This window comes from Canis aureus, chromosome 6, assembly GCF_053574225.1.
Source record: "Canis aureus isolate CA01 chromosome 6, VMU_Caureus_v.1.0, whole genome shotgun sequence".
NCBI lineage: Eukaryota > Metazoa > Chordata > Mammalia > Carnivora > Canidae > Canis > Canis aureus.
The window spans coordinates 40386616-40447316 of record NC_135616.1 but is presented as its reverse complement, the minus strand read 5'-3'; the positions used below and the strand labels follow the sequence as shown (position 1 = coordinate 40447316).

The 60701-nt window shown below is 44.7% G+C and overlaps 1 protein-coding gene and 1 long non-coding RNA gene across 4 annotated transcripts; one reads left to right on the top strand and one right to left on the bottom strand.

Annotated features, from left to right (window-relative positions):
• Window positions 1-14487: 14487 nt before the first annotated feature.
• Window positions 14488-47953, top strand: FCRL5 (Fc receptor like 5). Of its 3 annotated transcripts, XM_077901221.1 has the most exons (15): window positions 14488-14640; window positions 24434-24454; window positions 25654-25908; window positions 27813-28064; window positions 28343-28630; window positions 30136-30411; window positions 35471-35749; window positions 37583-37861; window positions 39045-39323; window positions 42148-42426; window positions 42847-42963; window positions 43556-43580; window positions 44540-44622; window positions 44828-44896; window positions 46750-47953. In XM_077901221.1, the coding sequence occupies exons 1-15, from the start codon at window positions 14610-14612 to the stop codon at window positions 46944-46946; spliced, it is 2730 nt and encodes a 909-aa protein (XP_077757347.1). In that variant the 5' UTR covers window positions 14488-14609; the 3' UTR covers window positions 46947-47953. The 3 variants fall into 3 exon arrangements, 2 of the variants coding, with proteins under 2 accessions (XP_077757347.1, XP_077757348.1); XR_013381640.1 differs by lacking the exon at window positions 46750-47953 and having other exon boundaries at window positions 43221-43580; window positions 44828-44868; XM_077901222.1 differs by lacking the exon at window positions 24434-24454.
• On the bottom strand, window positions 25264-38781 carry LOC144315908 (uncharacterized). Its single transcript, XR_013381644.1, has 2 exons — window positions 38670-38781; window positions 25264-25747 (listed from the first exon to the last, which is right to left on the bottom strand). It is a non-coding gene; the product is annotated as an uncharacterized LOC144315908 (long non-coding RNA).
• Window positions 47954-60701: the final 12748 nt, after the last annotated feature.

Sequence of the window (60701 nt, the reverse complement as noted above, 5' to 3'; positions counted from 1 at the left end):
TAGAGACAATACCTTCTGTCTTTTTGCTCATATCCCAAGCACCTACAACTGACCTGGCACATAGTAGGTGCTTAATAAATACTTTTAGTGAGTTGATTATCTATTTCATTGGAGAAAATCCTGCCCTCCCTGTGATCGAAGAGATCCATGTAAACAATCTACTACCACGTAGCAACCTGGCCCCAAAGGGTCTCCAGCTCTATCACAAGCTGAGGTTTGACCCCTGTGTCTGCCAGTGGCTAGACTGGCCCTGGAGAGCAGGTGTTGATATAACTGAGCCCGAATGTAACCTCTGCATCCCGCATCAATGCCACTTTATACATGCACCCCTTGAGTAAGCACAGGGCTCAGGTTAGAAAAGGTGGACTGAAACTCACCTATGGCAGGTTATCAAGTCACCCAGTTTAGAGACCCTTGTCTGTGCAAGGCCTGGGGAACACTTGCACTGGGCACAAATGGTGTCTCTGGACCCGTTCCCACAAGTTGTACAGCCTGCCTGTACAATTTGTCCCTAATCATCCAGTTTTGTTCTTTCCAAATGTCTGACCACATGGCCCCAGCTCATGGGTTAGGGCAGGCCTGGGCTCTGGAAAACTCCTCTGGCAGGCGAGTGGGCTGATGGATGTGCCACCACCTGCTCTACTGTCGGCAGGGCTCTTTTTCACACTCCTTCGGGGACTCCGCAAAGTGGGGCTGCAGTAGCCCCCTCAGCCGATGCTGGTGTATTTAAACCATGATAGACTTTTTTCTCCCTTGTTGACTAGTCACAGGGAACTCCAGCCAGCCACAGTTGCTGGCTGAGGGCTGGGCGGGACAGCAGCAGAATGGAAGCTGGTCCCCCTTCCAGTGTCTTCAGGTGCCAGACCTCCTGTAAACCCCTTTTACCTGGTCCTGGAATCGTCCTGGATGTAGGAGCTCTTGGTTAGTGGATCAGACTACCTCCAGCTCAGGTTTCTTTTTTTATTTTTTTTATGATAATTTTTTTTAAAAGATTTTATCCATTTATTCATGAGAGACACAGAGAGAAAGGTAGAGACACAGGCAGACGGAGAAGCAGGCTCATGCAGGGAGCCCGACATGGGACGTGATCCCCGGTCTCCAGGATCACGCCCTGGGCTGAAAGCAGGCACCAAACCACTGAGCCACCCAGGCTGCCCAGCTCAGGTCTCTATCGTGCCACATTCAGGTGGTCAGTGACCATCCGACCTGGTGCTGCCCACAAGTTTTCTCAAAATAAACCATAGGTACTTGCAAAGATCATAGGTTTGCTTCAAAATCCTCAGCTCATCGACTGCTCTTCCCATCAAGGCTTGCTGCAGACCTCACAGAGCATCCTGATCAGCACAGCACAGTACCCTTTGGGTACGCTGGGTCTTAAAATCCCACACATTGGTTGTGCTATAGCCTGAACAAGCGAAAGGCGTCTTGCTTGCCCAGGGGCCCACTCAGAGATGAAGCTTTATGAGTTATTCGGTTACAGAGCCAGAGCAGGGCAGCCAAATGTGATATGCATTGCTTCCAACATCCAGTGGCCTGTCAAGTGCAGGGCTTCTCTCCAATAGAGGGGAGCAGCAACTAGTCTGTGTTTGAAAGGACTGTCTCAACATGTCCCGATGGGCCAATTACACTGCGAAACCCAGAAGAGGAGTGATTACATGTCACAAGAATTAAAAGAATTCACTAATTTGTGACAACCTAAACCTGGGTATTTTGCCAAGAATAGGAAACCAGGAAGAAAGAGGATAATTTAGTCTGGGGTTCAGTTAATGGGATTTGGTGCACTTGCCAGGGTCTGGGTTCCACACAGCAGCACAGTGGTCCTAATCAGTGGCCCTCCTGGTGGTGTAGAACTTTCACCATTACTCTGTGGTGGCCTGGGATCGGTGAAGTTAGGGTAACAGCAATCTCATGGTGTAATGTCATGCGAGGATTCAGGGTTTATACAGATGAGGTTGTAGAAGTGGGTTTATCGGGTCTGACCCACTCACATACACCTTGATTACATTTCCTGAGAGGACCCAGAGGATAATGCTTTCCATACACAGCACTTAAAAGTAAAAATACATGTGAGAAAAGTCTGAGCCTCTCTTAAAAGCATAATAGAAATAGGCCTGGGAGGAAGGTGAAGATGCTGCTTCTGAAGTGGGCTCCCTGAGTATGGACAGATCTGGGGAGGCAGAGCTCCGGGAAGGCTTGGCTCCTATCATAGCAAGACCAGAATGGTCGTCAGAATACGGCGGCTGACCAGGACTTCTGATCATGGGACCAGAAGAGATAAGCAGGCCATACCCGTATCCCTGAAAATGACTGGAAGTCTGGCTTGAATCATCCCAGTGAGTCATCGCCACCCCATTTGTTTGTGCTGATTGCTACAGCAGTCAGAGTTCATGGGCAGACAAGAGAATCCACTGCAGTCGATTCAGGAAGAGAGGAATTCAATATCAGCATTGAGGGGAAGGCTGGAGAGTGAGCCTCGAGGGCTGAGCTTCCAGGAGCATCTCCCAGAGGCAAACTGGCCACAGGGGGGCAAGAGAATAGCCCTCCACCGATGCCACAGCTGACCCAAGGTCAAGGGGCCTCTGTGGCTACCAGGAGAGCTGCTGTAACCAGGGGATCCAAGGGGTGACGTGCCAGGGCTGGGGACAGCCAGCTCTGCACACAATGTTGCATTTCATGGGCCAGGATTTAATTGTCTACATTTGCTCCCCCCAAAACTGCTAGAAACATTGAGATTCACATGAGCTTTCTCTCCCCCTGGCCTAAACGTTTTTGTTTTTTGTTTGTTTGTTTTTTCTTTTTAAGAATGTCAAGTGCTTTTGACAATTCCTTGCCTTTCCACTTGAGTCTCTGTAGAAAGTTGACCTAGAGGATGTCTCTGCCCCTTCCAGCTATGATCTGATGACCCTATGATGCCCACCATCTGCCTTTAGCTCACAGGAGCTCCATCCCCACTTCTTGCTTATTACATTTAATAAAATCTATTAAGACTGAGCATGAACTGGAGATAAAATATAAAGCCAGCCAAATGTCAGCTCAAGAGTTTCAGAAAGAGGAACCCCAAGATAAATATAACACTTATATTTATGCAAAAGTGTGTTGGGTCTTCGGACTTCCCAGAGGTATGGAAAAATAACACCCCCAAAATTTACATAAGCTGGAGGGTGGGGGACGGCCTCGAACCACTTGGCTTCTGTTATTGTCTGTTTAAAAAAAAAGAGAGAGAGTTTTCATTAGGAAAGGAAGTCGGCTCACCTGCACAGGGCCCACCTTCCCCAAGAGCACAGAAGGCGGAGCTCACCACTCCCCTCCCGGGGGCTGCTCAGGACCACAGACAAGAGAATAGGGTGCAGGGCAGGGCCCAGTGAAAAAGGGAAATGCAAGACCCCTTGTTCAAAAGGCAAGGGGAAAAAGTGTTGCTCACCACACAGAAATATAAAGCTGCTTTCTTTTTCCCATGGTCTCTGCCATGACCTGCGATGATGCTTTTTGCTACCTAATTCTTAGTCATTCTAAGAAGAGAAAAAATAAAATTTTAAATCATTAGCATGAATCTTATTGTTCATCTTTATATTTTAACTATGAATATAAGAACATTTCCTGCATCCGTGGTTAGACAATTTCCATCTCATAGCTCATGCATGCATATGCATTCTGTTCTTAGGAGAAGGATGGAAATGGCAAAATCAATCTCTCAGCATTTTGCATTCATTTCTTCCTCTGTGCACCTCTTGCCCACACGCTTTGCCCTGAGGCAGCTGGTAAGAAAGGAGGTCTGCGAGGTAAAGGGTTACACATGGGCTTCCCTGCCTTCTTCTCTCTCCTTCATGCTGGTTCCTATCCCAGTGATGAGCTAATGCAGGGAGGCTACAGAAGGAGGGATAAGCAGGTTTCCTTGTTGCTCAGGTTCTTAGAACACAGCTGCCTTCTTATAACATTCGAAGCAAGTTCTGGTTCAAATGGAAAGCGTGGCTTCTCAGGGCTGCCTGTCATCAATGCAATAACATGCTTGCTTTTCACTCACTGTGAGCGCTGCTGACTCGCATGCCCTGTAGGCCCACCTGGGGTTCTGTGTTCATGGGCTGGGGCATGCGTGGGAAGGCGGGCACACACGTGGCAGGTATTTCCTCTGCCCAAGTGTTGACTCCATGGACCCATTAGACTTCATTTACAAAATATAGGTTCAGGGCGCCTTGGTGGGAAGGTTGGTTAAGTGTCCAACTCTTGATCTCAGCTCAGTTCATGATCTTAGGGTCATGAGATCGAGCCCCGCATTGGGCTCCACACTCAGCACGGGGTCTACTTGAGATTACCTCTCTCCCTCTGCCCCTCCCCACCCTTTTCCTTCTTTAAAAAAAAAAAAAAAAAAAAAAAACTAAAAAAGAAGAAAAAACCCACAACACAAGTTCAAAGAGAAAATTATCAGGAATTTCAAGATTGTAACCAAGCTTAGGACCTTCCTGAGCACAGCACCCTGGGTGGTGGTACAGCTCCTACCGCTCCAGGCCAGCTGCAGTTTGAGGCTTCACATCGTGAGGCATTGGTCAGCAACCATTTCCAACTGGGAACCAACATTCTAGGATCAAATAGGCCCCAAACAAATTCTAGCTCTATTTTTCTAAATTCTTCACAACTATTTGAATGACTGTTGGCTTTATAATTGTTTTAGTCCTGGGGTTAGAAGGCACTTGCACCTGCAAGCCCTGGACTGAGAGCAGCCTGGTGACACAGCTACTGTGTAAAGGGAAAGTTCAGAGGTCAGAGGTCAGGGTGGCAGGCTCTTGAGCCTCCTAACTGTCTTTTGTGCAGGATCTTCTTGGTGCTGGTGGCACAGACTGTTCAAACATCTGATTCGGTCCTGACGGCTAGGCCTCAAGTATAAGTAACAGCTACTTTATAAATGAGGTCACTGGGGATCAAACTCTTGTGTATTTTGTCCAAAGTGACCCAGAAGGTAACTGGCAGAGCTAAGATTCAGCTTTGTATCTGCCCAACTCGAGCATCCACAGGCCTCCTACACAGCAGGCTTCCTCCCTGGCCAGTGACCAGAGTCTGAACAGACAAGACAGATGGAGTGTTGAGATGGGTAAGCTGGAAAAGAAGCATGCAGAGAAGAAGGGTCTCTGTACAGAGGTTTTGGGTGAAGTTCACCTTGGCACGTCTCCAAGGCTAGGGGTGAGTGCCTGCCTCAATTATTTTTTCTAAGTATTACCAGGCAAATTAAGTAATTCATGAGAAATAAAAAACCGTGTAAACAGATTAATAGAGGGCATTCAGAGGTTGAATTAGGTGGGAAATGAGGGCATGACTAGAGGACCAGCAACAAGCTGGAAGTCTGGGGAGTGTCTGTCCCTGGAGCACTGTGCAAGGTGTGGAAGCCACCACACACAAAAGAAATGGGCAGCATTTAAGGATGAGGTTGAGAGCCAGTCTAACCCGACCTAATATCCCCTCTGGACATGGTGAGGAACAGCAAGTATGTAAAGTGACCTAAAGGCATGGGTGGTTTGCCTCCAGAGCCCAGAAGTTCTGACAGCAGATGGCAAACATGTTCTTTCTTCATTATTTCTGGCTCTCACTCTTCTTTATCAAACTTAAGTTGCTGTAGGTGACCACTCTAAAGGAAATTGTGAAAAACTCCAGGAGATTCATAATAAATCTTGTTATCCTAGCCAAGAAGATTCACACCACAAAATATCCATTCTCAGAATACGGAGGCTGACACAAGAATGAGCCTCAGAAACTTATACTACCTGAGAGAAGCCAGACCCAGAAGAGCACCTATCATAAAAATCCATGTCTATGGTCGGAATGGGCAAACCTACAGAGAAAGAAAGTAAATTAGTAATCTGTCACCTGGGGTTGTGGGTGGGAATGGAAAGTGCAGATGGGTGTCCAGTTTCTATTTGGGGCAGTGGAAATTTTTAAAGTTTACATTGTGGTGATAAAACAAGTGAATTTTATCATTGAAAATTATACTTCAATGGAGTTATTCAATATATGTGCATTCACTCTGTGTTTTTAAATAAGCATTGATGACCACAAGTGAAGGCAGTTTGGTAGAATCACGGAAGTGTAGGAAGCTTGAAAGAGCAGCAGGCTTTGTCGCAAGCAGGTTGGGTTTTGAACTTGCTGAGTATAAGGTTTTCACACCAATCCAATGACATGGATGTCATTGCCTCTGTTTTTAAAGACAAAGCAACTTGGGATCAAGTTCAATAATATGTTTAAGGTCATGCAGCTGGTAAGTGGCAGAGCCCTGAGTCTCTCTGATGACAGAGCCTGTGCCCTGTCACCTATCTCGACAAAACACTGCTCGTTAGATTTTCTCTCATCAAAATGACTTAATAGTACCATTTAAGAAATTAAATTCTCCTCTGTCCTCCTCCCCTGTATGTGCCCTCTCTCCCCACTATGTTCCATGAGAACTTTCCCTGTGGTTTCCTTGACCAGGAGCATCTGGGGGTGCAATGCCTTGGATGGACTTGGATGGACTGAGAGCTCTGAAAGGATCAGATGACTATAGTTAAGCACCCTTCCCACTAATTGTGTTTTCGTGTCCTCCATAAAGCTTTAGCACAAGCCTTTGGCTTTGTTCTGCGCATACATAGTGCAGTGGTAAGTATATATATATATATAGTCCAGCATTTATTTATAACTTTCAGAACCTGGGGTTTCCGGGTTTCCATTTCCTGCCACCAGGGACTCAGAATAGGCCCTTAATTGCTTTTGAGAATCATTTAACCATAGAAACTGTTACTTTAGCAGTGTTGTATCTAGATCTCTGTTCAAATGTCAATGACCATTGAATCTCTTCACTTTGCTAGGCTCCTGCCCAGATAGATGTAGTTTCCAGCCCTGGCCCCCCAACCTATGAGCTGTGAGTCTCTGGGTTCACAAGGTATCTAAAATTATGGTTCTTTATGTCTTTGAGTCCTTTAATCTTAAAATTAAGATAATAATACCTGCCTGATAGAACACTGCCTGTCTTATTCACTGTCCAGTGTGCTTCAGTGTTGCTGCATAGATTAAATAGGGAGATATAGACAAAGAACCTGGTGTGATGCATATTACAGTAAGTGCCCAGCATATAGTAACTCTTAGAATAAAGATCTTGTTCAGTTCACAATAAAAACATATTTACCACGTTTTACTAAGACCAACCACAAATGACAAAAAGGATGTAAACTTCCATATTTAATGAAACTTTTGAAAAGTCACATTCCCTACTCACATACTAGGAAGAACGGCTTTTAACCACAGTGAAATTCAAATTTAAAATCAAATTAAGGGAAGAAAGGTGACCGTGAACACGGAACCCTACACAAACCTCTAGAAAGAACTCCAACTTCTCCAAAAGTTGGTTGACAAAACTCTCAAGGTCCAAAACTTCAGTAAGTGACCATTTACTAAAAGGCAAGATTTGGGGAGTTTGGAGGCTGCAGAAACACCGGAGTCCCCCTGAGCCCCTCTGGGGCTGGGTTGTTAGGGCTGAACAAAGCACCACACAGACACGGGAGGATATGGTGGGCAGTACTGGCTCTACAGATGTAAATGCTGTCAGCTGGAGAGAGTATATGCTAACCCTGTCATGCAAAAATGCCTTGAAAGAAAGGGCTCCACTTCAAGCCAAGAAGACCTCCTCTTTGCCCCCAAGACAGAGACCATGGCAGAAATAGTAAGGAAATGTTCTGAAGCAACTTGGCTAGGTAGGAGCTGTCTGCTGCCAGCTCACACCCCTGATCTTTCCCCACGCTGTTCTTCAGCTGACACACAGCTAGGAGAGCTTGAGCTTCATTCAGAGATAAACTGTACTGGAATCTTACTAGCATGAGGTTCACTGTATGGATGAGTAATTTCAACAAAGAGCATGGCCAGACGTAGAGCCATACCACTAAGTCAAAGGGGTGAAATCAGATATTATCTTCTCCACAATATCAAAGGAGTTCTTTTAAAAGTTCTCTTTTTTATATCATAGATATATGTAATAGACATAGTGAAAAACAAAAGAAAAAAACAAGTTTGGAGGTGAAAGAATAAATGGAAGCAGAAAATCAGCCATATTTAATTCGGAAAGCAGAAAAAGAATAAAAGCTGCTACAGTGTACCCAGTGATGAAAGATAGATTTGAGAAAAGTAAGCAAACTAAAATAGGAAAAAATCAGAAGGTTAAAATTATTAAAGGAAAATAACTTAAATGAGTGACAGAAAGAGCCAATATACCCATTCATGGCACACTGAGCAAAACCAACAGAATAAATGAAAATGGAAAATATCTAAATATGTGATAGAAGAGAACATCTGGAACACTGAGACAGAATTGCCAATGAGAGATTCTGAAGAAAAAGATTCCAACTGGGTGAACAGGAAGGAGTCAAGTGGTGGGAATTTTAAACCCAGATATCTTAAGAATAAAGACAAAGACCAACTCTTTCTAACATGCAAGAGCTCAGTGACTGTGGCACCTGAGCCCTCAGGGCAAAATATGACCTAGAATTGGAGATGAGTCTTCAACTCATGTAAACATGGCACCAACACTATGCAATTATGAGAATTATGGTTGTAGCACTTGGCATAAAAGGTATAACTTTGGAAAATGTGGAAATTATATTATTACTAACCAGGAAGTGAAAGAGAGGAAAACATGGGGAGAAGTAAAGTGGGCTGATTTTTTTTTAAATCAGGAAATAGAGTCAAATTAAGGAAAAGAACTTTAAGAACACTAGAGTCATAGAGTTAAACCACTAACAAAACTGAAAAGAAGCTATAGCCTCTTTGAAGTATGAGCAATGTAATACAACCTTAAAGGAAAATACAGACCAGTGACTGAAAGAAAATAAAACAACTAGAAGAGAAAGTTTGATAACACAAAATTAATGACAGAATGAAGACCAACATAGATGTCATATGAATATATATGTGATAAATAAATGTTACAAAAGCAATAGTCACATTTGGGATCTAAAAATAAAACCCAATGGGTTTTTGTATGTACTGTATGCAAGAAATAATTCTAAAAGTGACCTAAAGCATAGAGTAAATTGATACTAAAAGCATACCCAGCGGACACACAAACAGGAACAAGAATCCTGACATTAATAACAAACAAATCTAATTCAATCAAAAAATAAATAAATAAAAAGTATTAAATTGTACCAAAAGAAAGGTACTATGTAATAATAAAGAGAATATAAGAATTCTCTTATATTCTCTTATATATATTTATAAAGAGAATATACGAATTTCCATCTATCAGATCACATAATTTTACAATTTATAAATCAACCAAAAGTATTACATGAGAATACTAAAGATCTACTTAACACATTTAATCAGCTGGCTATGTTAAACACATGTAAAACTTTCTGTCCTGAAGATAAAGAGTACACATTCTTTTTAACGCAGTGCTTATCAACAACAACAATAAAGACCAAATTAGGGCACAGAAACCCTCAATAAATTCCAGAAAGTAGGACATGTATACACCATGTTCTTGGATTAAAATGGAATGATTAACAAAATGTCATTATTAATAACAAAAATAGAAAAAGAAAAATCAGGCAGCCCCGGTGGCTCAGCGGTTTAGCACCGCCTACAGCCAAGGGACATGATCCTGGAGACCCGGGATCGAGTTCCACGTCGGGCTCCCTGCATGGAGCCTGCTTCTCCCTCTGCCTGTGTCTCTGCCTCTCTCTCTCTCTCTCTCCCCTCTGTGTATTCTCATGAATAAATAAATAAAATCTTTAAAAAAAAAAAAAAAAGAAAAGAAAAAGAAAAATCTACCATCTAGATATTTGAAAACTCTAAAAATTCCTGTTTCAAAGAGAAAATCAAAACTGAAATTGTAAACTGCCTAGAACATGCTGTAATAAAAAGACTGTAGCAGAACTCACAAAATATGACTAAAGCACAGAAAGTTCATAACCTTGAATATTCATATCGCTAAAAAGGAAAAAAGTTAAAATAGATAAACATTTTATTGACTAATTTGAGGAAAACCAAAATACATCTAAGAAAAGCAGAAATGTGTTCATCACAAAAATAGGAAAAAGAACTGTAATAAAATTCAACTGCTGGTTATTTGGAAATAAAGAAATAAATACCAGGAAATAAAACCCAGGAAAAATAAATAAAATAAAAATAAAAATTGTCCTGAGATAAGGAAAAAAGTTTGAACAGATAAATTATCCTGGTAGAAGTTGAGACCGTTGCTAAGCAACAGACTTATTTAAAAAAAAAGCATCAGGGGATCCCTGGGTGGCGCAGCGGTTTGGCGCTTGCCTTTGGCCCAGGGCGCGATCCTGGAGACCGGGGATCGAATCCCACATCGGGCTCCCGGTGCATGGAGCCTGCTTCTCCCTCTGCCTGTGTCTCTGCCTCTCTCTCTCTCTCTCTCTCTCTCTCTCTCTCTCTCTATCTGTGACTATCATAAATAAATAAAAATTGAAAAAAAAAAAAAAGCATCAGTTCAGCGATCCCTGGGTGGTGCAGCGGTTTAGCGCCTGCTTTTGGCCCAGGGCGCGATCCTGGAGACCTGGGATCAAATCCCACGTCGGGCTCCTGGTGCATGGGGCCTGCTTCTCCCTCTGCCTGTGTCTCTGCCTCTCTCTCTCTCTCTGTGACTATCATAAATAAATAAATAAATAAATAAATAAATAAATAAATAAATACCTTTTAAAAAAAAAAAGCATCAGTTCAAGATAGTTTCACAGTTAGACTCTTGTAACACCATTGACTATATTCCTTACTATACCCTAAAATTTAATTTTTTTCAAGCTACACATCTAATATTAGTCAGGAGCTCCCCTGATGGGAAGGGAAGATGACTCGGGCTTCACCACTTTGTACCTGCACTCTCTGGAACACATGGGCCATTGGGACATGGATAGGGCACACTTGCTCTGGTCTGTTTCAGCCTGAGAGTAGCTGGGACTGCCTTCACTCACAGCCCATCAGACATATCTACTCACATGGTCCTCTACTATTTGGGAGCTGGGAAATGTGGAGCATATGGCTATTCATTGACCAGACTAAAATTAGTAAGGGTGCAGATTTTAATGACATGATTAATAACTGCTTGATCTAATTAGAAAAATAAACCTTAAGACAAAGGCATTATTAAGGGTAAATGGATTATTACTTAATGATAAAAATAGTATTCCTAAAGAGGCTATAGTAAGCCAATCTCAGTTACCTATTGTTGCATAGAAAACCATCCCAAAACCTTCTAGCTTAAAACCACAATGATTCTGTGGGTTGTCCATGCACCTGGATCAGCGAGGGTCCCTCAGGTAGCTGCATTCACTTGGGAATGCAGCCAAGTGGGAACACGCAAGATGGCTTAGTTTACATGTCTGGCGCCTTGTCTGGGGAGGCTGGAGCAGCTGCAGTTGGTAAGACTCTCCAGTAGGGCAATCAGACTTCCTACACAGTTCAAGGCTCCAAGATAATAAAAACAAACACTGCCCAGACTCTGAAGGGCCAGGCTCAAAATGTGCTCAGCTTTTCTTCTGCCATGTTCTATTGGCAAGTCACAGGTCAGCTAGATTCAAGCGTAAAGAATATATAATGAACTTTTTGATGGGAAGAGCAGAATGCACATACAGTTGTAAGAATTGTCTCTTAGTAGACAGTCCACCCTCTAGCCACAAATATTCACATCTTTCATATGTGAAAAATAAGCTCACCACCTCCAGAGACTCCCAGGACTTATCCAATCATAGTATCAGATTCGGATTCAATCTTCTAAATCAGGTCCAAAGGTAGATGAGCCCCCTCTAATGTGGTTCTCAGGTAATAGAGAAACTGAGGGTCACTGGAGGGGAGGAGGGTGAGGAGATGGGATAATTGGGTGATGGGCATTAAGGTGGGGACTTGAAGTGATGAGCGCTGGATGTTGTGTGTAACTGATGAATGGCTAAACTCTACCTCTGAAACTAATAATATAGTATATGTTAATTAAATTGGATTTAAATTTTTAAAAAATTTTAAAATAAATATATAGAGATTAAGACAGACATTTAATACTGGTACATATGTCAAACCACCAGGAAGAAATAATAATTCTAAATGTATATGCACTCCATAAAATGGCTTCAAAATATGAAATGAAAACGCAGACAGAAATGAAAGAAGTAGACAAATTCACAACTATAGTGGGAAGTTTTAACATAATTCTTTCAGTAATTGACAGAAAATCAGAAAAAAATGCAGCTATATACCAACAATAAATATTTAGAAAAAAACTTGTAATGATGTCACTTACAATGGCATCAAAATATATATCAAATATTTAGGAATAAGCCTAACAAAAGACATAACTTCTACAAGAAAGTTATAGAAAATTATTGAGAGAAGTTCAAGCTGTCCTATATAAATGGAGTGATATTCCATGCTTATGGATTGGAAGATTCACTCCATGTTAATTTATATAAATTGACTTGCCAAGTCAGCACAATTCCAAGTATTAGAAATCCAGCAGGTTTTTGGTTTTGTTCTGTTTTTTGAGAAGATAGGAGTAGGAATTCACAAGTTCATTTACAAATGCACAGAAAAATATAAAGAGCCAAAAACAGCCACAGATTTTTTTGAGGATGAACAATATTGCATGATAAACTATTAGATAATAAGACTTAATAAAAGGCAACATTAATTAGGACAGTACAGTGTTGACATGAGAACGGATAGCTGACTGGACGAGAACAGAATTTCCACAAGCAGACACACATGGTTGTTGGTTTTATGACAAAGGTGAAATTGCACAGTGCTGTGGAAAGCCTAGATTTTCCATAAATTATGAGAACTGGGCTAAGTGGACATCTGTAAGTAAATATAAACCCTTACTTATACACAAAAGTCAATTCCAGTGATACTATAGGTATAAAATAAAAGCAGAATAAAGTATAAAGTTTATAGGAAATAACAGAAGAATAGATTCAAGAGTTTGGAGTAGATAAAATTTCCTGAAAGGGACAGAAAAAGCTCTAACCATAAAGGAAAGGATTTATAAAGGGCACATCAGACTTATAATGGTGGTTTGTCAGAGGCTCTTATCACAGAGTGAACAGGCAGGCCACAGACCAGGAAAGATATCGCAATATGTATCCGAAAAAGGATCCATATCCAGCTTTAAAAGCCCCACAATACGAAATGAGAAAGACTGAAAAACAAGAGAAAAATGGGAAAGGATTTAAACGCATTTCACACACAAAAAAAGATTATCTACATTGCCAATTAAAATACAAAAGATGCTCAGTTCCAAAGTTCACCAGGCACACATTTGAAACCACACTGGGATTATCCCATCAGAAGGGCCAGAATTTACAAGACTACATGTTTTATCAATGTCAGCAAGGATTTTAGAGCAACGAGAACTCGCACACACACTGGTTGATGGGGTGTGGTGTGCATTAGCACAACCGCTTTGGAAAATAATTTAGTGGAAAATAATTTAATTTTAAATTATTAAAAAATAATTTTTTATCTTCTAAAAATATATGCAAGCTTTATGAGCCACTGATTCCACTCTCAGGTAAGTACCCAGTAGAAATGTGTCTACACATGCAGCAGAAGAAGCATCCAAGAATATTCATAGCAGCGCTGTTTGTATCCAATAACATGTAAAGGCTCTTCGCTCACATCTTCTGCTGGACTAAGATGGATTCGTTTCTATTTACCCATATATGCTTTTCTTGTCTCTGAGTACTGCAAGTGGGAGGTAGCATAATATATGTAAAGTGATGTGCATTTGTAGACATGAGATGTCCCCTTAGGAGGACCAAGGTATGGATCTAAAAAAGAAGGGGTAAGAAACATTATTTGAAAGGAAGAAACTGACGTTCCTCATGGTACTAATATCTTAAGGATCTTTGTTGACCAGGATGGAAACTTGACTTAAAAAGCTATAAAAGCAATACACTAACATTAATTTTTTAAAAATGCGACATAGAAAGACATAAAACAAATGTTTCCTTCCCATCCACAAGTTCACTATAACTACTATTTTAGGTATACTTTCCAGGAAAAAAGTATATTTCTATCGGTTTATGCACACATGAATTCTATTTTTTCACATGTTCCCCATTGGGACAATACCACATGTACCGATCTATTCATGTTTTCCTCTCCTCACTAACTAGAGTGGTGTTGCCTGCTTATCCATGTGGGTTTACCTCATTCTTAATGGCTGTATTGCGTGTTGTCATAGAGCTGTATCAGAATATTTGTAAACAGTCCCCTATTCATGATCTTTCATGTGTTCTTAGCATTTTGGCAATTATGAATGACGCTACCATAAACATTCTTTTAGACTATCTACACATACTTTCCTTAAGGTAATTTCCTAGCATTAGAAATGTGGGGACAAGGATATGTGCTTTTTTAAAACCCTAGCATTATTTTCTCACTTCGATCATAAGGCAGGAAATTTTGATTAGTAGTTAAAATGGGTACTTCCACTTCCTTTTTTCTAATTCACTAATGCATTCTGCTCTTTGAAAAAGAAATTTCTCAGATGTGCTCCTTGGGGCTGCTGTGACAGCGTACTACTCTAAGATCAAAACCAACGCTGTTACTCTTGAGAAAACCTCTCTTTTGGTCTCAGCCAGGTCTTCATGCTGCTGTGGGTGTCAGTGCTGGTCCTGGGTGAGTAGAACTGCCCGACAGGGGCCCCAGGAGGGCAGGGACAGTCTCTCTTTCCACCCTAGCCCCAGCCCTTCTTGGGGCTCAGATATTCTTTCCTGTGTGGGGAGATGATATTCTCAGGATTCACCCTACATCTCAGGGGCTTCGCTTCGCCCTTGAAGTTGAAGGAGTGGTCAGAGCTGAGATAAACCCTCAGTCTTACAAGAAGGAAACTCAATGACCACAACAGTTAAGAATCTCTTCATTGTTTTTCTACAATAAATATTACTTCATGAAGTCCAGAAGGTGTACGATGCTTGCTTGTTCAGTATTGCCTTCCTCACAGAAGACCTTCCTTTTCTCTCTGCAAAGGATACTTATTTACTGCTAGTATGACAAGCCCAGGTCCTGGTCCTGAGCAGGGGAGGCATGGTCTCTAGCACAAAGGATGTCTCCCTTTCCCAACACTTGAATACAAACCATAGCAGTGATGCGCAGATAAAGAACACGGGAAGGGAGAGAGTGGGACCCAGAGGGGAGGTGAGTAAGGCATGGGGAAAACCTAAAGCAAACAACATTCTTTTTCCCCAGGTCTTTTGAAGCATAAGTGACAAAAATTGTACATATTTAAGATGCAAAAGATGATATTTTCATATACATGTATTATTACAATAAGTACTATGATTGAGCTAATTAACATTTCTATCTTTTCACTTTACCTTTTGTGCGAGTGTTTGTAAGACCTCTCAGGATCTACTCTCCTAGCAAATTTCAAGTATATATTACCATTAACTCTAGTGACCATGTTATACATTTATTATTCTCTGCTTCTGCAAGTTCAGCTTTTTTAGATTCCACATAAAATTGAGGTCATGCAGTATTCACCTGGGTCTGGCGCATTTCATTGAGTGTAGTGTCCTCGGGGTTCATCCATGTTGTCACAACGGCAGGATTTCCTTCTTTTTCGAGGCTGATTGATACTCCATTTTGTATCTATGCCATGTTGTCTTTATCCATTCATTGATCAGTAGAGATTTAGATTGTTTCCATATCCCCACTATTGTAAAGGATGCGGCAGGTGTCTCTTCAAGAAATAAGTATCATTTCCCTTGGATAGATATCCAGAAGTGGGATTGGTGGATCAAATGGTAGTTTAATTTTTAATTGTTTAAGGAAACTACATACTGTTTTGCCTAATGTCTACTCCAAGTGCATTCTCACCAGCTGTGCACAGGGTTTCTTTTCTCCGCTTCCTAGCCAATGCTTGTTATCTTTTATCTTTATGATAATAGTCAATCTGGCAGATGTGAGATCATGTCTCATTGTGGTTTTTGATTTGCATTTCCTTGATGATGAGTGATGTTGAGCATCTTTTCATGTACTATTGGCCATCTTCTATTAAGAATATCAATATCAATTCTGGTCCCTACCTATTTTTTAATGAGGCTATTTGTTTTCTTATTGTTGATTTGTTAGAGTTCCTTATATATATTAGATATTAACCTTCTTTATCAGATATGTGGCTTACAAATGGCTTTCTCCCATTCTGTAAGTTACCTCTTCATGCTTATTTCCTTTGCTGTGCAAAAGCTTTTTATTTTGATGCAATTCTATTGGTCTATTTTTCTCTTGTTCCTTGTGCTTTTGGGGTCACATCCAAAAAATCATGTCCCAGACCAATGACAAGCTTTCTCCCTATATTTTCTTCTGGAAATTTTATTGTTTTGGGTCTTATATATAACTCATTAATATACTTTAAGTTTATTTTTGTACATGGTGAGATATAAGGGCCCAATTCTTTTTCATGTGGGTATTCAGTTTTACCAGCACATTATACAGAAGACTATTCCTTCCCCACTGTGTGTTCTTAACACTCTTGTTAAACACTAGTCAATTGTAAATGTGTGGATTTATTTCTGGGTCCTTGATTCTGTTTCATTGCTCTATATGTACTTTTATGCCAGTTTTGGATTACTATAGCTTTGTAATATAGTTTGAAATCAAGCAGTATGATTTCGCCAGTTTTGTTTTTGTTCAGTATTGCTTTGACTCTCGGGGGGGTTTTTTTGCGACTCCATATGAATTTTATTATTCTTTTTTCTGTTTCTGTGAAAAATGCCATTGGAATTTTGATAGGGATTACAATGAATCTGTAGATTTCTTTGTATAATATGGACATTTTAACATATTAATGTTCCAAGCCATAAACACCGAATGTCTTTATTTTTATTTGTGTTTTCTTTAATTTCTTTCAATGTTTTGTAGTTTTCAGTATCCAGATTATTCACTTCCTTGGTTAAATTTACTCCTAAATATTTTATTCTTGTTGATGCTATAATAAGTAGGATTGTTTTCCTGTTTTCTTTTTCGAATAGTTTCTTGCGAGTGTATGGAAATGTAACTCATTTTTGTGCATTGACTGTGTCTTTCAACTCTACTGAATATGTTTATTAGTTTCAACAGTTTTTTGGCAGACTCTTTTTTTTAAAAGATTTTATTTATTTATTCATGAGAGACACAGAGAGAGAGAGAGGCAGAGACATTGGCAGAGGGAGAACCAGGCTCCATGCAGGGAGCTCGATGTGGGACTCCAACCCAGGATTCCAGGATCATGCCCTGAGCCAAAGGCAGACGCTTAACTGCTGAGCCACCCAGGCGTTCCTTTTTGGCGAATCCTTAGGGTTTTCTATCTATTATATACTACAATGTGCAAACAGAGACAATTTTACTTCTTCCTTTCTGATTTGGATGTCTTTTATTTCCTTCTTGCCTAGTTACTCTGGCTAAGACTTCCAGCACTGTATTGAATAGAAGTGACGAGAGTAAGCATTCTTGCCTTGTTCCTGATCTGAAAGGAAAAACTTTTAGCTTTTCACTGTTGACTATGATGCTATTTGTGGGTTTGTCATATATGAGAGATAATTCTCTTCTATACATAATTTGTTGAGACTTTTTTTTATCATGAAAGTATGTTTAATTTTGTGAAATGCTTTTTATGCATCTATTGAGATGATCCTTAGATTTTTATCCTTCATTTTGTTAATGTAGTGTATCACATTTATTGCCTTGCACAAGTTGGGTCATCCCAGGGGTAAATTACACATGATCCTTTTAATACTCTGTTGAATTGAGTTGGCTAACATTTCACTTCATTTTAGGGCTTTTAAAATCTATGCTTATCAGAGATATTGGCCTGTGATTTTGTTTTCTTGTAGTGTACTTGTTTGGCTGACCTCATAAAGTATGTTTAGAAGTGTTCTCTCCTCTGTTTCTTTGGAAGAGTTTGAGAGGGTTGGAGTTAATTCTTTAAGTGCTTGGTAGTATTCACCAATGAAGTCATCTGGTTCTGGGCTTTTCTTTGTTGTTGTTTAAAATTCATTTGAGATAGATAGATAGATAGATAGATAGATAGATAGATAGATAGAGTATGAGTGAGGGGAGAGGCAGGGGGAGAGGGAGAGAATCTCAAGCAGACTCCCCATTAAGCAAGGAGCCTGGCTTGAGGCTAAGTCTCATGACCCTAAGCTCGTGACCTGAGCAGAAATCAAGAGTCAGCTGCTTAACTGACTGAACCAGGCAGGCACCCCTTTGTTGGGGGCAGGGGAAAATTTGATTAACAATTAAATCTCCTTACTTGTATGTTCAGATTTTCTATTTATTCATAATCCAGTCTTGGTAGGCTGTATGTTTCTAGAAATGTATTGATTTCTTCTAAATTATTCAATTTGTTGGTGTATATTGTTCATGGTAATATTTGTTTATATTTCTGTGGTTTTGGTTTTAATGCCTCCTCTTTGATTTCTGATTTTATTTGAGTCTTCTCTCGTTTTTCTTGGTCTATCTAAAAGTTTGTCAATTTAGTTTATCCCTTTTTAAAAATAGCTCTTAGTTTTGTTGCTCTTTTCTATTATTTTTTATTTTTATTTGATTTATTTCTCCCCTAATTTTTATTATTTTCTTTCCTCTGCCAACTTTGGGCTTCTTGAGGTGTAAATTTAGGTTTTTTACTTGAGAGCTTTCTTTTTATTAAAGTAGGCATTAATCACTACTAACTTTTAGAATTGCTTTACTATATTCCATAATTTTTACTATGTTGTGTTTCTATTTTTGTTTCTCTCAAGATATTTTCTTGAAAGATTTTATTTATTTATTCATGAGAGACACAGAGAGAGAGGCAGAGAAACAGGTAGAGGGAGAAGCAGCCTCCCCACAAGGGGTCCAAAGTGGGATTCAATCCTGAACCTCTGGGATCATACCCTGAGCCAAAGACAAATGTTCAACCACTGAGCCAACACAGGCAGCCCTCTCAAGATATTTTCTGATTTTCCTTTCAGTTTCTTCTTTCATTCATTGATTGTTCTGGGGTGTGTTGCTTCATTTCCATTATTTGTGAACTGTCCAGTTTCATCCTGTTAATGATTTCTAATTTTATACAATTATGGTCAGAAAACTCAATCTCCTTAAATTTGAGACTTGTTTTGTGACCCATACATAATTTATGCTGGAGAATGTTTCATGTTCACTTGAGAAGAATGTGTATTCTGCTACTGTAGGATAGAATGTTCTGTATATGTCCATTAGGTTTACATATTAGATACACAGACTTTTTGTTCTACAGTGTTGTACAAGTCTGCCATTTCTTTATTGATTTTCTGTCTGAATGATCTACCCTCTGTTGAAAGTGGGTTATTAAAGTTCCCTACTATTTTGGATTATTACCTATTTCTTATTTCAGTTCTGTTATTTGTTTTATATATTTAGGCACTTTTTATGGGGTATATATATATTTATCATTGCATATCATCCTGATGAATTTCCCAGTTTATCATTCTATAATAACTTTCTTTGTCTCTTGTTACAATTTTTTACTTAAAATCGGTTTTGTCTGACAAAAGTGTAGTCACTCTTGCTCTCTTTTGGCTACCATTTGCATGGAATATATTTTCCATCCTTTTACAGTGAGTCTACTTGTGCCTAAAATGAATCATTTATAGACAGCATACAGTTTTATTATTTTTATTCATTCAGCTATTCTGTGTTTTTTATTGGAAAATTTAATACTTTTACATTAAAAGTAGTTATTGAGAGGTAAGGACTACTATTGCCATTTTTTTCATTGTTTTCTGGTGACTTTGCAGTTCCTTTTTATGTTCTTCCTCTCTTATTGTCTTCCTTTGTGATTTGATTTTTTTTTTTTTGTAGTGGTGTGCTTTGATTACTCTCTTTTTTATCTTTTGTGTACTTACTATAGTTTTTTTTTCTCTTTGTGATTACCATGAGGCTTATATAAAACATCTTTTTTTTAAGATTTTATTTATTTATTCATGATAGTCACACAGAGAGAGAGAGGCAGAGACACAGGCAGAGGGAGAAGCAGGCTCTATGCAGGGAGCCTGACGTGGGATTCGATCCCAGGTCTCCAGGATCGCGCCCTGGTCAAAGGCAGGTGCCAAACCGCTGCGCCACCCAGGGATCCCTAAAACATTTTATATAACAGTCAATTTGAGCTAAGAAATTTATTTCAATCACATATAAAAACTCTATACTTTTACTTCTCCCTCCCCACATTTTGTTATTAATGTCACAATCTGTATATTATATATTGTTTATACATTAACAAATTATTGTAGCTATAGTTATTTTATACTTTTGTCTTTTAAAACTTCTACAATAGTTAAAAGTGATTCTATATCACCATAAAGTATGCTATGGTCTGAGTCCCCCCAAATTTATATGCTAAAATTCTGACCCATCAGGTGGTCAGTATTAGGAGATATTGGGGCCTTGGGAGGTGATTAAGTCTTCAGAGCAGAGCCATCATAAATGAGATTAGTACACCTATAAAAGAGGCGAGAGAAAGCTCTCACACCCTTCTGCCTTGTTACATGAGAAGGTGGATGTCTATGATGAAGCAGGCCCTCACCAGAAATGAATCTACTGATGCCTTAATATTGTACTTTCCCATCACCAAAACTGTGAAAAATAATTTTTTGTTGTTTATAAGCCACTCACTATGGTATTTTTGTCATAGAAGATTGAAGGACTAAGATACTGTGTTTAGAGTATTCTGAATTTGACAATACATTTACCTTTACCAAGGAGTTTTATACTTCTGTGTGTTTTTACTTTCCTAATTAGTGTCCTTTCATTGGTGTCCTTGAAGAACTCCTTTTTGCTTTTCTTGTAAGGCGGGTCTAGTGGTGGTTAACTGCCCCAGCTTTTGTTTGTCTTGGAAAGTCTTTATCTCTTCTTTATTTTTGAAGGACAGCTTTGGTAAGTATAGTATTTTGATTGGCAGGGTTTGTTTTTTTTTTCCTTTCACTTTTTTGAATATATCATCCCATTCTACCCTGGTCTACGGTATTGCTAAAGAAATCCACTGTAAGTTTTATGGGGATTTCTTTGTATGAGATTCCTTAATGAGTCATTTTTCTCTTACTGATTTCAAAATTCTCCTTATCTTTGACTTTTGAGAATTTAAATATGATGTGTCTTGGTTTAGACTTTTGATGTTCAGCCTCTTGGAGGTTCTTTGGGCATCATGAATCTGGATACACATTTCCCTCCCCAGATTTGGGAAGTTTTCAGTCATTATTTTTTAAAATAATCTTTCTGCTTTTAGTCTCTGCTTCTTCTGGGACTTCAATAATATGTGTATTGATTCACTTGTTGTTCCATCAGTCATTCAAGTGTTTTTTACTTTTTGTAGTTCTTTCTTCTTTTTGTTCTTCTAACTGGATAATTTCAAATGCCCTGTCTTCAAGTTTGCTTATTCTTTCTCCTGAATGATCAATTATGCTGTTGAAGGTCTTTATAGAATTTTTCATTTCAATCATTTTATTCTTTAGTCCCAAGATTTCTGTTTCTTCTTTATGTTTTCTATTTCTTTGTTAAAGTTCTCATTTTGTTTATGTATTATTTTCCTGATTTCACTTAGTTGTTTCCATTTATAGCTCACTGAGCTTCTTTAGGACTATTATTTTGAATTCTTTGTCAAGCAGTCAGTGGATTCCTTTTCTTTAAGGTCAGTTGCTGGAGCTTTATTAATTTCCATTGATGTTCTCATAATTGCCTGACTCTTCATGATCTGTGTAACTTTGCATTGATGTCTGTGTATTTAAAAGATCAGATACCTTCACAGATTGCTTTTGGCAGGTAAATACCATCTACTGATTCCCTGGACTTAAAAGACTACCTCCAGGATCATAGCTGAGCATGGCTGTTGCTGGATCTGCAGTTGAGTCCATAATTAGCAAGCCTGTTATCAGGGGCATTAATGTGTGTGATTTTTGCTGAGTCCCTGAGTTTTCTCCCACTGCGTTTTTAGGCTGATTCCTGGATGGCCAAGTCTACCTCTAGACTGCAGTAAAGTGGGACTGGAACTGGGTCACAGGACTGCTTCATCAACAGCAGTCAGGTCTGAGATCAGTGGGCCAGCTACTGGGACATGGACAGAAGTTGTTCCTCTTGAGCTCCTTGGCAATAGGATCTAGAGGCAAGACCATGGACAAATAAGACTAGAGTTGAGTCACAGAAAGATAAGGCAGGTATGGGTCTGCAGGTGGGCTTATAGTCAGTGAGTCTTCTACCAGGGCATGTACTTGCCTTCTCAAAGTGATCTTCCTTAGTCTTGGGCTGCAGTGGGATTTTGCAATATCCTACCTGGGTCTCAGAGTGTCACACTTTTATCTGTGGGTATCTGCTGCCAAATATGTATTTTTGTGGGAGATACAAGCTGGGGAACTCCTATTCTATCACCTTCTCATGTCATTTATGGTACTTAACATTCTAATTGCAACTCTGGGTGTGTTTCAGTCACTATCAATTCATATATAAAAATCATTTGTTTTTACCAAAGCTGAAATTATTAGAATAAAATGTATTCATTCATTCATTCATTCATTTAACAATAATTTTGGTAACATTTATACCCAGCACTGTACTGGGTGCTGAGAATGATGGGAGAGCATGGGAGGCAGCATTTCTGTGCTTAGGAAGCTCATGGTATAAAAGGGCCTCCAGCCAGTCCAGTAGTGTACAAGAAACATCCACCTAACAGGATCTCAGTTAAATAATTGTCCAAGTTACCAATGATGGTGCAAGCAAATAATACTATATAACAAGTAGCTGGTAATGACTCCATGAAACACAGGTAGACTAGGAAGTGGAGGGTGCAGGAGTGGGGCATAATATAAGAAAAAAGACTCCATAGTTGGAAGCTGCATGAAATACTCCATAAATAGGAAATACATACCAATGTGGTACCAACACAAAAGGGCAGGATAGGGTAATGGTGAGGAGCACATGCTTTGGGGTCAAACAGGACGTGTTCAAACAAATGGTTCAAAATTCCATTCTGCTGCCTACCAGCTACTTAAACCAGCTTATGGCCTGTAAAATAGTTATAGTCATAGAACTTACTTCATATGGATATTGACAAGATTACATAAAATAATATATGGAAAATCTACCACATAGGAAACAGAAACAATTTAGCTACATTAAAACAGCACAAATTCCATGGTAACCAAGATATTTTGATAAAGGCAAATGATCCACTGTTCTCTAGAACATTTAGGTTTAGATTACTTCTCCATCAGCCTCATGTGGAGAGATACAATATCTTTCTTGCTTACTGATGGATTTCCTTTGCCCTATCCAGTCCCTGACATATAGTTGACATTTCAAAACTTTCTGTTGAATAAACCAAATCTGTCCCTCATCTGAAATATCTAAGCAATTTATAAATATGCCAATTTTGCCTCCTCTGTCTTCCCATTACCCATTTCTCAAGCCTGTGTCCTCCTATCCCTATTTACTGACCTAGTTACTTAATTTGTTACCCAATAAATATTTATGGAATATATCTTATATTCCAGGCACTGTTACAGATCCAGGGGGGGAGAGGGGACATATGATGAATATAAGAAGTTTTTGCTCTCATAGAGCTTGTATTCTAGAGAAGGGAGAGTAAACAAAGTAAAGAAGCAAATAATTTTTGTTAAACACTCTGAAGAAAATTAAACATCATATTCTATTTCCCTTCCTTCTAATCAGTCTCCCTGCTTCACATCTGGTCTCACTGATGTCTACCCACTGTCATAACACCCCATCTAAGTTTCAAATTCTAACCTTGTCACTCTCTACTTGAAGATTTTCCATGCCTCCCAGCTATAATAAAACTGTAGCTTTTATAATAAAATCATTGCTACTTACCAACCATGATGTGAGCCCTGCATGCCTCTGTCACCAGATTCCCCCACATTTCTTACCTTCCAGAACTCCAGCTTAACCCCTGAACACCAATATTCTTTCTTCACTCTGTGTCCTTTCTGCCTTTATTACCCTCCCCATCATCTCTTGCCCTGTACAGAAGTCTTTGCCTGGTTGACTCCTATCTGTTCATTCCATTTTCTCAAACATCACTCTTTCAGGACCTGTCATAGCCCACCCCCTTCACCACACACTCACACTCACCCCACACACTGGCAGGAGTGGTTCTTCTGCCTGCAAGATGCCCTATGTGTACTTCTATTGCACAAACATTCTGTATTATAATTATATTATTTTGCTTCATGTTTCTGCTTCCACTTCCTGTCAACTTCTACCAGCAGGTACCATTTTTTGTTCATTTTAGAAGTCCAAGCACAATGACTAGGATATAGAGAGATACTTGACAAATGTGTGTCAAATTTTTTAAAAATGAATTTCTAATTAAAGAAATGATAATGGATAGAAAAAAAGTAGGCATAACTTTTGAAAACCCAAGGAATCCTTACTTTGTTTTCATCTCTGGCTCTTTCTGTTTTTGCAGCTCCTGTCAGTGGACAATTTGGTGAGTTCTCCTTCCTTTTGCTCTTCAGTGTCCTTGGATAAGAGTGTCTCCTTAATAAATATGAGGAATTTGCAATAGCTGTCTGAAGATCTCTAATATATCCTATTCTTGCTGAAGGGATGTGAAAGTGTTATGTGCTCTATTGGCATCACTCAATGGTCAGGATAGCCATGTAGCTACCTTCACTCTCCCTGGAAGAACTGACAAATGCACAAGCAGCTCCTGGTCTTGGGAAGGCCCTGTGCTTACCCTAGTTGCTGATGGACCTCACCCAACCAGACAGAACATGTTCAACTCCGTGGTAAACGTGTAGGATTTGAAATAGAGTTTTCTCCAATCAGCAAGCTAGAAAGACTCTGAAAACATCACACTGTGAAGATAGTGGCAAGAATATTACACTCTCTATAGTGTTAGTAATGTGTGGAAAACAGAAGAACATCCAAAAAACTGGTCCCTTAAAAGGAAAAAATGCACAAAAGAAAAAGGGATTGGGAGAGAAGAAATATTATCTGTATCACACATGTTCTTAGTTCTGACTCTTACTGCCACTCTTTGGTCAGAGAGTGTCTTGAATGTTTGAGGACCCATTAATAGCAAGGAAGACCTACAACCTCTGCTCTTGTCCAAAATCAGCTGGCCTAGGATTTCATTCTTGTATGGGTCACCTCTGGATTCCAGTGGTTGATTTGTCCATTCCTTGCTCTGCTACAATTAGCTATGATGAGAGTTTCAGGGCATCTGAATTGTTATCTGTGAAATGAAGGTGTTAAACAAATCAATCTCTCAAGCTTTACTCAGTGCCAAAATCCTCAGAAAATATGATTTATTCTTTTAGGGAAAGTGTAAACCTGTGATTTACACAATTCTTTGGGAGGTTCTTATGAATTTGTGACCATGATGCCGTGTTGGGGCAAGGGTGGCTTTCTGTAGGATGCTTGCCAGAAATTAGCCATTTCTCCCACTGACATTTGGCAGTTAATCCTGCTGGTGTTGCCTTCTTGAAATAATTTTGTTCATTGCCATCCCTGAGCAACCATCCTTCCCTGGGGGCTCTGGTCAATAGCTTTGATCAATCCCTGACTTTCCCAGGCAGCTTCCTTGGGGATTCTCCAAAGCCTGGTTCTTAGGTTTGACCCACAGACAACTGCAGTGGGAACCATACGGGTCTCCATCTTAGATGCTGTCTCTTTCTTCCTCAGAAGCTGTACCCAAAGCAGTGATTTCCCTCCATCCTCCATGGACCGTGTTCTTCAAAGGAGACGCAGTGACTCTGACTTGCCATGTATCTCACATCTACACAGCAAAAAACAGAGAATTGTACCAATGGTACCTTGGGACAGAAATACTACGTGAAATCCCAGGAAACACCCTCAAGGTCCAGGATTCTGGAGAGTACAAATGCCAGACCCAGAATTCGCTTCTAAGTGACAGTGTGACATTGATTTTTTCTACAGGTGAGAAAAAAGTGAAAGAAATAAAAATTTTAGAAACTATACAATTATGCAGGATCTGCCTTATAGTTACTGAATTCAAATCTATAAAGATAGGACCCAGGTAAAAGGAAAGTTTTTAAATTTTGTATTTAAATTAAATTTAGTTAGCATATATAATATTATTGGTTTCAGTAGAATTTAGTGATTGGTCAATGCATATAACACCCAGTGCTCATTATATCAAATGCCCTCCTTAATGCCCATCACCCAGTTACCTTGTCTCCGACCCACCACCCCTCCAACAACCCTTAGTTTGTTTGCTACAGTTAACAATCTCTTATGGTTTACCTCCTTCTCTGTTTTTATCTTATTTTATTTTTTCATCCCTTACCCTATGTTCATTTGTCTTGTTTCTTAACTTCCACATAGGAGTGAAATCATATGGTATTTGTCTTTCTCTGACTGACTTATTTCACTTAGCATAATACCCTCTAGTTCCACACATGTCATGGCAAATGGCAAGATTTCATTCTTTTACATGGCTGAGTAATATTCCATTGTGTATATACACCATATCTTCTGTCAATGGATATCTGGGCTCTTACCATAGTTTGGCTGTTGTGGGCATTGCTACTATAAACATTGGTGTGTATGTGATTCAGGCAAAAGAGAAAATTTGAGAAGTAATTTATTTGAATGGTTTCTGAATCTATATATAGTTTTAAGCTTATAAAATTTTCTTGGAATAATAAGCAACATGAGGATTTTTCATATAGATAGACGACTGAGGTACAGCTGACCCATGAACAACATGGATGTGAACTACACAGATCCACTTACATGCGTTTTTTTTTATAGGACAGATCTATAAATGTATTTTCCCTTCCTTATGATTTTCTTAGTAATAATTCCTTCTGGTGTACTTTGAAGAATAGAGAGTATGGACACCTTACTGGCTCAGTGGTTGAGCATCTGCCTTCAGCTCAGGTCGTGATCCTGGGGTCCTGTGGTGGAGTTCCACACTGGGGTCCCTACAGGGAGACTGCTTCTCCCTCTGCCTATGTATCTCTCATAAATAAATAAGATCTTTTTTAAAAAGAATATAGCCTATAATACAGAAAACATACAAAATATGTGTTAATTGACCATTCATGTTATCAGTAAGGCTTCTAGTACAGCTGGCTATTAGTAGTTAGGTTTTGGGGCAGTCAAAAGTTATACTCTGACTTTCCACTGCATTGTGCAAAAATCAACTGTATACAGAAAGCAAGAGAGAAGGAAGAAAGATTTTTATTTTTTCCTGTGTCCTAAAGCCACCTGTTTTGAATGTGAAGCAGTTATACTGCTATTTGATTTCATGAACAAGGAAGCAATATAGTAACAAAGAACAAATAAGATGCTTACCCTCTTTGAACTGGTCATACCCCTCTTTTAAGAATTTACCTACTGAAATCATAGATATGCTCCCCCCAAATTGAATAAATGTGAATAGTCAAGAAACAGAAAAGTATTAAGTAAATTACATCACATCACATTGAGAGAAAACTCAGAGGCCGTTAGAAGCCAGGTTCAGTGACAATATCAATGGCAAAGAAAAGTGTTCATAGCACAGTAAGTGAAAGAACAACTTGTCAAATATGTAAACACTATTCTAATTTCATAAAGAAAACAGAGTACACACAGACACTCATGGATGTACACATGGAAAAGAGTATGCCCAACTGAGAAGAAGTTTTTACTTACATTTCTGCTTTTCAAGTTTTCTCAGGGCATATGTGTTCATTTTTAAATCAGAAAAAAAATAATTATAATTATTTTATGCATTTCCCCCCATCCCCAATCCTACAAAATCTGTTTGAAATACTAATGACGAGAAGGAAGAATCAGTGGAGGGGACCAAGTGACTGGCCTTGTGTTTCTTGCAGCTAAACTGATCCTGCAGGCTCCCCCTTCCGTGTTTGAAGGTGACTCTGTGACTCTGAAATGTCAAGCAAATGTAGACCTAGCCCTGAAGAACAAGTCCCTGTACAAGAATGGCAAGATGCTAAAGATCCTTGATGAAAGCTCCAGCTTCCATATTCAACAAGCAGGTCTGAAGGACAATGGAGAATATCACTGTGCTGGATCTGAGATCAATTGTTCTTTTTCTTCAAACAGAATAAAAATCCAAGTCCAAGGTAAATACCACATTACTTGTGAGAAGGGTTCATGGAAGGAAGGTCCCTGAGGTGGTAGAGGGTGAGAAGTGGGGGCTGGGACACCACCAAACCTCAGACCTCATGCCTGCAAGAATCAGAGAAAGCACAAGAGTGCTTCAAGCGGAAGAATGTTGGGATCCTAAGTGGCACTCCATCTTTGCCTGCTCTGCTCATGGCTGTGGCAGACGAGCTGTGTCTCTCTCCAAAGCAGTTCCAGGCCTCACTTCTCTGGGGAATGTTGTGATCCTTCTCTCTAGAGCTGTTTCCACATCCTGTGCTGAGGTCCAGACCCTCCTGGACCACCTCTGGGAACCAACTGACCCTGACCTGTGAGACCCAGCTCCCACCTCAGAAGTCAGATGTCCAGCTCCAGTTCCGCTTCTTCAAAGATGGCCAGATTGTGGAGGAGGGCTCAAAGAACTTTCTGAAAATCCGGAACCCCTCCAGTGGGATGAACAAAGGCCCATCATATTACTGGTGTGAGGCGCACACAGTGACTTCCAATGTCTGCAAAAAGAGCCAGAAATCCCAGATACACGTGGAAGGTGGGTGCCTGTCGGGGCTGAGATTTGCTAGGAAGAGTAGGGCAGAGTCACATGGCAGCCTTGATTTTCCTGTCAATCAAAAAAAGCCCCACCACTCCTGGTTCCAGTCCTCTTGCTGCTACCCAACCCATCACTCCCCTTACCTGCTGCCTGCCTCTTCCCCAAGTCACCTGCTCATCTGCTCCGTTGCCTCACCCTAAACACCACAGGCTGCATGGCTTGAGAAACAGAACTGTGTTCTCTGACAGTTCTGGGGGCAACAAGTCCAAGACCAAGTGCCAGTAGACTGGTGTCTAAAGGGAGCTCATTCTGTCCTGCAGTTTGCCATCTTCTCGCTGGGTCCTTAACTGGTCTTGTTCCTCTCACTTCCTCCTCTCTGAAGATTCCAGCCTTATCTGATTAGGGCCCCACCCTAGGGCCTCCTTCAGCCTGAATTATCACCTCAAAGGCCTCATCACCAAATACAGCCACACTAGGAGTTAGGGCTTCAACACATGCATTTTCAAGGGATGGCGTTCAGCTGATAACACAACCCGATGTCTCCACGGGTCAATCTTGTGGGTCTCATGCTTTGTCCAGCTCAGGACCATGACACCCCTCATTGTATCTGCAGGATCTCTCCCTCCCTCCCTCTCTTTTCTCTCTTTCCCTTTCCCTCTCTCCCTGCCTGTCTCCTTCTGTCTTCCCCAGGGATAAGGAAGTATCTATTTCCCAGATATCGGTTAGTTGTTGACAATACCCAACATGTCCCCCCTGGTGGGATACAGAGATGGGTAGTAAAATCATGGTTACTCCAAAGATGTGGCCGGGATGAGGAGAATCACAGAGACCACCTCTCTGTCACCAGTGCACTCAAAGCCACTGGGGCCGTCATGGCTCTGAGAGGTCACAGCTTCTACAGAGGTGTCCCTGCACTCAGGGCCAAGCACACCCCCAAGAAGACATGGGATTCAGTGCAGGGACCAGGACTCAAGAGACACGTCCAGGTCCTGGCTGGCTCTGGAAACAGCCTGCTGAGTGGCCACAGACAGGCCTCTGAGCTTCTTCCAGACTCGGTTCGCTCATCTGGAAACAGAGGGGCTCAGGCTGGTCTCAGGGAGAGCGTAGGGACAGAGGAGGGGGTCCTGGAAGAGTGTGTTTGAATCTGAAAAGAAGGATGAAGGGTGGATCCCTGAGGCCAGCCCCAGCAAGCAGAGAAGCAGAGAACAGGGACCGAGAGGGAGACCCTGGGGCTTGGGCAGGTGGAGGGGCAGCACTGCCAGGGTCAGAGGCAGGAGGAAGGAAGAGGTTAGGGCACGACCTGGAGGCACCAAAATAAAGGACTTCCTCCCCAAGAGCATCATTTACACTGGGAAATGGAAATGGGGTCGCCTCACAAGGAGGGCAGGGGGAGTAGGGGCAGAGGGTGACAGGAAAGGGAAGAGCCAGTGTCCAGGGCAGGGTGGAGACTGGCCATGGATGGAAATGCACAGGGGCACCTGCTGACCAACCTTTCTCTCCCACAGTCCCCGTGTCTCGTCCTGTCCTCACCCTCAGCCCTCCTAGGGCCCAGGCTCTTGAGGGACGTAGGGTGACACTTCACTGTGAAACCCGGAGGGGTTCACCCCCCATCCTGTACCAGTTTTATCACGGAGATGTCCTCCTGAAGAGCAGCTCAACCCATACTGCAAGAGCGTCCTTCAGCATCACTCTGACTGCAGAGAGCTCTGGGAAGTACTCCTGCACTGCCAACAATGGCTTCGGCCCCCAGCGCAGTGACACCAGGAGCCTCTCTGTCACAGGTAAGCCCTGGAGTCATGCCAGTCACTCCTCTCTGACTATTTTGTCCCTGTTTTACAGAAGAGAAAATCAAGGCCTCATGGGGTAAGTGGCGAGGCAATAGGTACACCAGGGGACTCCACTCTCGTTTTTTGCATTTTGCATTGTGGCTGAGCTTCTGCTTTTGCATTCAGTGCTTTGTGGCTGAGCTCAGGGGAGGTGACTCAGTTCTCACCTCTCACACTGAGCCCTTCAGAAGTATCTATGTCTCTTCCACTCCCTACCCCCCACCCATCTGGTGTGCCTGGCAGCTCCCTTTCTGTAGAACCAACTACCTGTGAGCTTCAGCCCTCCCCCAGCCCTGGCTCACCGGACCCCTAGATAGCTCAGCATACTCTCCAGCATTTGTCTGATGAATGTATTCCCTCAAAATATTTTCTCATAAGTTCAGTCCCCAAGGCAATTTTTCTTAACTCAGTGCACAGAAGCATTTCCTCCTCTCCCACTAACACTTGTACTCACATAGCTATAAGCACAGTCACATGGATAAGTAGCAGGCAAGCCCTCAATTTCTCGGGAGTTCCCAAGCACTTCAAATGCTAATAGGATGAGGGAAGGAGGAATGGCTTTCTGGAGTTCCCATGATCCTTCGTCTTAATCCATTAAAATAAATTTCATTTTACCGTATTATGTTTTTAAAGTTTTTCTTGAAGTATGACATACATTCAGAAAAGTATACAAGCCAGGGTTGGACAACTCATGGTGACTCATGTAACCACAAAAATGGTGTCTTGTTTGGAGTCATGTTGCTTCTATTTGCACTTGGATCTTCACTTATTAGAGAGTGAAAGTCCAGCAGTTCGTTGGTTTGTTTGTTTTTAAGAGAAGCAGAAGTATGACTGAAAAATCTTGAGTTGGGTTCATTAGACCATTCCACAACACAAGGAAATGGAGACTTCGGGTGTCCCCAGAGTGGAAGGGTTTGTTGTATGGACATCCAGGGAGTGAGAAAAACAAGAAAGATGATGCTTGCAGACCCATGGAAGAAGTGAGAGATGTCTCAGAATAGAATTTCTCAAACGCAGATTATATTGAAAGGTGATGGGCTAGAAGCTCTCATCGCTCTACTCACAGGCCACCAGCTATTTTCCTTCTGTCCCTGCTCATCATCCCTGCTGCTTCCAAGCATCCTCCACTCCATTCCCTCTCTGTCACGACTTTTCTTGACTCAGAGCTTCTGCAACACCAGCATCGACTGCTCAACTTTTGAGTGTGACCCCTTGGTCTATATTCCACCTTCTGCCCGGTCTGCCAATGCTGAGTGGCTCACTGTCAAAGCAGTGACTAACGGGTCAAACTGGATGGGCGTCTTGGCCTCCAAGCCACCACCTAGGCCACGGCTAGTGCACTGCCCACTTCTAGCCCAACAAATATGGAGATGACATGCACATAATGAAGCATATTTCAGAAAATGCTTGTTTTAGGGAACTATATGCACAGTACAGATCTGAGGTTTCCTAGAAAGCTCCAGGGTACCTGAAAAACACTTGGGCCATCGGATCTAACTATGAGTCAGAAAATCTGAGTTCTAACTCTGGCTATGAAAACAACTAGTTCGTAATTTGGATAAAACATTCAAACTCTCTTTGTCTTACTGTTGTCACATTGTATTGGAAGTTAGATAAGGCATCCAACCCCAGAGTTCTGTGATTTGAGTTGGAACAGGAACCCAAAGGCCAGGAATTCATGAAGCTCTGGAAGAAGCTGAAGTGAGGAAGAATGAGTGTGAGAGGCACCAGTCAATGCCCCAGAGAAGACAGCCAGGGAAAACTGTGCACGCTGCCAAACTGGGTTCGTTTACCTGGCCCAGCAAGCAAGACTGCCACCCTGACAGAGCTTCATCTTGGCTCATGGGGAAGCTGGGGGAGGCACCTAGAGGGCTGGAGGATTGGGTTGTAGTCAGAACGTGAGTACAGCTGGAGGCAGTGGCTGGTGAGGGTGCAAATTGGTGATGTGCCAGTCTTAGGGACACATGAATCTGGGTACAGATGGTCTTATCTTTAAGCATATGGATCTGAAGGATCCCTGGCTCGTTGATAACCCTTGTTTTAGATCATGAAAATCAAGAATGACCAAAAGAAAGACATTCCCCCAATGTTAATTGTGGAGTAAAGAGATTATTCAAGAAGTTTAAGTGCTTTGAGATCCCAATTTCAAAGCCAGCCTGATCTATCTAGGAACACCCCCAGCCCTAAAGCATCCTCCATCCCATTATCAAGTTTCATTTTCTTCTCAAATTTATCAATACTGAAATCTCTTTAACTCCTGTTTCTTGCCTTCCTCCCTCCATACCACAATATAAGGGTCAGGAGAGTGGAGCCAGATCACTTTGGGTTTCCATGACATCTCCATGCCTGTTTAGTGTCTGGCACAGTGTAGGCCCTCCATCAGCATTTACAATTCAATGAACAAAAAGTCTTTGAACTCAGATAAGGAAGAGAACATTGATCTGTACTTCTGCTTATATAAATAAGCAGAAATTAGTTAGCTCTAGATTAGCAAACAAGTTGTCAGGGAGCTGAGTAAGAAGCTTCACTGGGAGCCAGGCAGATATTCTGACAAAGCAATCTACTTTTTGAGGGAATATACCCCGAAGAAAAGGCAAAGAGATTTCATGGGAATGTGCTCTGATCTATCACCAGCCTGGATCACTGAAACACACACACACACACACACACACACACACACACACACATGCCCACGCCCAGACACACACTGCATTCTCAGGCAAATACAAGACAGTAAATATAACTTTATCCATTAAAGGATGAGTTATAAGCAAAAAGAAGCACAATATGGGAGACTTTGTATTTATGCATTTAAATTCATACAAGAGAAAGAAAGAACACCTAATACATAATATTTTTAAAAAGAAGAATTGCTATAGGAAACAAACAAAACAAACCCTACAAATTCTTCTAAATATTCTCAAGACAATTAAAAAAATATGGACTCTAATGGGAAAAAAACTACAAAAAGGAATAAACAGGTTAAAGAAGAGACAATGAGACAACACAAGAGATTTTAAAAATTGTCTAGCAGAGCTCAGAAGAAAAACCAAAAAACCCCACAAAGCTATTTTAGAAATGAAATCAAAATTTGAAACAGTAAGGTTAGAATGTATACTTCTGCAACTGTTCATCAAAAGAAGAATTAGTTTGAGAAAATGATATGGAATGTGAAGTAGAAAGAGATACCCAGAAATGAAGGCAACAAGAAAAAGATGTAAAATATGGAGATCAGACCATGAAGAAGCCTGTGGCATGTCTTAGGAAACCAAATTGAGGAGAAAAACAAAACTTTCTTCCTGAAGTGAAGAAAACCTGAATATATAGATGAAAAGATTACCCTAATGAGGCTACTGAATGTTGAGGTTAAACATCTGTGTCTGTGTGTGTGTGTGTGAGTGTGTGCATGTGAACACGGCAATCAATCAATAGTTAATAAATACATAAATACAGTCATCTCAGAAAGAAAAAAATATTGGACTGGTCTTAGACTTTCCACAGGAATCATTGTTAAGAGAGAGGAGTCACATCCAGATTTGTACTTTCAAGTGAGGAAAGAGAACTGAGAACAAATCCAAAAGTCATGCTCAGACATGCAGGGACTCGGAGAACTTAGTATCCATTAAACCTGCTTGGAAAATTACTTGATAAAATCCAGTGAGCCAAAACAGGAATCAATAAAAATAACTCAAAATGAGTTCACTTAATATAAAAAGTATACACTGAATTCTCTCAACCAGTGGTGCTCACGACTGGCTGCTGTGAGACTCACTTAGGAACTCTGAAAGCAAGCTCCTTACTAAGCCTCTCTCCAGACCAATTGAATTTAGAATCTCTAAGATGTGAACCCAGAATCAATATTTTTAAAACACATCCTTAGGTGAAAATATTGTACAAATAGGGCTGAAAACCACTGGTTTGGATATGAAAACAAAGGCTAATCAGCTGTGAGAGTTATGGTTACAGAAAGTGTCAAAAGTGTAAAAAATATATGTAACAAAGAAAAGTCAGTTGGTCTGAGGGAGAAGAAGAAATAAAAGAACAATTCTCTCATGATTATTATTCTTATTTCATGGTGGAGAACAAAAAGAATGACCAGATACGTTTTGAAAAATTAATTGACAATTAATTGTAAAAAAAATAAAAATTCCCATTTTGTCAATAATGGGTGAATCCTTTCCAGGCAGTAACTTCTCATTAATGGATTGTGGTTCACCAGCAGCTCCTGAAAAATCCACTGGTAGACCACAGGGTCTCCCAGATATGATGGGCGAATTGCTCAGATGAAATAACTATAGAATTTTGGATTAAGAGCAGAGAAGAGATAATAAGTAAGCCTCTGCAACTATCACGGATGAGAGTGTGGGCACAGGAGTTCTTGTATTCCCTTAGTGCAAGTGCAAACGGGTCCAAAGTTGTTGAAGAACAATCTAGCATGACATATGGTTCCTTAAAATGTTCATATTCCTCATCTCAGAAATTCCACTTCTAAGACTTGATCCTAAGAAATATGTACACAAATGTGCCATGATGGATATGCCGCTGGATGTGGCATTATTTGGAGCGAGAGAAAAAGGACATTCCCAGTCACTGGCAATGATGAATCCATACACTGGAATGCTTTGCACTTGTTAAAAAATCGTGCAGTAATTACCCCCAAATTATCAAACCGTGATTTAAAAGAGTCGCATTTTGTTGTGTATAAATTACAGATCAATGAAGTAGGTCTCTAAAGTGGATAAGATGGACCGTTAAGAATGATTTAGAAAGATGCTCATGATGTGTAGCTGAAGAAAAGAACCAAGCAGTAGAGCAAGAGGTGTACTGTGATCCCCTGCATGTGTGTGCATGTATGTTTTTACGTGTTTATTTGTGTGTTGTGGGAATGGATGTTCTTATACATAGAAAAGATCTAGAATGTGTCACAAATACTCTACAGAGGTAATCTCTGAAAATGAAAATAAAGGAAAAGTGAAAGATACTGATGTCAAATAACTCATTTTACTTCCCTCAGTCCCAGCATCCCGTCCCATCCTCACCCTCAGGGTGCCTGGGACTCGGGCCGTGGTGGGGGACGTGATGGAGCTTCACTGTGAGGCCCACAAGGGCTCTCCCCCCATCCTGTACCGGTTTTATCACGACAATGTGTTCCTGAGGAGCAGTCGGCCCCCCTCTGGAAGAGGAACATCCTTCAACCTCTCTCTGACCCCAGAACATTCCGGAAGCTATGCCTGTGAGGCTGACAATGGCCAGGGTGCCCAGCGCAGTGACACTGCCTCACTCAGGGTCACAGGTGAGTGGAGAGCTCCAACTGCACCCCACCTGGGGATCCACCTTCCCCAGTAGCTGAGATCGGAGGTCACGCAGGGCTGTTAGCATGGTGACATCACAGCAGGCCTGCTCCTGACAGCCTCCATCTGGCACCAACTCCTCTTGCAGACAAGCTCCATGTTGTACTCCAGAGCTCTGTCCTGCAAGCTCTGTCCTCTTCTCTGATCAATCTCCTTGCTCTGCATGGTCCTGAGGGTGTCATCTGTAAATGATTCCTAAACTTCTGGACACCTCTCACCTGAGCACCTGCAGATGCCACACCTCCACTCAAATGCCGCCAAAGCCCATAAGCCCAAGCATCTCTAAAAGCAATCTCATGGCATCCCCCTCCCAGACTCCTCCAAGTGTCGCTACTTCTGTAAGACAGTCCTTCATCGAGACACACAAGGTGAAACCCAGGAGCCTCCCTTGACCTTTCTCTCTCTTGTTCTTCAGAGCCAGTTGGTTATTAGGTCCTGTTGATTTTACTTGCTAAATATTTCATGGATCTTTTCTCTTGATCTGCACTGCCACTCTCCTTGTCAAACCTATGAGCATCTCCATTACGACCCGCCTCTCCACTGCACTTCTGTCCCAGTTCAATCCGTTTTGCATGCTGGGATCAGCATGCAGTCTTTTTAGAAGAGAAATTGGATAATCTCGTGCCCCTGTACAGATGCACTTACAGAACTCCATGGCTGTGTGAGGGAGGGCAAAGCCCTCCCCACAGCTTTTTTTTTTCCCCCACAGCTCTTAAAGCCGGGCCTCACTCTCCTATTCACACCACTTGTCAGACCCACCTGTCAGTGCTGCTGCCACTTTGTCTCAGTAATTTCAGGACTCCAGCCTTCTTCCTGATTCAGGGCCTTTGCACATGCTGCCTGCCTGCCTGGCATGCTCTTCATCACCATCTCTCTCTCTCTCTCTCTCTCTCTCTCTCTCTCTCTTTAAAGATTTTATTTATTTATTCATGAAAGACAGAGAGAGAGGCAGACATAAGCAGAGGAAGAAGCAGGTTCCTTGCAGGGAGCCCAATGTGGGACTCGATTCCGGACCCCAGGATCATGTCCTGAGCCAAAGGCAGATGCTTAACCACTGAGCCACCCAGGCATCCCTTCATCTCCATCTCTTCCTGGTTGGTTTCAAATGTCTCTGTGAAGAAGCATTTCTTGATCAGCCTTTAATGGATCAGGTCCCAGTACTGCATTTCACAGTACCCTGGTCTCTACTTTATACCAGTTGTCACTGTGTCCTTCTACATCCAGGCTTATTGTAATTATGGCCTGTCCTCTCCTCTGGACTGAAGCCTCTGGACAGTGGGGACTGGGTCTTTCTAGCTCACAGTATACCTCTTGGGACTTATTCATTGCATCATTATCTTTGATAAGTGAATGAATATGCAAAAGAGCAAATAAGTTGATCAGTACTCATTCTCTTGTGGTCTTCATTTCTGATGTAGCCCAGGCTCACAGTGACACCCTGGCTGCATGAATAACCAGTCTCTCTCATTCCTAGTTTCCATTGCACTGATTTCTCCTTCTCCCCAATTGTCTTTTGAGAAATCAAAAGAAAATTTAATCCTTGTTTTCAGATTCCCCACACACACGTGAGACTGCACACCCACGCACTGAGAAGGACACGGCACCACACCAATGTCATTGCTTCTTCAGATTAGAAGACATTACAGCTGGGTTCAGAATAATGTCAGAAGGACACTAAAAACTGAGGAAAACAGATCCTGGTTTGAAAAGTCTTTGCCATGGTGTAACATATTTAAACAGTGGGAACTGATGGTTAACTATTTTTCCTCCCTTAGTCCCAGCATCCCGCCCCGTCCTCACCCTCAGGGTGCCCGGGACTCAGGCCGTGGTGGGGGACGTGATGGAGCTTCACTGTGAGGCCCACAAGGGCTCTCCCCCGATCCTGTACCGGTTTTATCATGACGATGTGTTCCTGGGGAGCAGCTCTGCCGCCTCTGGAGGAAGAGCATCCTTCAACCTCTTTTTGACCCCAGAACATTCCGGAAGCTATGCCTGTGAGGCTGACAATGGCCTGGGTGCCCAACGCAGCGACACCGCCTCACTCAAGGTCACAGGTGAGTGGAAAGCTCCAACTGCGGCCCACCTGGGGACCCACCTTCCTCAGTAGCCGAGATCAGAGGTCCCACAGGGCCATTAGCACGGTGACATCATAGCAGGTCTGCTCCCAGCAGCCTCCATCTGGCAGCCCTGGATCTGCATTTCCAGGAACTTGCACCTTCCCTTTGCCTGCTATGCATTCCCTGGAAGCAACACTTTAGCCACTCTGACCAAAGGGTCCCTAACATAGAAGTCAAGGCTCTCAGTACACGAACTACATGATCAACCGACAATGATCAGCAAGGAGAGAAATGATCCGAGCAGCCCTTGTCACCTCAGAAGAATTTCGGTGGGCGTTCCTCTGTCTGATAACCCGTAAGAAGGCCAGCTCACTCTCTCACTGGCCCTTCGGTTTCTCTCTGGCTTCTCCTGGCCCATCCGGAGCAGCCCAGCCTCCCACCAGGAGCTCTGACTAGATTTCCTGCCGCCCTTCTCCTGACTTTTCACCTGTCCCTGTTGTGTTCAGCTCCGGCAGGGTCTCCCAGCTGGCCCTGTCACGGGCCAACCTCCCCCTCATGCCCCTCTCAGTGCAGCCTTGGCACCTCGCCCACCGCCTCCCCTCCACTCTGCATCCTGCTATCAGTCCACGACTATACGGTCCACACGGCTGATCCCCTCAACACTATGGCTTGTCATCAACCACATCAGCCACCACTGCCATGTACACCCGCTGCTCCGATAACCTGACCATAGCCCGCTGTCCTACTTGCTCCTTCAATTCTTCCCATCCCCCTGTTCTCAGACCCCAGCAGAGCCCCAGCTCACCGACACCTCTGCTCTCTCCCAGATACTCCGTGACACCCCCAGCTGCATGAATAACCAGTCTCTCTCGTTCCTAGTTTCCATTGCACTGATTTCTCCTTCTCCCCGATTGTCTTTTGAGAAATCAAAAGACAGTTTAATCCTTGCTTTCAGATTCCCCACACACTTGAGACTGCACACCCACGCATTGAAAAGGACACGTAGCACCACACCAATGTCATTGCTTCTTCAGATTAGAAGACATTACAGCTGGGTTCAAAGTAATGTCAGAAGGACACCAAAAACTAAGGGAAACAGATCCTGGTTTGAAAAGTCTTTGCTATGGTGTAACATATTTAAACAGTGGGAACTGATGGTTAACTATTTTTCCTCCCTTAGTCCCAGCATCCCGCCCCGTCCTCACCCTCAGGGTGCCCGGGACTCAGGCCGTGGTGGGGGACGTGATGGAGCTTCACTGTGAGGCCCACAGGGGCTCTCCCCCCATCCTGTACCGGTTTTATCATGACGATGTGTTCCTGGGGAGCAGCTCTGCCGCCTCTGGAGGAAGAGCATCCTTCAACCTCTCTTTGACCCCAGAACATTCCGGAAGCTATGCCTGTGAGGCTGACAATGGCCTGGGGGCCCAGCGCAGTGAGGTGGTACCACTCAATGTCACAGGTGAGTTGGTCCTGTCCACAAGCAGCACAACCAAACATTGCAGGCCTTCTCTCCCCAGCAGGCAAAGTGGAGCTTCGGCATCCCCACTGCTAGTTTGATAGTCCAGCTTCAAGGACTTCCTGCCAGCAGAAACCTCATCTGCAAATCAGGGACCCTTCCTGTGGTTACAGCTGCAGGAACCTGGACTTCCTGGCAGGACAGCCTTCCTGAATGGGATTAAAACTCCTCACTAAAAATGCAAAGCCCTTTTACAACATAGACTATATTCTGATCTGTAATTATGATTAAAAAGGGAAAGTGATGGATTTTGAGTAGAAGTCTTTCTGTTCCAAAAAAAGATTTGGCCATTCCTTGTCTGAGTTTTTCTGTCTTTGAGCCCTGCGAGCCTCTAATACTGTGCTTCTTTTATTACCAGGAATATAAATATTCTTCAAACTTCCATATTAAAAACTCTATATTAACATTAGCTCTGTGCATAGTATTTTAGGAGACACAACCAATCCAAGCCCATTTACAAAGTGATTCTTAAAGCCATGGGGACACAGGAGAACAGCACAGAGAGGTGAGAGCAGGGTGGCATGGATGACATCAGCCACCTCTCCATCAAATTCCTTCATTCTCTATGCTGCCCTCTGACCTTTTGCCATTAAGTATTACATCCAAGGAAAGCTGCTCTTCTTGTGAGCTCTGAACCTGTTGTGGTAGCCCATACTGGCTGGCCCAACTACCAAATTCCTGTCTAGGGAGCACTGGGGTATAGGAAAAGTATGCTAAGGGCAATTGAGATGAATTTTCTGGTCATCACCATTACCATCACCATCAGCACCACCACCACCATCATTACCACCATCACCACTGTCACCATTATCATCATCACCTTTAACACCATCATCACCACCAGATCATCATCATCACCACAACCATTATCATCATCATCAGTATCGTCACCATCACTGTCAACACCATTATCACCACCACCATCATCATCACCACCACCATCATCTCCACCACCACCATCATCACCACGACCATCATCACCATCACCATCATCATCACCACCACCATCATCATCACCACCACGGTCATCACCAACACCAGCATCACCATTATCATTGTCACTGAGCCCTTGCATGTGTTAAGTCATGTGCTTGGTACTTGGCATGTAATATCTCATTTCATCTTTAAGGTAAACCAATGAAAGTACTTTTGGCCAAAATTTGCAGGAGAGGAAGGTGAGGCTCAGAGGTGGAAAGTAGCCAGTTTACACACATCTGGCAATGGGAGCTACCATGGGTACCATGTCGAGGCATAGGCCTACCCAGTTCTCCATCTACATCTACATTGTCACATTCCTTCATCCTTTGTGGCCATGTTTTAATGCAGATTTTGAGTTTTTAGTAATTCATTACTCTGAAGGAATACATAAATCTTCATGACAAGAAAAATGAATGGTACAAAAAGGACACTATGAAAGGTGAAGGCCTCATTCTACCTGCAGCCACATACTTTCATGTCTACATACTTCCAAGATACAACCACTGTTAATAGTTTCATGGAGAAGAGAAAAGAAAGGAAAGAATTTCATGGGCATTTTTCTCTCTTTCAAAGATTTTATTTAAGTTTAATTTAGTTAAAATATATAGTATTAATTTCAGGGGTATAATTTAGTGGTTCATCAGTTGCATTCAACACCCAGTGTTCATCACCTCAAGGCCCCTCTTTAATGCCCATCACCCAGTTACCCCATCCCTTCACCTTGCTCTCCCCTCCAGTGACCCTCAATTTGTTTTTTAGAGTTGATTCTCTTATGGTTTGTCTCCTTCTCTGTTTTAATCTTATTTTTTCATCCCTTCCCCTATGTTCATCTGTTTTTTTTTCTTAAATTCCACATATAAGTGAGATCGTATGGTATTTGTCTTCCTCTGACAGACTTATTTGACTTAGCATAATTCCCTCTAGAAGTCCTAGCCTCAGCAGTCAGACAAGGAGAAGAAATAAAAGGCATCCAAATCAGCAAGGAAGTCAAACTCTCACTCTTTGCAGACAACATAATATTCAATGTAGAAAACCCAAAAGACTCCACACAAAATTTGCTAGAAATCATGGGTATTTTTCTAGAAACATTCAAATATATTATAAACATAAGGGTATAATTTTTTCCCAGAGGTAGAATCAGGTTATACATAATCATACAACTTGCATTTTCACTTAAAAGAATCATCTTGGATATCTTCTTTTTCATTAGTTAATTAAATAGGTTGCCTGTAGTTTTTAGCTATTGTAAAAATTCTAGCACAGAAATCCTTGCACAAATGCCTTTGCATAGCTCATGTCAGTATCTCCAAAGGAAGCAGTCTTAGAGGTAGAATTGTGGGGTCAAGTTTGATATGCATTTTAAATTTGGCAGTTATTGCCATACAAGAAAGGGTCTCAGATCTGCGTTCCTTCCCAGAGATCATTGACTGTCCACAAGTCCATGAGTATTATCTGTTTTTTTAAGGTTTGCCCATCTGATGGGTGTTTTTATGTATTTATATTCTATTTCTATTTCTATGTATTTCATTAGTAAATAAATACTAATTAATAATCTCTTTATCTATTTATTGGCTACTTGAAGTTTATAGTGATTCATACCCTTTCCACAGTTTTCTGTTGGGTATTTTTCCTTTTGCATTTGTAGATTAGGTCATTAGCTTTGTCTGTCATATGAGTTTCAATCTATTTTCCAAGACTGAGACCTGACCTCTGCCATTTGTTTATCATTTCTGCTCCTTTACGAATATGTTAGAAGTAGGAACTTCTATTAACTTTTTATCTCCCTTAGTTCCTGCATCACGCCCCATCCTCACCCTCAGGGCTCCTGGGGCCCAGGCCTTCCCTGGAGATGTGATGGAGCTTCACTGTGAGGCCCACAGGGGCTCTCCCCCGATCCTGTACCGGTTTTATCATGACAATGTCATCTTGGGGAGTAGCTCAGTCCCCTCTGGAGGAGGAGCATCCTTCAACCTCTCTCTGACCGAGGAACATACTGGAAACTACTCGTGTGAGGCCGATAACGGCCTGGGGGCCCAGTGCAGCGAGGCGGTGACACTCTCCATCTCAGGTAAGTTTCCTGTGCCCAGGCCACAGATGTGGACAAATATCTCCTCCAAGGGTATTCTGATGATCCCAATGACATTTGACCAGGGCCATGCACCTTATGGATAGGGGCACAAAGCTGAGAGTTCTCTACCTGGTTCTCTTCTCAAGTGTTTCTGAAGTGATGGTACTTGAGTGGGAGCAGGGGGCCAAGGAGGATCCCTGACTCTGGAGCTCACTGGTGGACACCGTCCATCCCAACCCTGTGGCCTTGCCTCAGCTGCACACATGTGTCTCAGAGATAAGAGCCTCTTCCTGGGCTGCCTCAGGAGTCCTGGTCCCCCGGATTCCTCCTCTCTCTAGGCCCCGGCATCAGCTCCAGGGGCAGAGTAGTTCAAGACCATGAGCCTCTCCCTGTGGCTCATGCATGGGGTCTCCTCTCCAGGGCTGACAGGGAGCAGACTCGGCCCTGTTGCCACAGGCGTTGCTGGGGGGCTGTTCGGCATGGGGGGCCTCGCAGTTGTGGCACTGCTGTTGTATTGCCGGCTTCCCAGGAAAGCAGGTGGGTAACCTCTGCTTCAGTCCCTGCCCTCCCTGCCCTAGCCCTCAGGCTCACACTGCCTCTGTAAGCTCCCCTGAGCTCTCAACAGCCCCTCCTCCTGCCACAGTTCCTGGTCCCCACCTTTCCTGCCCAGTCCCCCAGAATTCGTCTTTACAAACAGAGTTCTCAAAACAGCCCAAGTGCAGGGAAGATGCCTCAATGAGACAGTTTATCCAACATCATAAACCTCAGTGTGTCTCCCTCTCTGCCCTTACGAGGCCCCCAAGGAAAGGGGAGGAAGACAAGAGAGACTGAGAAATAGAAGTGGGAACAGAAACCCAGTGTGACGACTTCCTGATGTGCAGTATTTCCCCAGCTGATCAGGTCTGTTCTCCCCCTGCAGCTTCGGAGCATCGCTCTTCCTGGTATAGCTATGCCCCTGTGGAAGCGGGGGGTCAGGAGATTTGCCTCCTCTGCTGCCTCCCTTGGGCATAGCAGAGCAGGGTCCGCTCAATGTCTGCGACCCCTGGCGGGTCCGGGTGAGCCTCCCAGCAGCTCTGCCCCTCTTAAAGCCTCCTTCTCCTGCTCCAGTGACCTCTGCTTTCCTTTGCAGGAGGAAGGACCTCTGACCCCTCCAGGTAAGACCTGGGCTGTGTGTTCTGTGTGGTTCATGAGATGAACCACGGGGGGTAAAAGTGAACCAGGTCTGGTCACTACTGGGGACACAGATAGGTTGTGCCAACTTCGTGTTGCTGTCTCCTTTGGTGTATGTCAAGGCAATTGCCAGGACCTTCTCTCTGCCACCTTAGCTACATAGACCTTTTTGCATGGAGTGTAAAGTGCTTTTTATTTATTAACTTATAACTTATTTATTAACTTAACTTATATCCTTTACCACCATCACCTTGGTTGTCTGAGTGACGGCTGTAAGACTGAATCCATCCATGTCCTAAACTAGTCTCAGCTCAGCCAGGCTACAAAGCTCTGGACATGACCAACCTAATACCTGCTGTGGGGACAACTGAACAGATGGAGTCACATAACTCACCACCCAAAGAGACCGCTCTGCCAACCAGAGATGGTACCTGGGAAGAAGGGACTGCCATTGTGGATCCCAGAGGTTAACCTTGGGAGCCTCAGCACAGCTTGCAAACTGTCTCTGGACAAGCCTGTGGCGGCAGCATCCAAAACATGCAGAGTTCCTCTGAGCCTCATCGTGACTAATTTCTCTGAGATCCTGATCTCTCTAGGACTTCCAGTCCTGACTCTTGCCCTGTGTAGTCACATGGTCTTGAGCAAGTCACTTCGCCTTTTGGAATCACCACCTTGTCCATCTATAAAAGAGGGATAATAGTAGAATCACCTCCATATTACTGTAAGCAGTAGCACTGTGCCTGGTTGTGTCAGGTGCCCATGAAGCCCAGAAACATACATAATTTGTAATGTGATAGTTCATAACAGCACACTATCTGGTATGTGCTCATCTCTGTGTCCAGACTTAGTGGCCATCCTGTGCTTTAAACACCTGCCAACAGGGAGTGATGGGTACAGCTCTTTGTCAGGGCTACTGGGAGACATGGCTGTTTTTTTCTCATAGGAACCCTTCAAACTCGGACCCCCAAGAGCCTACTTACTACAATGTACCTGGCTGGATAGAGCTGCAACCAGTATACAGCAATGGTGAGGACCAGGGACCCCTCCCATTTGGGCAGGAACCTCAGGGTTGGTCCGGGCAGAGGTGAGGCAGGAGATGACCACGGGGCTGTGCAGAGGCTGGGAGCACACGTGTCCCTGCAGAGAATAAGCTCTAGCTGGGGGAGGAGGAAGCCACTCAGACAAGAGGCAAGGACCTTATAGTTCTCTCAAACTGCAACTTCTTCCCAAGTAAATCCTAAAGGAGGAGACGTGGTGTACTCGGAAGTCCGGAGGATTCAGGAGGGGAACAAACATGCAGGTAAGACCTGTGGACCATTGGCTTTGAAGGTGCCTACTGTACAAGGTTGGCCTCCATCCCTTCTGCAGATCTGGGCCGACCAGACACAGAGCCGCCCATGTGCAGGGTTTGCTGGTTTTCTTCACTTGCACCTGTCTACGCTGCTGGGGTCCTCAGCCCCACCGAGCAGGGGTGCATCTTCCATTCCCCACTGATGGCCTCATGAGAGTCTGAGGCCTCTGTCAGGGCTTCCGCATTCCCAGCTGTCACAGGACACAGGGCTACCATTCCCGTCCTATTGCTGCCATAACAAATGTCAATGACACATTGTCTTACCATGCTGGGGGTCAGAGGTCGGACACAGGTCTCCCTGGGCTAATGTCGTGGAGGTATTGCCCTGGCTGCGCTCCTTTCTGGAGGCTCAGGGGAGAAAGTACATCTTTGCCCTTGCCAGCTTCTCAAGGACACCCCTCCCCACAGCTCATGGCCCCTTCCCCCATCTTCAAAGCTGGCAGTGCCACAGCTCTCTGATCATTCGTCCAGCGATGGGTCTTCCTCTGAGCACAGCTGGGAAAAGTCCTCTGATTTAAAGCTCTTAAAATCTCACCTGCATAATCCAGGATAATCTCCGATTTCAAGGTCCTTAATCTTAATCATGCCTGCAAAGTCTTGTTTTTCAAGGTCATATACTCACAGATCCCAGGGATTGGGACATGAACATCTCGGGGGACATGCCTCTGCTCCCCACTCTAACCCATAGGGTTGAGGAGGCAGACATGGGAATGCTATCCCAGCAGCTTTGAGAGTGGCTTGATGCTGGGGGTCTGATTCTGCCAATCGTCCCGGGTGGGTGCTCGGCCACGAACAGCCCCAGCCCGGCTCCCTCCTGCACAAGGGAAACCTGCCTTTGCGGCAGACTCTCTCTCACCTGTGCTCTGTAGAGTGCTGTGTGATTTTAGCCATTCTGCTTCTCTGTCTGGTGTTCTGATCCTCTTGCATAAAGTCGAATGAACTGTGTTTGTGCCTATTCTTGGTTCAATGGCTCACCTGTGACACACATGAACACTCTCACACTTACAACCTCCTTTGAGTGAGTGTTGTTATTATCCCAATTATACAAATGAGGAAAATAAGGCAGAGAAACCTAAGTGACCATCCTGAAGTCACAAAGCCATGAATCATTGACCAGTCCAGGAAGCCGAGATGGTTACTCCAAGCCAAAAGGAGAGAGCCCTCCTGAAGGATGTCACATTCCATTCCAGATTTAGGACAGTATAAAAGTAATAATAACATCTAGCATCACATCCACATGTGTTGTTGTGCCAAGTACAGTTCCAAGTGCTATAAGTAAAAATACTATGTGTACTTATATATTTAGCACTTGTTTATTTTATTTATAGTAGTCAAGACTGTACCTGGTAACTATGTAGGTGTGACAGACGCCAGAAAATACATACACACACATGCACACACACAAACTCTTATAAATTTACAATAACCCTAGAGGTGGATGATGTTATTATGCCCACTATACAGATGACACCATTGGGGCAAAAGAAGTGGCAGTGACCTGCCTGAGGCCACAGAGGGGCATGGCCGGGCTGTCCACAGTACATGCTGGGAGTTTGTGCTCAAAGTAATAGCAAGAGAAGAGGTGGATTCCTGGTCTTGGGGAGTCTGGGGAGCTTGGACTGATGCTGTGGAGGGGTTGGGCCCCGTTGGAGGTCCAGGTCTCAGGACAGGGATCTGGTGGTACAGGGAAGGTGCCGTTTGGTGGAGAGAGGACCTGAAACCGGACAGGAACGGTGAGGATGTGGGGCCAGGCAAGAGCGTTGGCCGCCTTTGCCAGCTGAGTGCTGCTCTTCTTCCCACAGTGGCCTCAGACTCCTCATTAAGGCTCCTCTGGACCTACCTGCCCTCCCACGGCCCGATCGCCAGCCCCCAGCCTTACAGCACCCAGGACTCCTCTGTCATCTACTCCCAGGTGAAAGCAGAATCCTTCCTGACCTCCACGGCTGAGTCCGCACACACCCCCTGCACCCCAAGCAATCCTGGGGGCCAGAGACATTGAAGTGGGACGATCTGAATGGCTCCAGGCCTCCTTCTATGAGATAGAGCACAGGCCCTGCAGGACGCCGCTGTTTCCCAAGTGACAGCTTGGAGCTCGTGGATTTGTTGTCCGGGGATATGTTTCTCCTACCCAGGGCCATCTTGTCCCCTGGCTTCCCCACAGGCTTCAGTCACCGTCCATGTTCTGTCCCACTTCCACATACACCCCAACCTCTCCCCATGGGACCTGCTCCTGGACCTTGCCATGGACATCTGCCCCCTGTGGACGCCTGCCCCGTCTACAGACACCAGTCCTTCCCACAGACATCTGAGCTTCCATGGACATCTGCCCCACATAGATACCTACCCTTCTGTGAACACGTGTCCCCCTATGGACACCTGTCCCCCGTGGACACCTGTCCCCTCATGACACCTGCCCTCCCCACAGACATTTGCCCCCCTGCCGACACCAGAGCCCCCACAGCTGCTTCCTCAATGGTTGTCATCCTGGCAGGGCTACCACAGCACTCTGCCATGTGGGACAGCATGGGGCCCAGGGGACAAGCGCAGTTGGACCACAGACCTCCTCATCATGGGGCTACATTTCATGCCCCATCTGCCTCAGACGCTAAGGCAGCCCCTGACACCAGGCTAGCTTCTCCCCTGCAGATGGGCCAACACCCCGTCCTGTGTGCCCTCCAATGCAGGCACAGGGACTCCCTCCCACCTGTCACCATGAGGAGACACACGTCCCAAATGTGGGCAGTTCTGACACAGACACTTCTGAATGTCATAAGCCAGAGAAGAGCAGTGAGAGCCAGGGGATAGAGGAGGCCTGATGACCTAGTAGGAACTGTGATCGGATTTGGATCAAGAAGAAGCCACAGGAGAAATTTTGGAGACAGGGAAAAGGGAATATGAACTATATATTATTGATACTTTTGAATCAATAATCTGATACTACTTTTAGAATATTTTTGAAAATATTTGAAATACTTTGAAGTGATTCAGTAAAAACTTTTAAATATGTGTGTGTGTTAGTGTGTGTTTTGGTGTGTAATTGGGGGGGTGGTTGTGTGCGTGTTAGTGTGTGTGTGTTTGCAGGCAAAAATCACAAATGTGGCAAAACCCCACATCTGGTGAATGCAGAGAAGGGCACTCAGCATTTTCTGTATTATTCTCTCCTTCAGCTTTTCCCAGATTTCATTTTTTTTAAAATACAACATTGAGTGCAAGAGCGCAGAGCACCTCAGACCCTGGTGTTGAGTTGATAGGCGCCCTGGGTGCTGGCAGGGCGTCAGGCAGTCCTGTGGTCCCTCCCACCACCACCGGCTCAGGGTCTGAGGAGCCCAGGCCAAGAGGAGAGCCAGACAAGACCTGGAGGACCACGGCTGGGGTTTGCAGGTGAAAATATCTCCTTTCCTTTCCTTGGGGGCTTCATCTCAGCCCCATTGTTCTTCCCCAAGGATTTCCCAGGGTGTCCACAGCATCGGAGTGTCTGCGGCACACTGGAGTTGGCATGCTAGCGGTGCCTTGGGCTCGTGCTGCCAACCCTGAAAGACTGCCTGTGAGCCCGGATGACGTAATCTGGGGAGGGTAACGGGGTGCACAGGGGCTCTCGGCTTGGGCGCCACGTCACCTGGAGTGGCCTCTGACACGATCACCCTTCTGATCACTGCCTGGGAGTGCTCCAGGGGGTTGCGTAGAGGGCGAATACTGGTCTGGGGGAGCACCCTGTAGTGTGGGATCAGCAGGGATGTTCTTTCCGCTGACCACACCCCTGACCAGTGGCAGGCTTAGTGGCTGAGGGCATGTGGGCCCCACACAAGGTTACGGGAACATTAGAGTTTTCAATAAACATTCCCTGACTCTTCCCTAGTTGAGGTGATGGCCATCAATGCACCATCTTCACGGGGGAAGATTTGCTACGGGGATTTGATCCCCCTCTCTTCCCCTCTCCCTGGTCCCATGCAGGCCTGTATTCAGACATGTGTGTCTTCTCTGAAGACGGAAGCTTTCCCTGGGGTGGGCCATGGCAAATTCCAGCCTGGACAACTCCCAGCTGGTTGGCCCACCTGGCTTTCACACCTCTACCCTATTAATCGTGCACTAGGGTTTTCCAGAGAAATAGAACCAAGGGGAGACAAGTAAAGACATGTATGGAGAGAGTGACAGAAGAGAAGCTGATCTATTCCAAAGAATCGGCTCGTGTGATTATGGGGACTGAAAAGCCCCAAGATTTGCATTTGGCAAACTAAGGACCGAGAAGAGCCAATGTAGTTTCAGCCCAAATGCCAGCAGGTTCGAGCCTCAGGAAGAGCCAACATTTCAGTCTGAGTCCAAGGCAGGAAGGAGACAGATGTCCCAGCTTGAAGCTGGTCAGGCAGGACAAATTCTTTCTTACTTGGAGGAGGATCAGCCTTTTCTGTTCTATTGAAGCCTTCAACTGATTGTATGAGGCCCACCCACACTGGGGAGAGCAATCTGCTTCACTCCATCCAATTCCAATGTTAATCTCTTTCCCTATCCCGATTCTCTGGGATCACTCCTGGAACCACCCTCACAGACACACCCAGAACAATGTCCACATGTCTGGGCACCCTGTGGCCCAGTAAAACTGACACATAAAACCCACCATCACAGTCATAGAGGTGGTCTCCTGGCTCCATTAAATTTTGGGGATTTTCCCTGTTCTGTTCAGAACTCTGACAGGGAATAGGGGTGTTATTCTGGGGCTCCCCTCCAACAAGAGAGGTACCTGTTTGGCCTCCCTCACGTTTGTGGTTAAGAGCATGTCAACCGTTCCAAGGTCACACTTGCTTTCTTTCTCCACTATATGCCTTTGGTCCCTTCACTGTCCATCTTTCTCTTTGGCAGAGGGCTGCCTGCACCATGTCTCCTGATTTAACTCCTATTTCAACTAGCCAGCCTTGGTGTCGTCCCTGCTCCTCTCCCCTCTGGCTAACACTGCCCACTCAACAGAGACCTGACTCCTGACAGCAGCTACTATGTACTGAAGAAGTGATGAGTGTCAGGTGTCATGGGAGGCATTGTACATAAATCATTCCATTCTCCCAGTAAGCCTGTGCACTGTGTGTCCGTGGGAGTGTCCCTCTTACAGATGGGGAAACTGAGGCCGAAAGAGATGACATCATTTAGCCAAGGCCATACATCAGGGAGTGGAAGCTACAAGTGCCCAGCCCCAGAGGCCATGCTCTGGGCTACCTGACCGAGTGTCCCTGGTGGGCGTCACGGGTCACTAGTCCTGTGTGGACAGAGGCGTTAGTAGTGAAGCACAAGACACCTGCAGTGGGAAGGCCTGGCTCCTGATGGGCTTCTACTATTCCCCATCTGGCCTCTCCAAGCTCTGGTCGGTGTGGCTGTAGGACAGGGTAGTAACAGCTGCTTGACCGAATCACATGTCAAGATGGTGTTTGTGCAAACACTGGGGAGGTGTTCTCAGAAGCAGGTAGTGAGATGCCCACGTTCTCTACGATGCTTGTGTAGGCTTCTGTTTGTCTTTCTTGTCCCGATCCCATCACTACAGTGAAGCAGCTGTGGGATTGCCAAAAAAGAGATTCCAGAAGGGAATGATGGACAATAATTTGGTATCCTTCTTAAGGTGAGGAGAGCCGGGTAACTAGGTAGGAGGTGTGGAAATACCTATGCTCACCATTTCAGGGACCTACTTTGGTGACTTGGGTGCTATTTAGTCATTTCCCAGAGAAATAAAAGCAAAGGGGTGCTTTCCCCAGATGCATTCTCCTGAGTCTCTTGTAGACAAAAGGGCATGCTTTCCATGCACAGAAGGGCCTCGAGTACGTGCCCAGTCCTTGGCCAGGGGCCTGGCACACCTGCCAGCTGGGGGTTCACGGCACCAGGCAGCAGAAAAGAGAGGAGGTGCCAGGGCTGGGGCTGGTGGGCCTAGTGCACCCCTGCCCCCTGTCCCGCCACTGTCCCCGTTCTCTGGGATCACTCCTGCACTTGGTCACCTCTGAACCCACATGTCCACGCGTGCCTCCCAGGGGAGGCCACAGCACCAGCCCAATGGCTGGGTCAGTGAAAACAGAGAGGACGATGGGAGAAATGGAAGAAGAGCTGAAAGAGTATGGGGGACAGGCGCCCCTCACTCGCCTCCCTTCCTCCTGCCCAGGTCGTCCTCTCTTGGTCTAGGACATACGGGGCACCTGGCCAGGGAGACAAGTTCTGTTGGGGTTAGAAAGGCTCTGTGGCTGTAACTGTGCAGTACTGGAGGTGTGGGGAGGTTCAGGGAATGTCTTGGCTGTGCCCCACCAGGCCCTGGATTCTGGGGCTGGGATGCAGGCTCTGAGGGGAGGGAGAGAGCAGATGAGTTCCAGTCATCTAATCATCAAATCTTATCAAAGGACAACTGTATCACAGTTGAGACTTTTCTCATGCTTGAGGCTCTCCACATGATCCTTGCTCAGACATCCTCCAGCCAGTGCTGGAATACCTCCTAGGCCGGGGAGCTCAGTGCATGGTTTCGAATCACAGAAGGTGGCAGCTGGAGAGATCCTTGGGACCAGCTGGCCCAGTGAAGGCCGGGGATGGCAAATCCTCATGCTTCCTGTTACCCTGCCTGCACTCTGGGAGCCACCTCCCTGTAACTCTCCCATGCCAAGACTTTGCTCACTAGACTTCCTAGCCCAGTTGACTCTTCTGGGCATTACCTTCAGAGAGCTGGACAAGGGGAGCAAGATTGGGTGGGAGACCACGGCTCTCCTCATTGCCGTTCTCTCTTCATTCACCAGATATTTACTCAATGCCAATGATCAAGCCAGGCATTGCGCAAGGCACTTAGAATGCTTTGGTGGACAAAACTGATGAAAATTCTGTCCTCAGGGAGTGGGCATTATAGCCGGGGAAGCAGCCACTTAGCAGCGAATGTGATAGGTCATTCGGGTAATAATCGAGAGGGTAATACCTGTTATGGAAGAAGTAGAGCAGCATGAGGGGGGCAGGCTACAGTTATCAATAGGCAGTCATGGAGGTCCTCCCTGGGGAGGCGGCATCTGAGCAAAGGCATGAAGCACTCTCTGGTCCTCTGACCAGCCGAAGGCACTGAGGGGAGAGTCCCAGGAAGAGGGCACACCAAAAACTTTGAACAGGAGCAGCAGTGGAGGCAGGGACACCAGTTGTGAGGCCACGGTCGGTCCAGCGGAGGACATGACAGGCTCAGACCAGTGAGGAGACAGGGAAAAGGTCAGAAGTGGTGGGATGCTGGGTATATTTGGGACCTAGGGCACACAGGTTCTGATGTTTCCTGATGGATTAGGTGTGGAGAAGGAGAGAAAAAACAATTAATAAGACTCTGAAATAGGGCAGCCCAGTGGCTCAGCGGTTTAGTGCCTGCCTTCGGCCCAGGGCGTGATCCTGGAGACCTGGGATCGAGTCCCGCGTTGGGGTCCCTGCATGGAGCCTGCTTCTCCCTCTGCCTGTGTCTTTGCCTCTCTCTCTCTCTCTCTCTCTCTCTCTCTCTCTCTCTCTCCATGTCATTAATAAATAAATAAAATCTTTAAAAAAAAAAAGACTCTGAAATATCTTCCCTGAGCAGCTAGAAGGACAGCAAGCCCATCCTGAGTAGGAGAGAGCAGTGTGAGGTGGTGGGAGGCAAGCGCAGGGAGTGAGGAGTGTCATCTTGAACACGTTACATCTGACATGTGGATGGACACACAGGGTGGATGTCAATGGGACAGTCTGGAATGGAAGTCTGAGCTGGGGAGGGAGTTCCAGAGACCCACATGAGGGAGTATTGGCATCCAAGAGCGCAGGAGATCCCAAGGGACTACAAAATGGCAGAGTGGTCCTTGTGACTCCTTCAGAAATGCACTTTGGCTGCCACACCCGGGATGGCCAGGTAGTCGTAGGAGCACACCAACTGCCTCCTCTTCCTCTCAAATCCACCAAAATAGTAATTGTTATGGCTTCTTGGTCACTCTCCTAACAGTTGTGCATGTATTACTGCAACCCTGTAGTTACCCATAACCAATGTCATCCCCCCTTCACAGAGGAAGAAGCCAATGCCCTGTACACAGACTTGTTCAAGACCAGAGGATTACAAAATGGTGATGCCAGCTTTCCAACTCAGTGGGCCAAGTCTTCCTGCTAGGCTATGCAGGTGGAGGATATGCTCCAGCAAGTCTAAACTTTAGCAATAAAAACAAATCCAGGAAAGAAAATGACCCAAGATCCAAGAAAGTGTAAGGGTTGGGTACACACCAGGAAAAGCCCATGCTGCCAGCCAGGAAGCTGATTAGAAGGCCTTCTGAAGACAGGAGGGGTCTCTGCGAAGATTGTGTGCAGAGAACAAATTACTTGGACAATACACAAATTAGAACTCAAAGGCTCTAAGCTGGTCCTAGTCTATCCCAGATGATGCAGTGGAGACATCTGATCCCCTGGTAGCAGTGGCAATAAATACAACAGCAGCGAGGAAGCCAGGGAGAAACGAGAGAGACAGGGGAGTGGTGGTTCCATCGTGCCGCAGGCTCAGTGGGGGTCACCATGGGCAGATGACAGAGTGGAAGGGAGAGACCGTCACCCATGGACCCTTGCCCTTTGAGTGCCCAAGGTTTACCTACACAGCCTTTCATTTCCTTTCCCTGAGGCCTCATCCCAGCGCTGGCTTCTGCACGAGCAACATTCACAGCATCGTCATGCCTTACTCACTGTGCAAATGCATTTTCAGAATCAACCCAGAGCACGAGACACTTCACGATGGTTGCTTCCGTCTTTATATATGATAAACGCTAGCGTGACAGTGACAGCGCTGCTGGCAGCAATCGGAGGCCCGTCTACGTGCACTCTCTCCTCATGTCCTGCAGTTGAGAACCAGCAGATTTTGTTTTGAGGTGATACATTGAGAAATAGATTAGAGTCACTTTTTTTGAGCATAAATCGAACCAGTGGAAAAACCTGGTAATATTACAAGTCAAAAACGGAAGTGGAGGGGCAGAAGAAAGGAAGGTCACAAAGCATTTCTTTGAGTTCCCTACAGTGGAGCTAATAGACACTCTCTCAAGTCAATAAATCAAGAATTTACATGTGTTATCATGACACATGTATTTGTGTGCTAATAACCAGATGACTAAAAACAGAAATTGTTAACTGCAGGGGCGAACCTGGAGCAACAAGGATGGAGAAACACCCCTTCCTTTCGTTGTCTACTTTGATCTCCTGTTTGAATTTTTAAACATGAGCATGTGTCCTTTGCTCAGGAATGTGTCTCTGTCGCATGGAGGGGCATCTGAGGGGTTGTTACTACTCATTGAAAACTCAAAGTAGAGCTGACCGCTAGTGACCACTGGGTGCCACTGGACCCCCAGGCTGGTGCCAGGCCTGGAAGAAGAGCACCTGGGAACAACGTTGGGGAGCTGCCTCTGGTCCCCTGGGGGTCTGGGCCAGGCAGGGAGCAGAGGCAGGCAGTGGCTGGAGATTGCCCACTGCCAGCAGCTGCAGAGGCATCCTGCATCCAGAGCCCGGACACAACAGCCTCAGGTCATCCAGTGGTGACCATACTGCCTGGGCAGCCCACAGGGCATCACTTTGGGAGAAAATGTGCTGATGGATAAGGTTCCGCAGGAAGGCAGGGCTGAGCCTGAGGGGCAGAGACAGAAAAAGCAGCAGAGGCCACCATGGGATTGGAGAGAGGCCAGCAGGCACAGAAGCAATCGCATCCGGCAAGAGCCCAGACCCCTGAGATGTGCCCTGCCCTGGCTTTGTGCCCTCTGACCTGCTGCCCAACCACAGGCAGCTAGTGCCCTTACCTGGAGAGCGGGGTACAGACAGCACCTACCCCAAGCAGTCGTTTTGGAGACTAAGATTTAAACACTTAGAAAATGTTTTCCCAGTCTGGCACTGTCCCATAAAGCTACACCCACACGTAACTGTACCAGCCCGCAAACCCTCCGCCTGTCTCTGACCCCAAGGAAGTGAAAACCCCCATTTACACCCAAACCTGAGCATAAATGCTTTTAGCAGTTTGAGGACAGCCTCCAAAAACTGGAAACAACGCAAATATTCCCAAACTGGTAAACTGATCAATCAAATGGACAAATCCCCCCGCCCCCTCCGGCGCTAAACAGAAAGACCGAGCTACTGGTCTCTGCGGCCGCGGGGCTGAAGCTCGTGTGTGTGCCACTGCGTGAACGAAGCATCTTCTAAAACTATAGATGGCACATTTCCATTTCTAGGATACTCTTACAAGGAGGAGCCCGGGGACGTCAGTGGTCATGAGCGTCTGGGGCAGAGGTGCAGGCGTCGCCACAGAGGGGCACAGGGGAGCTCTCGGCAGTGATGGGATGTCCTGTCTCGACTGTGCTGCTGGTGGTCATATGAACGTGCACGTTTGCCAAGACTCGGACTACGCGCTAAGAAGAACGTCCATGTGTAAGCGGGAGGAGGTTTAAGGCTGGGGAGCCTTTTCTCCTGCTCTGCCCCTGCCAGGTCCTCCCTCCCCCAGAGCTTTGCAAGGCTCTTGCCTGCACCGCGTTCTGTCCAGAAGGCACTTCTGCAGAGAGTTAGCTCCGTCCAGGCTCCCAAACTCCGTGCCCCCAGCCCCGCGCCCTGGCCCGCTGGTCCTTACGCCACCGCACACTGCCCCTTTGCCGGCTTCCAGCTCGCCATGCTCTGATCACTGTGCCACCTCCTGGCACGTCAGCTTCTTTCCTTATCCTCTCTGCCTGGCTAGGCGCTGGCCATGGGGCCCCCAGCCCCCTTGGGTAATGTGTAGACAGGCCTCAGGGGAGTCTCGTTAAGTCTCATTAAGTGTTTTGTGAATAATGAAGGAGTAATGCCTAGAGCAGTCCCTGGGCACATGGACAGAACTCCTGAAGCGGTAGCTCTACCACCACTGCGTGTAATTATATCTGTCACTAGGGCTGCTAGTCATGATGCCAGTCCATGCGTCACCTTTGTTAAAATGACACACGGCCCCGGCAGTAGCATATGTAGGCCACACATGGTCCCAAAGGCTCAGCCCAAGCCAGGCCGTGTTGTCCTGATGTCCAGGCACAGAATGTTGCTACAAAACCTAGAGAGGGCCGAGGGGGGTGGGGGTGGACAGTGTAGGGTGCAGGGCAGACCAGCATGCTTCTGAGGCCAAACCCTCCCACCCCTGGCCACCAGGAGCTCAGCCCGGCCAAGGGGGGTCCTGGGGGCCTCCTCGCACATCTCGCCTCACCCCCGCGTGGGTCGGGACTACCTTTGATGACAAATAAGAGCTCTAGTCCAAGACAGACTGCACTGTAGGCAGCTTTGGTCCCAAGCTGGTGGAGTCTGTGATGGAAGACAGACAATGGGACCCCAGCACTCGAACTCACCACTGGGACGCTCTGTTCTATGTGGGCACACCAAAACTTTGGGCCAAAAACAAATTACACTAGTTAAATAAAGTGTATGTTGAGAAATGATGAGAAAAGCAGAGGGGCCAAATGGTTGTGACTCCGGACATCCAGGGGAAGGCCCGCCACCTTGGCCAGGCTTTTCGGGATGAAGTCAGAGCCCCTGTCCCCACAGTGTGTGTGTAGTGCGTGCCTCCGGCCTGCTGGGAGCCATGATGGTTACCTTCACATGTCAATGTGACCAAGCTAAGAGAAGCCTGGGTGGCTGGAAGAAACATTATTCCCAGGTGTGACCATGAGGGCGTTTCCAGAAGAAATTAGCGCTTGGATCTGGAAACTGTAAAAATCACCCTCACAACCACAGGGCAGCAGCCAACCTGTAGAGGCCCCAATAGAACAAAATGGTAGAGGGAGGGCAAATCCACCTCCTGCCAGAGTGGGGCATCCACCTTCTCCCAGGCAGACAGCAGCAGCCAGCTTCTTGGGTCCTCAGACTGCGACCTGGACTCACCTACTGGCTTCCCTGGCCTGGGATCCGCCCCAGGGGCTCCTTGGCTGCCATGACCCAGCAAGCCAGGCCTCACAACACATCTCTTCCTCTCTGTCAATGTATCTCTCTCACTCATTGGTTCTGCTCCTCTCAAGAACTCCAGCTGACACAGTAGCCCCAGGTGACCAAGAACACTTGTCACCAGGGAAGTTCTTGCCATTGAGATTTAAAGTCTCAGGGCCAAAATCTGTTGTTGCTGTTTGGGTTTGGGTTTGGTCTTGCTCCCACCAAACTCACTGTCCTCAACCTCCTTACCCTCTGAGGGAAGAGAAGACCCTCCCCATCCCCTGAGGCTGGCTAGTTGGTTTCCATGGAAGACACATTAAAACCGTGATGTTTCAATAGTTTAAAGGTTGAAATGTGTAATATCTTCATTTCATAGGAAGACAACTAGTAAGTGTTAGAGCTGATTTGGAAAGTTACTCTGGTCGACACAAACAATTGAGAAGCATGCTCCTCCTTTCCAGGGTGTGGTGCTCCAGGACTTCTTTTCAATGCTGGAAAGATCATTGTGTCAAGGGAATGACACCACTGTTCTCTCCCAACAAGACAGACATTTTAAGAAATTTCTGAATTTTTTTTTTTTTTAAAACCTAAGCCCAACATAGTGCTTTTGTTGTGGTAATTCCTATCTCCAGCATCTGAACAAGCGCTGCCCCCTCCACAGCTCTCATCTGCACTGGAAAGTACACCTGAGGCTTCTGGCCACAACCTCCCCACCCCGTCGTCCCGCTGTCACGTAGGCAGCTCCTCCACGGCCAGCTGCCTGTGAGGTTTTCACAAAGAAACTCAGCTGCTTATAACCTCAGATTACACCTACAAGGTTCTTAAATTTTGTAACTTGCTTATTTTGTGCCTCCAGTCTGTATCCCCAGATAGAAAACCAGTAAAATCCTCAAAGAATACCAAGAACAGGCAAACACAGGGAAGCCAGATCTAAAGTCAGTGTCAAAAAAATAAAATAAAATAAAATAAAATAAAATAAAGTCAGTGTCAAGGGAGGAGGAACCTCACATTTAAGTGGCTAGTGAAAGCTTCTGTGAGGGAAAGGAAAGTAAGCTGGACCCTGTAGGAGGAAGCGGGAGTGCGGAGGCCAGGGTTGCTCATGAGCAAGGCTGGTGGAACCAGCAGACACTCTGCAGACTCTCTGTCCACACTAGGACTGGCGGCCACACTCACAAGGTCACCAGCTTCAAAAGGAAAGAGCTCTCTGGCCTCTGTCCTTCACGTAAGGCCCTTGAGAGTCAATAACCCCATGTAGTGAGGACCAATTGCACCGGCCACCAACACCCGGACACAGAAATACAACAGGTGCAAGGCTCAAGTGACCAAGAGCAGGACACATGGCGACTGGGTGTCCCATGAGTGAAGCAGGGCATCAGGACCCCAGAGGCAGCGGGCTTCATTGACAACAAGCTTTTCTAGAAGGGTCAGCAATAATAAGCATATGATGGAGCACCAGAGCAAGAATTTCTGCACAACAAGTGCTAAGTTAAAGAGGGAAAGCTCAAGAAAAATGCACACCAAGTGAATACGTAGGCGTTGAAGCTGCCCATTTCAAAGCCTGGCTCCAGATAACTGAGCCCCTCACGCCAGATAGTGCCCCTCCCAGAGACACCTGTGGCCCGGGGCCCTCGTCACCCCACCCGCCTCTGCCCATTCTGGCAACAGGCTACTTGCAAAAAACAAACCAAAAACCAAAACCAAAGCAGTAAGACCTGACCATCAAATCCCACCGTGCAGACTTGGAGACGGCCAGCGCCACAGCCCTTGGCCCCCGGGGGATCTGAGCTGGACGCCACTCAGATCCCCCAGGGCCTGTCCTGGGTAAGCCTGTTTCTCTCATGTGGAGGCAACAACCACTTTCCTGGAGAGACTGTCAACCTTTGGATAGTTTATGACATAGTGTCTGAAGCCTCACAAACTCCCCACTTGGAGGCAGAAGACTTTCACAACGTACTTCTAGAGGAACGCTCCATTCTATTCTTCGTGAAAAGCTGTTTTCACAGGACTGCCAATCTAAGTAATGAATGAGTTCTTTCAAACAAACAAACAAACAAACAAAAATCCTCCAGACAAATGATAGGAAGTGCCCTCGGCCTGACAAATGAATTCAGGGGAGCCTCCGTCCATGGAGAATGGACACCTTCTGTGCCCCACAACCAGACTGCTGCTCCAGTCTGGCCAGCTACCTGTGATCACAGAAGAGCCCTTGGGAACACTAGGAAAAAGTGAGAAGATGCTGGACTGGGACATATTACCATGTATCAGCACCTGCAGGAATGTCAGCTCACCTCAGCACACAGGGAGGAAGCTGTAGCCCCGTCAGGTGGACACTCTACCCATGGGGCTCTTTCCCATCCTTCTGTGAGCACTCAACAAGGGAACACACCCATGTTAGCAGGAAAGGAGGGGTGTAATGGGACTGAGCAGCAAGGACTCACTGTCAAAGCCCAGAAGCATCCAGAAAGAGAGCTACTGGGAAGGATAGAGGCAGGATGGCTCTGCATTCCTCTGCATTCTTGGTCTTCGGGACAACAGTCATGCACATAATGACAAGCTTGCCCTTGTGCCTTGCATGAAGAAGCTAGGTCCAGGACATGTGTGGTTTTCTTCCAGCTAGGTGCAAGAGATGAGCAGAAGGAAAGAGAAGGAAATGATGTCCCTTCATGAAGACACCTGTTTCGTCAGCCATGATGGTGGAAAGGGAACGTGGTTGTAACAGGTTAGAGTTCCCTTAAAGCAGAGGCACACCTCAATTTCTTTACCTCATTTTGGTCAACGTGCTGGTGCTCAGGCTGAAGATCTCATTATAGGCAAGGTCACCAGAGTGTGAGTACAAGTTCCAGACATGTTACCACAGCGCTCTCACATTCTGACATCAATGGGAATCGCCACTCCGTGGTAGACCTCAAGCCCTGTAGTTCACCATAGGGCCAGCTTCTGATGGTGGCTGGGAGCCTGGGCCCATCCCGACCCCCCAGGTCATGGGCACCCTGAGAGTCTGCTTGGATGCTGCTTAAACACTTCCGGGGGCAGGACATGTATTACCCAAAGCATCAGACAACAGAGTGTCTGGCCAGGCTGTATACACGGCAGGACCACTATAATCCTTAGAAATGCCTTCCTGGAAACTTCCCCGAAGAGGCACATGATGCCTACTTGTTTCCTTATAGTTGCTGACAGTAGCAACAGAGCCACAGCGCGATGCATTCTGAACAGGGAATAGGGGAGAAGAAGGGCTGCTGACTCCATCCCAAAAAGGCTGGCTGCTTCCAGGAAGAGGCGAAGGTTTAAAGGGGCCGCTCCGTGAGGCTGCAGTTCAACCTGTCGCCACTGGGTGTCGCTGACGGTACAAGCACAGACACCAGCCAGGCTCTTGGATCCTCTCAAAACTCCCCGTGCCCACCGTGAACTCAGTTTTGATTTATAATAACTTAATTATCACATTACTCAAAGGTGTGCAAATACAAAATCTGTACACCTTATACTCGAATAACAACAAAAATCTAAAGAATAAAATTGGAAACAGCAATACAATTCAAGTTAATGTTCATTTAACGTGGTGAGTGATGTTATCCTGCTGGAAGTAAATTGGTGACTCGGAATTTAATGGGACTAACGTGCATCCACGTTTTTTGGTTCACTGGTTATGATCTTGGGTCCATTTACTATAAACATGTTCAAATATAAATTAAGTCATTTTTTAATTTAAAAGTTGACTCATTTTATGGTGTAACTGGGTGATGGACATTGAGGAGGGCACGAGATGAGATGAACACTGGATGTTATAATACATGTTGGCAAATTGAATTTAAATTTTAAAAAGTTGACTTATTTTAAACCATCAACCCGTTCTTTGATG

Coding starts and splice junctions, on each gene's coding strand:
- FCRL5 (XM_077901221.1), top strand. CDS start 14,610: ATGCTGCTGTGGGTGTCAGTGCTGGTCCTGG. Junction 14,641..24,433: donor GGTGTCAGTGCTGGTCCTGG/GTGAGTAGAACT, acceptor CTGTTTTTGCAG/CTCCTGTCAGTGGACAATTT. Junction 44,623..44,827: donor GCAACCAGTATACAGCAATG/GTGAGGACCAGG, acceptor CTTCTTCCCAAG/TAAATCCTAAAGGAGGAGAC.